This window comes from Grampus griseus (assembly GCF_964374135.1).
Source record: "Grampus griseus genome assembly, chromosome: 14".
Classification (NCBI taxonomy): Eukaryota; Metazoa; Chordata; class Mammalia; order Artiodactyla; family Delphinidae; genus Grampus; species Grampus griseus.
The window spans coordinates 58,709,805-58,780,223 of NC_139008.1; the positions used below are offsets into that span (position 1 = coordinate 58,709,805).

Consider the following 70,419-nt stretch of genomic DNA (forward strand, 5'->3'; position numbering starts at 1 on the left):
CTTCTAGCCTTAAATGTTTATCAAATGTATTCAAAAAGAAGGAAGCCTGAATAAAAGGGAACGTCACATACAATTTGAAATGCTAGAAAAATAAAGCAGACCCAAAATAAGCAGAAGGAAGTTATTAAAGATGAAAGCAAGATGTAAATGAAATTAGAAAAACATCATCATGAACAAAGCCAAAAGCTGATCAGTAAAATCAAGCTTTGAAAAAGCCATTAAAACAGACAAATTTCTGGTAAGTGTATCTAAGAAAAAGAAAGATGTAACTTTTCTCAAAAAAAAAAGATCAAAGAAGATGAACGTACATGACCAGAAACTACAAATAAGCCAAATTACAACTTTGTAACAGTGAATTTAAAATGTACACTAAACAGAGGATTAGCTAGAAAATAAAAAAGTGGCTCAAAATGAGGTAAAAAACACAAATCAAAAGCACTGAAAATTTTTAAAAAGAGGTCAAAGACCTACAACCCAAACAACAACAAAAAAGCACCAGGCCCTAATGGTTTCCAGGCAAACCATTAAGAGCTTCTAGGGCACAAAAAAATCTAGAAAGATTCCCAAGTCATGCTAATTTCATATCAAAAGTAGAAAAGAAGTGTCTCACAAAACAAATGCAAAAATATTAAATTATTAAACAACAGAATCCAATTGTGCAATAAAAATAATACACCATGGCCAACAGGGATTCTTTGGAACGCAAAGATGGTTTTCACATTAAAATTCCAATTAAGGAGGTTTGCTTACATTAGTTCACTGAAGGAGAAAAACCATGATTATCTCAATACACTCCAAAAAATAAAAATTAAGAGAATTAAGCCAACAAAATTAAAAAATCTTTTTTAATAACTGGACACACCAAAAAAGAATACAAATACCAATAGCTTTTCCTATGTTATAAGCAAAATCCAGCAAGAAAATGACGTGAAAAAAATGTCATGCATAACAAAAACCATAAAATATTTATAAATAAATCTAATACTAAATATCCATGATTGCTATTAAAATGGTGTACTGAAAGACATAATAGTGGGAAGATATATCATGTTCCAGGAAGGAAAACTAAATACTATTAAAGTGTCAATTCTCCCCCAAATTAATCTAACAATGTCAATGCAATTCTAAAAAGAACACTGTGGCTGACTCCCCAACAGCTATTCCACCTCAGTCAGAAAGAGAGCCCTGATTTTTTTTTTTTTTTTTAAACACCAACAGAAACTCCATTTCCAGTGATGAGGGACTAACTCAACCTGGCGTGAGTCATGAAGTCTGGCCCCGACTGGAAGAATAAAAAGTTTCTTCACTAATGAAATCAACAGTGCTGGATATAACTGAAGTAAGGAGATTCAATTCCTATTTTCCTACTAACAGCGCCATTCTTTTAACCATCAACTTTAAGATGATGCCAACTTTGTGGAGAGCAAAGAAGAGACACAGCACTCTACCAACAAATATATCTAATCAACAGGATTGGAATCTGAAGTTTTGGACATATCTAAGACCAATGGAAGACTGTAATGCTTAAAACAAATTAAGCCTTACTCCCCTTTCCATAGATTAAAAAGTTGAAACATTAGTTTATGGCTATTATGTTTTAAATGTGCATCTATTAACAGCCAAGCACTTTACTGCATGAGTTTATTTAATGTTTACAATAACCATGCACGGTAATCACCCCACTTTACAGATTAAGAAACTGAAGTGCAGGGACTTCCCTGGTGGTCCAGGGACTAAGGCTCCGCATTCCCAATGCCGGGGGCCCAGGTTCGATCCCTGGTCAGGGAATTAGATCCCACATGCCGCAACTAAGAGTTTGCATGCCGCAACTAAAGATCCCACAAGCCACAACTAAAAAAAAAAGATCCCGCATGCCACAACTAAGACCTGGCACAGCCAAATAAATATTTTAAAAAAAAAAAAGAATGAAAGAGGGCTTCCCTGGTGGCGCAGTGGTTGAGAGTCCGCCTGCCGATGCAGGGGACACGGGTTCGTGCCCCGGTCTGGGAAGATCCCACATGCCGCGGAGCGGCTGGACCCGTGAGCCATGGCCGCTAAGCCTGCACGTCTGGAGCCTGTGCTCCGCAACGGGAGAGGCCACAACAGTGAGAGGCCCGCATACCGCAAAAAGAAAAAAAAAAAAGAATTAAAGAAAAAGAAACTTAAGTGCAAAAGAGCCCAAGGTCACAGTCAAGGAAAGGCAGAAGTGGGACTCAAACTCAGATTTCCTAAGTCCTTTTAAAAGTATCTTTTGGGCTTCCCTGGTGGCGCAGTGGTTGAGAGTCCGCCTGCTGATGCAGGGGACACGGGTTCGTGCCCCGGTCCAGGAAGATCCCACATGCCACGGAGCGGCTGGGCCCGTGAGCCATGGCTGCTGAGCCTGCGCGTCCGGAGCCTGTGCTCTGCAACGGGAGAGGCCACAACAGTGAGAGGCCCGCGTACCGCAAAAAAAATAAAATAAATAAAAATAAAAGTATCTTAACCAGTATCTATACAAACTTAACAGCACAAAACACATATTCTTGGGTTAAATTTTCTTTTAAGTAAAAGTAGTTTAATAAAATTTACATACCTTAAATAAAGGGGACCAACAATATATAAGGAAAAATAAGGAGCCTAAGGCTGAAAGAGTAAATAGCCTTATTATATCCTTTAGTAGCTTCTGGATTTTTTCGTTAATCAAACATTTACATATCCAAGATCTGAGAGATAATGAAAGACACGGGAGGTCCATTAGATGCATGCTCTCTGATAATATCTCAGGCCATACAATTCTGTTATTTCTAAACATTCAGCCTATCAAAGGGGGTTTAGATTCCTATCAATAACTGACAGACTGCCCCATATACTATGACATGATGACTACTAGAATAAGCCTTCCAATTCTTATTCAAAATACTATGTGTGGCACTTCCCTGTGGCGCAGTGTTAAGAATCCGCCCACCAATACAGGGGACACAGGTTCGAACCCTGGTTCGGGAAGCCCACATGCCGCGGAGCAACTAAGCCTGTGCACCACAACTACTGAGCCTGCGCTCTTACCCCGCGTGCCACAACTACTGAAGCCCGTGCTCAGCAACAAAAGAAACCACCGCAATGAGAAGCCCGTGCACCACAACGAAGAGTAGCCCCCGCTCGCCGCAACTAGAGAAAGCCTGCGCACAGCAACAAAGACCCAATGCAGCCAAAAATAAATAAATTAAAAAAAAAAAAAAAAACACTATGTGTTTCTGGCAGGAAAAGTCATGGAAAGTCAAGGAACTTTTGCTATGCCCTCACATTCCTATCTCACTAATAGAAGGCCTATTTTATCACTTCTGATTAGTGAGTCTTTCCATTAATTTTCAGATATTTTAGTCTGTTTTCAGCCTTCAGCATATTTCCTGATATATTTCCTCTAAGGTACTCCACCTAGACAATGTACACTTGACTTAGGACACATTTCTAGAAAGAATTTAAACTTTCCCTCACAGATTTATGTAAAATCATCAATAGCACACTGTCTCATAATAGGTCTCAACAACTGAAATGCTTTCCAATGAGAAATATATGGTTTATAAAAGTGTACTCAATTTTCCAACATTATGAATATCTTTACACCAGACCACATGTGGTTAAAATACTGCAAACTCAAATCCCTAGACTGGTCTAGGCAGCGATCTTTGGCCTCATATTAAAAGACAGACCTCGGGACTTCCCTGGTGATCCAGTGGTTAAGACTCTGAGCTCCCAGTGCAGAGGGTCCGGGCTCAATCCCTGCTCAGGGAACTAGATCCCACGTGCCACAACTAAAAAGTCCGCATGCCGCAACTAAAAAGATCCTGCTCGCACGTGACACCAAAGATCCCGCGTGCTGCAACTAAGAAAGACCCAGTGCAGCCAAATAAATAAATAAATACTTTTTAAAAGACGGACCTCAATAAATATTCCCAAAATAGTTTAACTCAGGGACCAGATACTTATAAAATACTACCTACTATAAAACCAGCAGACTCAATAATAAATTTTACATCCAAGAAATACAAAGAGGGCTTCCCTGGTGGCGCAGTGGTTAAGGATCCGCCTGCCAATGCAGGGGACACAGGTGTGAGCCCTGGTCCTGGAAGATCCCACATGCCGCGGAGCAACTAAGCCCATGTGCTACAACTACTGAGCCCACGTGCTGCAACTACTGAAGCCTGCACACCTAATGCCCATGTTCCGCAACAAGAGAAGCCACCACAGTGAGAATCCCACGCACCGCAACGAAAGAGTAGCCCCCACTCGCCGCAACTAGAGAAAGCCTGCGCACAGCAACAAAGACTGAACACAGCCATAAATAAATAAATAAAATTTATTTTTTAAGAAAAGAAATATAAACATACAAAACTTAATACGCTACTAAAAACTGCAAGATAGCTTTCACTTTCAGAAAGCAAACTTTAAGCCATTATAAAGGGTTTTCATATCCTAGTCCACCTTGCTGACAAAAATTGAAAAAGAATATTAACTGAGAAAGAACAGTGCCTGAAGATAAAGATACCACAAATTATGAACCTGAAAAGCGCTCCCAAGGTTATAAATTTAAGCCCAAGGAACCTCACTGCTCTTTTAAATAACCAGACAAAATAGCTATTCTGCTATATGACTGCCTGATAAGGTATTCTCAAACAACCTACAGGCTATTATCTTGGTCCTTATCTCTCCTTTTAACATGTGTTTAAGCAAAATATTTTTAATACCATACATCCCCCTTGCTAATGGTCTCCTCAGATATACAGAGGGCAGTGATGCCAACACTCAACAGTCATACTATCTAAATGCACAATTCATACATGAGCCCCTAAAATAACATACTTAATTTTACAAGCTGCATAATATTATTTTTAGGTTATGCTTAATGCTTTATATTCATTATTCATCAAAGAAGAGGAGTCGTGTTTACTTTTATTTCATTTAGGTTTAAAGTTGATAAAACAATAGGTTAAAAAGCACCCTCTCCTATTCTGTCCCTCAAAAATGGGCTACAAAGCAATAGAAATCTAACTTTTTTCTTGAGCTCCCAGTGGGCAGCCCTTCCTAATTCCCTAACTGAAGATGAAACACTGCACCTGATAAAAGGCAACCTCCCAGCACCAGTTCCATTCTGGCAACACTGATGCTGCCCCAAATACCAAGGAAAAGCTAACTATTTTCTAGATTAGTATTATCAAGCTACAAACAAAAGCTTTATTTTCTAGACTGATGGAGGTTAAGGAAATTCCATGATTGGCATGAGTCCAAAATCAGCATGTCCCCAAGCTTTCCCTGGAGTGCTAAAATATGCTTGGGAGTCACCTTCAAAGATCCAGCTCATCCCCCGGCACTGCCATGAAGCACTGTGATCCCAGAGTTCCCACACCTCCTGCACATCTGGGGCCCTAGATTAAAATGTATGTTCTCTTGTTACATGTTACATGCATGTAATGTTCTTTTGTTACGTTTGTAAAAACTGTACATTTTACTGTATGTAATAATGCCTCAATAAAATTTTAAAAATTAAAACACATTTTAGACCCCTCTGCAGATCTGAGGGTTTTCTTTTTTTAAGCTTCTGAGTGATTCCATGTGAGAATCACTACTCTGAACTACATCACATGTACCTTCCAAGATGTGGAAAGTCAAGAAACACCGGGTCTGAAGTCAGACACCTAGAATCAAAACACAGTTCCATTACTAACTCACTATATGCCCTTGGAGAAAGAGAAAATTTCACTGAGCCTGTTGCCTAATCTGGAAGCTGGGTATAACAAACACCCACCTCAGAGGATAACTGCAAGACTTAAATGTTTATGAAGTATTTGGCACAGTGTCTAACATGAACACGTAAGCATCATCGTTACCATCATTTTAAACCAATCTTTATTTGGTATTTCTCTCAGACCTATGAGACATACTCCAGCTAATCTAAAACTTTTGAAGAACTTCTTAAGACACACATGCCTAGCCTCATCCCTAATGACTATGATGTGTTAAGTCTGAGGTGGGGACAGGTTTGGGAATCACACTGCTCTAGGGAACATGTGTGGCAGAACATGACTATAACCAGGGCCCACAATTCCTAAGATAAACTGAACAGCTCCTTCTAGTTTCCGATGACAACTAGTCTCCTACCTTAAGATAAGTAGTGTAATGATATCAGAATGAGGTTTTCTAACAAAAGAAAGGTGGCACCAACTCAACTCTCCTAATAAAAAATACAAAGATTAAATCTTTATTGAATTCCCTCAAAGTTAAGACCAAAGTATATTCTTTGGTCAATACACAATCAATACACTGCCTCTCCAACAGGTATACCCCTGGACAGTACAGAAAGAACAAATGGAAAGAAAATACCTTATTTATTTCTTTAGTTCTCATTATCTAAGAGATAGCTTTTCATGACTTTTATAAGGACTAATGAGTTTATTAAAGCTCTTAGAAGAGTACATGAAAAAAAAATTTTAAGAGTGCCTGACTGGTGGCAAACACCGAAATTACAATACTCAGAATCCTCATGGCCAGTGGTCACAAAGAGCTGGCTACATGGCTGTGATTCTTTTTGCTGAATCTCTGGAATTTACATCCATCTCTAATGAGGCAGTACAAAACCACGAAGGAACTAATGTTTTGCATTGCTTAAAAATCAAGTGCTTCTCAAAACAGGAACTAGGCTCTAAAAACGGTATACGTTGAGAGCAGATCATCTCTTTTCCAATTCTCTTTCAAGAACATAGGAAAAGACAAAAGAATTAAAACTCTCAAACTTTTCACAGCAAAACAGGGGTGTTTTTAATATTTAATCATCCAAATCATATAAAACTAAAGCAACTGGGTTGTTGGGCTGACGTCCAAGACTATCCAATAAAGACCTCACATCCGGGGGGGTGGGGTGGGGGGTTGTGATGAATTGGGCGATTGGGATTGACATGTATACACTGATGTGTATAAAACTGATGACCAATAAGGACCTGCTGTATAAAAAAATAAAGTAAAAAATAATAATAATTTTTAAAAACACGACCTCACACTCATCCTGCCACTTTCTCACTCCCATAATCTACATTTAAAACAAGCTGATTTCCTGAAATAGGAATCTGGCAACGACAAGAAAAAATATATATAGCCACATGTAAAATGTTATTATATCGTAAAACTCATATTAGAGTATCAAGACAGTGGATACTTTCAAGAGTTGCAATGGCTGTTTGAAGGAGGACCCAAACTGAAGACCTGTAAAGAGAAGAAAATATCTGGACTAGATCACAATGCAGAAAATAAAACCTGATAATAAAACCGATTCTCTGGGAAGAGCATGTGCAACCGCCAAGGCGAGAAGTCGTTTTCCCTCAAAAGAGAAAGGCTTAATGCCCAGAGTGCTACAGTACTGAATCGTGAGTATCAGCAAAGAGATGGAAAGAAAATAGAGGCGATAATCTGGGTGAGACAAGACCCGAATTCTCATGGGAAGAAAAGCAGACAAAGCTTAGTATACACAACACGGAATCCAGTTTTAGGCTTGCAGCAACTCAACCATTTTCCTTGAGCCCAAAATCTCCAGGTAAAAAGGATGTAACGTCTTGCAGCTCTCTGGAAATCCACGGAAAACAGACACTGGGGATTCAAACGACTTGAGGGGGGAGGGGAGGTGGTGAAAATGGGTCAAAAGAAGTCTTCCCGAGGAAAAAAATAATGCGATTCTCGGCCGAAGAATGCACAAGGAACTAAGAACCGGGAGGGAGAAAAGGTCCTGGGTACGGACGCTACACTCGGACAACCGAGAAGCAGACGCGCGAGGCCGGATGGGGCCGAACACGCAGCCTCCGGCGTTGGGGGACCCGAGGCCTCCAACCAGATGTCAGCCCAGCACCAACCTGGGACCACCGGGCGGGGGCACTGTCTCCGCGCGGGAAAAACGGCGACCGGGCCGGAAGGGGGCAGGGCGAAACGCGAGGGCGCCCCGCCGGGCACTTACGCGGCCGCTTCTTCCTGAGGCTTTCGACGCGCTGACGGGAGGCCGACGTAGCGCCGCTGTAAGAGCCGGGCCGGTCCCGCCTTACGCCCTCCGCCGAAGCCGAGGCCCCGACGGCGGGAGCCGACGCGCTGTTCGCCCGGCGCCGCAGTGGCTCCCGCCGCCGCCCATCGGGGCCGCCGGGCGCCGGCTCCCGGACCGACGAGGCGGAGACCCCCCAGTGGCGCTCCATGGGCGCGCCAAGCCGGCCCGCTCCCATCCGCAATAGGAACCGCTGCCGACCGAGCCAGCCCCCAACGCCAGTGCCCTCGTCGCCTCCTCCGCGGCAATCCAGCCAGAGCAGAAGAACACCCTCGGCAGGCCGCCTCTTCCGTTGCGCCAACACGCAGCAAGCCAATCCAAACAAGCTGGGGGCGGCCCGAAGGCCTCTTGTCCAATCGGCTGCCTGATTCGAGGCGGATCGACCGCGCCTCCGCCCAATGAAAGGCTCGGGGCGGGGCGGAGGACGGCAGGGGAGGGGATCCGGGCTGGGCAGAGGAGAAGGCGGTGTTGCTGAGCACAGAGTGATGGCGGCGCCGCCCAATAGACGCGTTGGTGGAGGGGTCTGCGCCCCTTTACACCGGGGTGCACAGGTAGGCGCTCCGGGCCCCAGAACTCTCCCGGCAGCCGCCTCGCGCCCCCGAGCCCCGCCGTGCTGCTGCGTCTCGTCGTCTCCCGGCTTGCGCCCTTCTCCAGCCCAGCGGTGTGCCGCAGGGTCTGGTCGCCAGCCGTTGGCAAACAGAAGGGCTTGAACCGCGGCTGAATTTAGCCTTTGTCCCTCGACCTGATTCCACTACTGCCGTCAAGACCACCAGTCCTCCGCGCTCTGTTTGACCGCCACCCCCTTCCCCAGCACTGCCACTGGCGTGTTTAGGCTAAGCCCCCTTCATTCCTTCTGCGTTAGACAGATGTTCCCAGTACGAGAACTAATGAAAGGACTGGGGTTGGTCTCCATGGCAACTGGAAGAAAGAGGTGGGTTATAAATCCTTTGCCACCCTCCTGTAGTGGGAGCCAGGAAGTAGGGTTGGCTCTTGGAAGGAGAGTCTGGACCCCCTTTCTTTGTGGTGCAGTGGAGGACATAGAAGGATTTGGTGGCCGCCTCAGGGCCTGGGTTGTTGGGGATTTGGTCTGATTGGTTTTTTTAAAAATCATTGTTTTTTTGTTTTTTAAATCATTTTATCACCTTCTTTTTGCGGGTGAGAACATGGTCACCTCCAGCCCTGAGATACTGACCAAAGGTCCATCCAAGCGTCTCTTCTCCCATAGGTTGCCCGTGCCTGGAATGACCCGTAGCTCTGTATCCCCAAGGCACTCCCTCATTCTGTCAAGTTGAACGGGATTGTGGGTTTATCTTGCTAGCAAATTATTTCATAAGTGCCTCCCCTGAGAGACTGTAATGCCCCTTATGTTCTTCATCTTTCCTGTAATGACTGCTAGTAGCAGGCTGAACAAGAAATAAGAGCTTCTCTCTTGCTTATTGAATAGAATTGCCATGCTCACTCAAAACTAGCTCCCTGGGACTTCCCTGGTGGCACAGTGGTTAGGAATCCACCTGCCAATGCAGGGCACACAGGTTCGATGCCTGGTCCGGGAAGATGCCACATGTCGTGGAGCAACTCAGCCTGTGCGCCACAACTACTGAGCCTGCGCTCTAGAGCCCGCGAGCCACAACTAGTGAAGCCCACACACCTAGAGCCCGTGCTCCGCAACAAGAGAAGCCACCGCACTGAGAAGCCCGCACACTGCAACGAAGAGTAGCCCCCTCTCAGCGCAACTAGAGAAAGCCCGTGCGCAGGAACGGTAGGATTAACTCTGGAAACCCTATTTCCTAACTCTGGAAATTCCGTCTCCTGCAGGAAGCCACCCCAGAGGGATCCTACAAAAACCAAGAAAACGTATAGCTACTCTTCTAAATCTCAGTGCCCAGCATTGCCTACGTTTCTGCCTCCCCCAGCAACAAAAAAAAAAAAACGGTTCTCCTTGACCTGAGGAAACTTCCATCCAGGTCTGTGAGCTGCAATAGATCATCCTGAAGAATCAAGAATCATCATCACCTGAGACTGCCAAGACGAATCCCAACATCAAAACAACACTTGAGGGCTTCCCTGGTGACGCAGTGGTTGAGGGTCCGCCTGCCTGATGCAGGGGATACAGGTTCGTGCCCGGGTCCGGGAAGATCCTACAGGCCGCGGAGTGGCTAGGCCCGTGAGCCATGGCCACTGAGCCTGCGCGTCCGGAGCCTGTGCCCCGCAGCGGGAGAGGCCACAACAGTGAGAGGCCCGCGTACCGCAAAAAAAAAACAAAAAACAAAAAAGCACTTGAAGCTTGTGTACCTTTTCTTTCTTTACTGTGTATAGTGTCTTTTATCTTTTTAAAATTTATTTATTTATTTATTTATTTTTGGCTCCGTTGGGTCTTCGTTGCTGCACGCGGGCTTTCTCTAGTTGCGGCAAGCGGGGTCTACTCTTCGTCGCAGTGCACGGGCTTCTCAGTGCGGTGGCTTCTCTTGTTGCAGAGCACGGGCTCTAGGTGCGCGGGCTTCAGGAGTTGTGGCTCGCGGGCTCTAGAGCGCAGGCTCAGTAGTTGTGGCACACGGGCTTAGTTGCTCCACGGCATATGGGATCTTCCCAGAGCGGGGCTCGAACCCGTGTCCCCTGCATTGGCAGGTGGATTCTTAACAATTGCACCACCAGGGAAGCCCAGAAAATAAATTTTTTAAGAGAAAAATGTATCATGGATTTACACTAATTTCCATTCATTTTTAAGGTTACAGAGTTTTTACTTAGCTTCTTTTATCTTAACCTGAAAATCTAAGGACTTCACAACATTCACTACTTATTTGCTTTATCATTAAATATATAGATAATAGTTTCAGAATAAAAATATCAGTATTACCAATGATGTGATTATTAAACACTGTTTAAGATTTTTCTGCCGTTCTTTTTGTCCTTAGGATACGTTGCACTAGGGATGAAAAATCAAATTGTGCTTTAAAGTCATTTGAAATAATTTCTTTCTGTGTAGTTCAGCCAACAACTCAATACAGAATTGAGTCCTTTTTTTTCCATTTTGATTCAATTTTTAGAGATTTAAATTTTTTCTTGCTTTTTCTAATGAAAGAAGCTACCATGTTGTGTGCTGCCCTATGAAGCAACCCATGTGGCAAGGGACTGAAGGCAGCCTCTGGCCAACAGCCAACAAGGAAGTGCAGCCCGCAGAGCAACATTTCAATGAGGAACTGAGACTTCCCTGGTTGTGCAGTGGTTAAGACTCTGCACTCCCAATGCAGGGGGCCCAGGTTCAATCCCTGGTCAGGGAACTAGATCCCTCATGCCACAACAAAGAGCCCGTATGCTGCACTAAAGATCCCGCACGCGGCAATGAAGATCCCACGTGCCGCAACTAAGACCTGGCAAAGCCAAATAAATTAAAAAGTGAGGAACTAAATCCTGCAAGAACCATGTGAGTGAGCTTGGAAGTGAATCCTCCCCAAACTGCAGCCCTGGCCAACACCTTGATTGCAGCCTTGTGAGAGACCCTGAGCCAGAGGACGCAGCAAACCTGCACCTGAAATCTTAACCCACAGAAACTGAGATACTAAATGTGTTGTTTTAAGCTATTAAGTTTTGGAATAATTTCTCATGCAGCATTAGTTAATGGATCACCTCCATAGGGGCTGTGTTATATATACTCTTAACTGTTGGATGACTGCAGGGAAAGTAGAATGCTGATTAATCAGTTAATGATGAGGTCAACTGATGAGATCAGTTGACCAATGGTCTTGAGTAGAATTGTGTGGGGCTCTGGCTTTGCCCTGTTCTCCATTTCATTAGTGATTTGGTGGCTCATCCTGCACATGTTGGGGAAAAATCCAGAGCCAGAGGATCCTCAACCAACTGAAACAATGACCAAGTTGTTTGGATTGTTGCATGAACTAAATTCAATTCAACAAAGACCCATTAAGCTTGGCAACAATAGTTTGTGGAGCAATACAGGGGGCTGTAGAGAAGGCCCTGCACCCCACTGCTATGAAATGGACCCGAGAGAGCATCCCCAGCCCCAGGCCAAGGGTGGGATTAAGTCAGGGCTGTCAAATGGCACAGAAGTACATAGAGAGAGGCAAGGAATGATGTCTATCAACCCCCCTAAAAAGGAAACAGGATTGCAAGGGATTAAAGGACATTATCAATTGTTGCTCTTTCTCTTTAGTCAAAAAAGTCTCCTTAAAAATGCAGTGACTAGGGCTTCCCTGGTGGCGCAGTGGTTGAGAGTCCGCCTGCTGATGCAGGGGACACGGGTTCATGCCCCTGTCCGGGAAGATCCCACATGCCGCAGAGCGGCTAGGCCCGTGAGCCATGGCCACTGAGCCTGTGCGTCCGGAGCCTGTGCTCCGCAACGGGAGAGGCTACAACAGTGAGAGGCCCGCGTACCGCAAAAAAAAAAAATTTTTAATGCAGTGACTCAATGAGTCAGCACCTGCTTTTAACAAGATCCCCAAGAGGATTTGTATCTCTACTGAAGTTGGAGACACTCTGGACTATATAACTCTGTATAGTTTGAAATTTTTTTTAATTTCACTTTTTTATTGAAATATACTTGATTTACAATGTTGTGTTAATTTCTGCTGTACAGCAAAGTGACTCAGTTATACGTACATTCTTTTTTATATTCTTTTCCATTATGGTTTATCCCAGGATATTGAATATAGTTCCCTGTGCTATACAGTAGGACCTTGTTGTTTATCCATTCTATATGTAATAGTTTGCATCTACTAACCCCAAACTCCCAGTCCACCCCTCTGCCACCTGCCCTCCCCCTTGGAGGACAAGTCTATTCTCTTGAGTCTGTTTCATATATAGGTTCGTTTGTGCCCTATTTTAGATTCAACATATAAGTGATATCATATGGTATTTGTTCTTCTTCTGATTTACTTCACTTAGTATGGTAATCTCTAGTTGTGGTATTTTATTTATTCTTTTTTAAAATTTATTTATTTATTTATTTTGGCCTCGCTGTGCAGCTTTTGGGATCTCAGTTCCCTAACCAGGGACTGAACCCAGGCCGTGGCAGTGAAAGCCTGGGATCCTAACCACTTGACCACCAGGGAACTCCTGGTGGAATTTTAACTTTTTACAGCAAGCAGATATTCGTGTATTACCTGTGTAATTAAAAGATGATTTAAAGAGACTAGATTATAAGGAAGGTGAAAATTCTGAAGGGAGACTGACCCCCTGGACTGGGACTCCTGGAAGGAAGGAGTCCACTGAGCCAGGCCAGAAGGTGACAGCCAGCCACATGTGGAGAACTGAGGAGCTTGTCTCTGAGTAGAGACTCCTGAAAGTGAAGGTGGGAGGAAAAAGGGGGAGGGGTCCTGAACAAGCTCCCCAGATTGAAAGTTCTATTTACATTCACTGCAGGAGCCTCACTTCAAGCAGATATCTGGCCAGGGTAGATCCTCAGAACTGTGGGCTGAATAAAAGAAATGTTAAAGGATCTTAAGTTCTAGAAGTAATAATAGCAGAATTACTGGAAACGTGAGTCCATGGGCTCACAATTCTAACGACATCGTCCTGATAGCAAGTAGTGAAAAAAGCAATTCTTTCAGCAGTTACCACAGTTTCTCTCTTTCCCAATTCCTTTGGACAGATCTCCTGCAAGAAGCTGATTTCCAACTGCATGTGATAATGAAAGGATTTTTCTTTCTTCTTATGTTAAGTACAAGCAAACTGATGAAATAGGAGACAGCATCTGACTGCTAGGAAATCAGCGATTCAGACAGTATGGCAGTGGCACTTGGGGATGGGGAAGGACAGAGGAGGGGAGGAAGCTGGTACAGCCAGTCCATGCCAAGGACACTCAAGGGCTGATGGGACTGAGCTCTGGAGGAGGAAGGATTTGACATCACCTGGTCCAGCCTCATGGTTTATGGGTCCAGGAAGGAAAGGGATGCCAGGAGCTGGCTGTGGACCCAGGACTAGAACCCAGGGCTACTTCCCTTCTTCATCTTTCTCACTGTTCCCATTTTCTCTCCCCACCTCCACCTTTCTGGCTGCTGCCCACCCCGTTCCCCCAGGTCCCTTCTGTCTTTGAAGTACCCTTTTCAGCATGTATATTTTACTTCAATAAAAAGCTGTGGGGTTGAGGGGGTATTTTTCTTTTATTGCTGTTTTTATAGAAACAGCATTGAGTAAGTAGAAGGAAGATATTCAGTGTAAGTTGTGTGGTTTTTTTTTTATTATTTTTGGCTGTGTTGAGTCTTCATTGCTGCACTCAGCCTTTCTCTAGTTGCGGCGAGTGGGGACTACTCTTTGTTGCAGTGCGTGGGCTTCTCATTGCGGTTGCTTCTCTTGTTGCGGAGCACAGGCTCGGCGCACGGGCTTCAGTAGCTGTGGCGTGTGGGCTTCCATAGCTGTGGCTTGTGGGCTCTAGAGCGCAGGCTCAGTAGTTGTGGCACATGGGCTTAGTTGCTCCCCAGCATGTGGGATCTTCCCGGACTAGGGCTCGAACCCATGTCCCCTGCATTGGCAGGTGGACTCTTAACCACTGTGCCACGAGGGAAGCCCCCAGTGTAAGTTTTTTAAATGCAGGCAGGAAGGTGAGAATTTACTCTGAAGAATTTGAGGTAAGCCATGAGAATTTAGAAAGGCTAATAAGTGAGAGGGATCTATTCAAAAAAGCTTCCAAAAGGAGCTGGGCTTTAAGCCAGGCCTTAAAAAAACTTTAGTGGGTGCAGTAGCTAAGCCATGACTTGCAGCAGAGCCCTCTAGCCGTTGGCCTTATCCTTAAAGGCAGCACCACTGACCCCAGGGAGGGATAGGAAGCTGGATGAAGCATGTATGTGCCCACTCCCATCCTATTCCGGCAGTGGAGACCCCTCGCAGAGCCCATATCCTTCCCTCTGAGAGACTGAATATACAAAAGGACAGTGGCCAGACCATATATGACAATAGAACTCTCTGCAGTAACCAGCCTGGAAAGCCAAACCACAGCCTCTGCAGCAGTCATCCAGAATGATCAGGTCTTGGTTAATGTGTGCCAGCTTCTTCCCAATCCCCAACCACCTCTTCCCTCTCTTCCATCTCGGGACCAACCAGAGAAAGTCAAATATGTTCCCCAACCAATCACATAAGGTGCCCCTCTTCTAGTTAGCCAGCCTCCAGTGTCCCAGGCAAACAACCTCCAATCACAGCACATCTGAAGCCTTCCCTTTCTTTTATTCACCACAGTGTTTTCCCAGTCCCTGCCTGCCTTTGATACCCTCCTGGCCAAATGCAAGTGACAGTGGCTGCTCTTACAAGCTCAGAATGAACAGCCTATGTTTGTTCTCATTTGGGTGACCTTGGTTTATCTCCATATCTCTAAAGCGATTCTGTACACAAACTGAACGTACTCATGAAACCAACACCCAAATCAAAGGTAACCATGCCGACTTTCAATGCCATAGATCAATTTTGCTTATTTCTGTACTTTTTGTATGAATAGAATCACCCAGTAAACACTTTTGTGTGTGTACTTTTTTTTTTTTTTTTTTTTTGCGGTACGCGGGCCTCTCACTGTTGTGGCCTCTCCCATTGCGGAGCACAGGCTCCGGACGCGCAGGCTCAGCGGCCATGGCTCACGGGCCCAGCCGCTCCGCGGCATGTGGGATCTTCCCAGACCGGGGCACGAACCCATGTCCCCTGCATCAGCAGGCGGACTCTAAACCACTGCACCACCAGTGAAGCCCTCTACTGACTTCTTTTTCTCAACATCATGTCTGTGCAATATATCCACATTGAGTGTAGCAATATTTTCATTCGTATTCATTGTTGTGCACTAGTATTCTACTGTATGACTTTACCCCAACTTATATATATATATATATATATATATATATATATATATATATATATATATATATATATATATATATATATCCATTCTACTGTGGATAGACCTTTGGGTTGCTTCCAGTTTGGGGCTATTTTGAACAGTGCAGTTAGAAATATTCTTGCACATATCTTGGTAGACATGAGCTCTTGTTTCTGTCATGTACATACCCAGGAGTGGAATTGCTGGGTCATAGGTTATGCATGTGTTCAGGTTTAGTAGATACTGCCTATTTTCCAACAGGGTTTTACTAACTTACATTACCCCTAAAGTTTGAGAGTTTCAGTTGCTCTATATTTCCATCAACATTTGATCTTGTCAGACACTTTCATTTTAGCCGTCCTGATAGGTGTCTTTGTAAATTTATACTTAATATTTTTCTTGTTCCCTAGAGGTTCTAAGTTTTACTGTTTTCCTGGATTTCATTGTTATAATTGTTAATAGTACATGACTGATCAAAACAACACTTTTCTCTCCTCCCCCCCACCCCTGCCCTTGCTTTTAGACACTCCTTTAGACCACTCACAATTATATTGGAGACAGTGGGTGATAGAAGGGGGCACTTAAGGTGGGCTTTTTGCATTATTATTGTGTCTCTCCAAGGCCTGTCCCCATACTCTGCACTCAGTAGGAGCAAAATAAATATCTGTTGTATAAATACGTGAAATAAATGACATGAAAGCCTATATGTCTCCACCATACTTTGTGAGTCATTCCCGACCACTGGAGTGTATGCAGGTGTCTTACTCATTTTAGGCCTTAGACCTGGCACAGGGGAATCCTTTAACAAACAATATCTGCTAAACCAAACTGACCTCCAGCTGCCTCACCTCATTCAGCCTCAGGCCATTGAGCCTGGGCACATACAAGATGATTATATTCATATTGTCACAGCATCCCTGAGACTGTATTAATTATATATTGCACATCATTACACTATTATAGCAGGTGCCAGATCTTGGCACACCGGGCAGAGATGTGATGGTGTGAAATCTTACTTTAAATGGGGTCCCAGGCTCCAGACACCTGATCAGCTGTGGGTCATGGGCATGGAGAACATCCAACTCTGGGGCCCACAGACCAGAGTCTTCCCTTGCATTGTTCCCTCTGGTCCTTTGTCCCTCCCAGTCTTGCAGATCAGCTGTAAATTGGGTCATACTTGTATCCGTTTCATAGGGTCATTGTGAGGATTAAACAAGTTAATACATGTAAGGCACCTAGCCCAGCACCTGGTATGCAAAAAGGTATGGGGTAAGTGGTAGCACTTTTTATTATTGCTGTTATTAACAGCAGCAGCAGCAGGGATGAGGAGTGCTGAGTGACCATGCCCTGCACCAAGTGTGAACTTCATGGCCCTGGGCTACATGGAAAAGAGCAGAAAGGGGAACATGTGATTTTTATCCATAAAGAGCTATCACTTCCAGCACAGACTAGCCCAGGGACCCTGAACACTACTCTCCCTGAAGGTGGGGGTGGAGGTGTTCCTTGGCCATCAGCTTCACGATAGTGCATTGGTAGAAAGCAAGGGACCTCAAGGCTTGAATGACTCCATTTCTAAGGAGACTCCTATAAGAGCAGGACACATGCTGTGAAGTTTGAATCTGGCCAAGAATGGGAATTTCTGCCTGCTGGAAGGGCTTTGTCAGAGCCTAAAGGAGACTCCTCGTGCAATGGGGCAAACTGCCACTGGACACACCTGTCAATCGTCACCTCTCTGGGACAGAAGCAGTAGCCAGATACTTCCAAGGAGCTTGTCAGTGAAGGAACCTCCTCTGGTTCTCTCCTCCTAAGACGGAACCAGTGCTACTCACGCTTTGAACTGGTTCAAGAGGGATGTCACCCACTGAGGCCAAGAAACCAAGAGGGGAATGCCTTGGAAGAAAAGAGAGGGCCTTTGCCACAGAATCCTCCTGTCCCAAGTCTTTCCCTTGACTTTCTGAACTCTTCACTTTCTGACTTACAAAAAGAACCTGTACAGAAAAGGGGGAATCAGGCAGGGATGAACAAGACTATCCATGAGTCCATAATTATTGAAGGTGTGTAAAGGGCACGTGGAGGGGAGAGGTAATTATTCTAGTTTCTGTACTTCAGTGTGTGCTTAAAAGCTTTCCATAAAAAAGAAGCTATGAATAATCCATGGCCTGAAAGAGTAAAGGGCATCTTGCTGATCTTTTTTTTTTTTTTTTTTTTTTTTGCTGTACGCGGGCCTCTCACTGTTGTGGCCTCTCCTGTTGCGGAGCACAGGCTCCGGACGCGCAGGCCCCGTGGCCATGGCTCACGGGCCCAGCCACTCCGCGGCATGTGGGATCTTCCCGGTTCGGGGCACGAACCCGTGTCCCCTGCATCGGCAGGCGGACTCCCAACCACTGCGCCACCAGGGAAGCCCTCTTGCTGATCTTTGACTAGAAATTCTCCCAAATCAATTAAATCTGAGCACATCCAACCAGGGAAACAAGATGAGAGTGTGGTATTAGTCTGGCTTCGGTGGGTCATCAAGCAGAATCGGCAGGCGTTTCCCAGGGAAAGAGAAGCAGTGGTAGCTCTTGGGCTTTGAAGGAAATGTTTCAACAGGAGAGAGAGAAAAGATGGAGAGGGATTTATATGTAGGTACCTTGGCTACTGCTGAGTCTGCCCTTAAGCGCTTAGGATGGCACTGGGCCCTCTGGCCCCACCCCGGCCTTTACACCGAGGTAAAGGGTGCTTCCCCATCTCTCTTATCAACTACCCCAAGCCCTCTCCTGGCCACAGGCCAATTCCCAATCCTCCTTGAAGTTGACATTTTATTGACAACAGCCAAAATAGGAATGCTGTTCAATGCAGGCCAAGTCAGGGCTTCTGAGCAGCATAATTTGAAATGTGCCAGGATGGTCCCTAAATGTTTCCTACACACCTTACCCAAAGGTATCTCCCACATGGCTGGTCACTGTGCTTAAAATTCTACCATTTAAGTAGCATATTTTGGGTCTACAAGCTGCTTTCTTGAGATAACTTTTTTCTAAAGCTACCTTGAGAGGGTAACACATTAAAACCAGTACCTATTCATGAACTGTTCACTGACCTGGGTACCTGGGAGGGAGGAAGCAGCACAGAGGGTTAAGAGCAAGAGTGATGGGGCGTGGTTGCAGACAGCTTGGGTAGGGACCACTCCTGGCTTCAGGGTACAGGTGGTTGCATTTGGAGAGAGGGTTGAAGAGAAGCTCAGAGGTGGAAGTAGAGGTCATTAGGTTGCTGAAGTCCCCGAGGGCAGCGTAAAGAAAGGTTGTAGCAGCCAGAGCAGGGTGCAGTACCCTGCAGACTGACAGTTTGGGGGTGGGCCACAGTGAGCCCTACCCCTTATGTCTCCACAGGGTTCTAGTTCCTATCCCTTGCAGAGCTCAGAAATGAAGGTAGCTCCCGAGGCTCCTATGCCTGGCCCTTGTCCAGCAATGGCTGCTAGGAATGAACCCACAAGGATATCCCTCAATCCGTCTGTCTGCTGGGCGGCACCCTAGCCCCCACCCTGTAGTTGCCCCAGTGGACATGCCTCCCTCCTCACTCCCCAACAATTCCCCAGTGCATGGAATAAAGTAAGGGACAAATATAAAAGGGGCATAGGCAGTAGGGTTTGGGTCTGCTTCTAAAGGCACGGCCAAGTGCTCCAGTCCCTCCACATTTGAATAGAGATAATGTATCCACCCCTAGTAAATGAAATGTCAGGAACCATTCTAAGATTTATATAGATAAACTCATTTAATCCTCACAACACTAGGACATGTATATCTATACATAAAATTTTACTATTCATCCCCATTTTACAGATGAGAAAACAGGCACAGAGAGGTTAACAGCTTGCCCAAGAGCACAGAGTTAGTAAGATGGGATGCAGGCTTAGGCCATCCTACACTGCAGCAGTGCACGCTTACACACTGGGCACTCTGCCTCTCATGCCCTCATCTCTACCAGGCTGGGCAGGGAGAGGTGAGAAAAGCATTTAGTGGCCACCTGCTCTGGACCAGGCACTTGACAAAGACGTGTATGCTTCAATCTCAGGAGAACCCAGTGAAGGATGAGCCATGATCCTCAGGGTCCACATGAGTAAGCAAGACCAGAGAAGGCTGATAATTTGCCAAGGCCACACAGCCCAAGAGGAGGTGGAGCTGAAATCCAAACCTTGGCCTGAGCTCTGCCCTGCATGTGCTCCCTCTCCAACCCCCATATGGAGCTGAAGAGAACAGAGACCAGGATGAGAAGGCTGGAGAGAGGCACTTAGGTGGTCCTCAGGCCTAGCAACTGATCGGGCTCCCCAGGGGTCCATGGGAATCTCCAGACCTCCTCCCCAACCTTGTGTGGCAGGGGAGGGGAACCAGAGAGGCAGGGGACTAAGTCCTTGAAGATGGGCCACTCCGCTGCTCCTGGGGCAATAGCCTGAGGCTGGGCCACTGGGGGCTGGAGTGATGTTCTGTGGGGTCTCCTACCCCCCCCATTGGCTGCCAGGAACCAGGGCAGGATGGGGCATGTTTCCGACCCCGTGCGGTCTCCAGTAGCACCTCCTGATCCTTGCACTTGGGTAAAGAGGGATAAGGCCTAGACGGGGGCACCTCCTCCAGAGGATAAGGGCAACAACCAGATGGCCAGGTGGGCGAGGTCTGGAGCACTCAGGGCAGCCCAGGGCCCAGAAAGCCAAGGATGGTGGGGGAGCTGCCAAGGGCAGGAGCTGGGATGGAAATGCTGCCTCGCCTCTGACCCAGCCTCTGCCAGCCCAGAGATAGCGTCAAGGATGGTGGGACAGCTCAACTCAATGGCTCAGGCAGATGTACCATGGGAAAGGGAGCAGATGCATGATAGGGAGGGCCCAGGAGTTTCACTGGAGTGGGCGCCGCCGGTACAGTGTGGCCAGGAGCGCAGCTAGGAGCACCCCAGCCACGGCCACCCCAAGCCACGGAGCCCAGGGCAAGTTCCTGACCACCAGCAACTCCTCCAACTCTTCCTCCTCCCGGAATTCTGGGGCCGTGTGTGTCCCAGGGCTGTCCCCCAGGATGGGGGTACTGGGGCCCCCGTGGATCCTAATGGTGTCCTCCGACTCGTACTCGTTTTCCTCCGGAGCGTTGTCAGGCCCCACGCCCAGGGAGTTACTGTGGCTGATGGCGAGGTCTGCGGAGCAGCCCGAGAACGGTTGGCTGTCCATTCTGGATACCAGCCTGCCAGGCTTGCTCAGCTCCAGCTCTGAGCCCCAGCAGTTAGAGCTGCTATCTGGCCATGGCGAGGTGCCTCCAGTGGCAGTACCTGTGGGTGCTGGAGATGCTGGAGTCTCCTGGGAAAGAAAGGAGGGACTGGAGGGACTGAGGATGGTGGGGGGCAAGCCCAGGTTGGGTGGCCCCATTCCCAAAACAGGCCAACCCCTCAGTTCCCAGCCCATAGTGCTGTGAGGCAACCCTCTCTTGGGGACTCAACCCACTGATGGTGCAGGAGGACAGTGGGGGAGGAGGGGACTAAGGCCCTGCAGGAGCATCAGTGGTGAACTCCTCCAGGGCTGAAAGCTCTACTCACTGGCCCGCCTGTGAGCTCACTCCCACCCCAGGGAGCACTTGGTCATGTGTGGCCCCATCTACTTTGACATTATGCCTGGGCTTGATGGCCATGAAGCAGCCACAGGGTCAGAGGCTGGACCATGCACCCAAGGGGCCCCATGGACTTGGTTCTTCCAGACAGACAGCAGCAGTAGGGTTAGACGTGCAGGCTCCGAGCAGGCAACTGTGGAGGCTGCTAGGGTCAGAGATGGATGGGCTGGGACTGCAGTTTGTAAAACCCTGGTCATGGTGGGGCAGGCTAGATATCCCAGTGGTGAAGAGCAAGGCATCGAGGCAAACAGGCTACCCTGCTCTACCCCTCAATGTTTCCTCACCTGCAAAATAGTATTGATGAGCTTAAAAGGGAGCTGTGAGCTCTAAATGGGTTAATGCATGTGACCAGTGGAGGTGGCCCAGCAAGCCTGACCCTCCTGAAGCATTCACACTTAAGAGTTCTAATGATTATTATTACTCTAAAGGACATGGTGTTAGGTCTGGATGAGGCTAGGTCTCAGCTGTCCCTATGCCCTCAGAAGAAGCCCTGGACCAGCCTAGGCTGGAGACAGAATGGAGACTGGAAAGGGTACAAGGAAGAGGCCTGGATCACTGCTAGGAGGGGCGAGGACTCACCTCCACAAGTCTGTTGCTGTTCCTGATGGTGGGCCCTGTGTTGGCAGGCAGCTTTCTGGGCACCGTGCACATATGTTTCCTGTGGCCAGGCACCAAGCCAGTAGGCACTTTGGGTGGCACCACGCCAGAATGCACTGAGTTGATGGGCAATTTGGATGGTGCTAGACTGGTGAGCACATTAATGGGCATTGCACCAGGGGGCTTCAAGCTGGTGGACAACTTGGAAGGCACTGTGCTGCCAAATGCTGAGTTGGTGGGCACCCCTGCCCCGCTGGAGCAGATGGTACCTTCAGCCTGGTCACCAGCACCTCCTGCAGAGGCCAAGCCAGTGGAGGAGGAGGAGGTGCCAATAGATGGAGCTGACACTGGGGGTCCAGGCAAGCAGCTTGCCCTGGGGGTAGAACGGACCAAGGGCTGGAAGGAGACAGTCGGAGACACAGGCCCATAGGATGATGTGAAACTGGAGACCACGCCTGCAGGTGGCAAAACAAAATGAGAAACACAAACCCACAGGAGTGTTATCCTAAAATCACAGTGGCCTTGGGATCAGAGGGCTGGAGAAGGGTCTCTCTGCCCCAGCTCACACCATCCCTATTGCATCCAAGCCTCCCAACCGCCTACCCATGGAGGACTCTCCACAGTCTCTTTGGTTCCCAGGGCTGAAGGCCCAATGGTTGCAGATAAATCCTTGGTCCTGTCCCTCCTCAGTCCTTGACGTGTTCTCTCACAAGAGCAAAATGATCCCTCCCTTTAACAGGGTCTAGGAGCTTGAAAATCATTATTAATTTTCCTCTCTGCTTTTTCTTCTCCTGCCTAGGACACCCCCCTTTCCTCTTGTGTCTGCCTCTTCCATCCTCTCCTTAGACAAGTGGAATCCTGGATGTTTCTCCCACTGCCATCTTTCCTCTCAGCAGGAACAATCCTAGGCCAGGGCAAGAGGAGCAGGATGGCTCTTCTTAGAAGAGCTCACACCAGTCATGTGGCACCAGAGGCCCAGTCAGCCCCCAGTGTGTGCAAATCTTCTAGGAGGCCCAAGGGCTTGAGGGTACAGGGACAAAGCCACCCCTGGGAGGAGAGTCTGAACTGGGGGAATCAGGAGGGAGCAGGTGGTGATGGTCCATAAAGGCAGCTACATAAGGATTCACCATGGAACTCTTGAGAACACACATGCCTGGCCCTACAGCTGACAAAGGTCGGGAGTGATTCTGATGTCCACCACCCCCCATCCCAAAGCTAACACCACAGAATCTCATGGGACCTGTGTCCATACTCATACTGAAATCAAAGTGCCCTCTGCCTCCCTGGTCCACAGCAGCATTTCTTGAAAAGATGTTCCACAGCAAGCTGACAATGCAAAGTGCAAAAGGATATGTGGGTTAGAGTTTGGTGTGACAGGAGCATGGGACGCTAAGGTGGCTTCTCTGAGCTCCTGTGTCTTGTGGCTGTTCCGTGGGCACTGTGGGCTGGCTGGGCATCACTGTCATGTGGAACACAGTTTGGGAAATAGTGGTGCAGAGATGCCAGCCTGAGACATCAGAGTAGATAGCACTATATTCCTGAGATGTCTGATATAAGGGTCCAGGCCCTTGGCTGATGAAGAACATACTTCTCCTGGGGGCTGAAAAGTTTTAGTGATTCACTGGGAGCTAGAGACCCCTTTAGGGTAGGGCAGTGCTCCCTGACAACAGCTGGCCCAGCCCTGTACTCTTCTTGCACTGTCCTCCAGGTCCTGGCGGATCCCTACATAGTCCCTTTGGTATAGCACAGGCATGGCCCTAATTCACTTCTACCTGTATCCACGCCCTCTGCAATGTGACCTTGTCAGTCCTCTCATGTAGGGATGGAGTCTATCTTTCTACTCCTTGATGCTGGGCTGGCCTTGTAACTTGCTTTGTCCCACAGAAAGAGGCAGGAGGAAAACTGTGCCAGTTTTGAGCCTATGCCCCAGAAGCCCACTCTCCCTCTCTCAGAACTCTCCTCAGGTATATGAAATGGGCTTGACTGCTGGAAGGTAAGAGACTCATAGAAGAGAACTGAGGTGCCCCAGCCAACAGCCGTAAACAGCTTATATGTACCCTGATGCATATATAAGAGGGAATTCAGCCCATCTGAGCCAGCCCAAATTGCTGACCCACACAATCATAAGCTAAGTAAATAGTCGTATTTTAAGCTACTAAATTTTGGGATTGTATGTTACAAAGCAAATACTAACCAATATGCCCTCTGAGGAACTGGGTTGTTCCCTGGGGTGAACTCATTTCCCTGGGGAATACCACCTTTGCCTCCTGTCCAAGAAAACCCAGAGGGGCAACTCTAACCCTTACCCTCACTGGGAGGTCAGAAAGGCCCTATAACTCCAGGGTCCATGCATACCTGCTGTGTGGGTAGTGCCCAGTTCTGTGTCTTGCTCCTGATGTCCACTGCAGGTCAGAGGGCTGAGGGCCACCGTGTCAGATGAGGGCTGCAGGGGGCCACCCAGCCTCTTGAGGACAGCCCCAGAGCTGGGTGGCTGTGGGGCTTTCTTCGAACTCTGCACGAAGGAATATATGAATAAGGCAGTTGCTTCTCCCAGGAGCTGGCAAAGGGCAGCTTATGCTTGGGATGGCTCCTACAGGCCACAGCCCATGCCATGAAGCACAGGACCAAGAAAGCCCTTGCCTCGGCTTTGGTCATTGCCAGGACTTCTATCTGCAGGTGACTTTGAAGCCACCTCATAGAAAATCATCCTATGGGGGGTCCCTATTCATCTGTCTGGCCCTAAAGAAAGGTCCCCATCTTTGGGGCCACTGCACAGACCCCTTTCTTATGCTTCAAGTCCAAGTGGTGTCTCCTGGACACCTCACTGCCCACTCATCCTATCCCAATAGAATCAGTCATCTTAACCCCCAAACTTTACTGGCAATGATTACAGCTCCAAACATCCCCCCCTTCCCCCATCACCTCCTGCTCGCTCACTCTCCCTCATCTGGTCATCCCCTGATCCCTTGACCCAGCTCAACATCTCACATGGACCACTGCAAAGACCTCAGAATTGTGACCTCACAGCTGGCTGATGACAGAGGGGTGGGGGCTGCCACATAGTGAAGACCTGGTTGGCAGTCCGGGAGCTGGGGCAGATCCATATTGGGGGAGCCCTGGGGTTCTGAGCAGAGATTAGGCATGATTTGTCGGGGACTTCCGGAAGGCTGGGTGAGCAGAAATGGGCAGACGGGAACACAAAAGCAGGAGGTTCAAGGTAGATCGTGAGGACACACCTCTCCCAGGGACTCTGGTGATTGGGTGTCCTGGACAGGCATAGGGTAACTTGGCTCGTCCTCTCTGTAGCCATTGCAGGGGATGCTGGGGGCCACAGCAGGTGTGGATGGCCCTGGAACCCCAGCAGGAACTGATGGCCGCTCCAGTGGGGATGGGGAGTTGTTCGGATTCCCTGAAGGACAAAGATATTGTGATGTCAAGGAGGAATTGGGGTGCTCTCAGTGACAAGAGAGGCCTGGGTGCTCCTAGAACTCCAGGTCCATGGCTATCAGTTCCCCACAGCATCAAACTCTATCCTGACGTGGGCAGTACTCCTCAGAGGAGACCAGCTTCCCGAAGCAGGAGGCAGGTATCGGAGGGAGTGGTGGTGGAGAGGACAAGGAGAGGTAGGAGGAGTAGTGGGGGAAGTGAGAGTGTTGGGGGCACCTCGCAGGCCTCTCACCACCCAGACTGTGTCAGCAGTCACCACTTCTCTTTCCCCAGGCATTCTGGGACACCGTGGCTTTCTTCTCCTCCTCGTGGGTGGCTTTCACCACTATCTGACCCCTGACCTAAAGCTTCCTCCTCAGCCCCTCCTCTTTGCCCCCACCATCCACGCCTGGCCCTACCACAGCTGTTTTTATCTGGGGGAATCACTGGTAATCTCCACAAATGAAGAGATGTTAGAAAGGAAGGAGGGGAGGAAGGAAGGGAGGGGGAGGAAAAAAAAGAAAGGCAAACATGGGGATATTTTAAGGCTGTAAATCTGAGCAGTGTCTCAGGAATTGTCTCTAGTCTGAAATATATATAGGGCTGGTGTGAATTTTCTTCCTGCCTCAGCCCCTGAGACCCTGGCCTCAGCAGACCCCCTCTGAGTACTTGGCCTGGCAGGGAGCATTGAGAGGGCTTTGAGGGATAACTGGGCAGCTGCGGGGGTGGGAGGCAGCTAAGGAGGCTCTAGGGGAAACCAGTGGGAGGGGAAGAGATGAGGGGAAAGGAAGTAAGGAGCCCATGAGGAAGAAAGAAGAGACAGTGAAGGGAGGGGGAGAGAAGAGATGAGCAAAGAGAGGGAAGGCAAACTGAGGGAGAGTAGACGGGAGGAAATGAGAAAAGCGTGGGAGGCAAACGTCACAGCCACAAAAATTAGAGGAGGCTCCATTTGCTGAGCACATGGAAGGTACCCAGCCCCAGCTAAGCACTCAACATGCCATCATCCCATGGTATCCACTGCAGCCCTACAAGGTAAATGTTGCCATTAGCCCCATTTTACAGAGAAGAAGACTGAGACTTAGGGAATAAAGGGGCTTGGCCAAAGGGTTAATAAAGATTAATAAGTGGCAAAGCATGGATCTACACTCAGGTTTGTCCACTGCCCAGGAGTGATGGGAGGGAGGATGAGAGATGAAGACAGCAGGTATGGGGTGAGAGGAGAGGGAGAGTGGAGGCCAGGGAATCAGACAGGAGTTCCAGAAGAAGGGCCAAGGTGGGAGGCTCACGTAGCAGGTTGCTCTGGTAGACTCGGTCCACTTCATCAGCGAGACTGGACAGTTCACAGGCCCTCAGTGCCCCAATGAAGGAAGGCACCCAGCCGTTCCTCCGCCGAAGGCTGTTGAAGAGGTCCCAGAGAGTGCCCTGGTTCCCCCAGCGCTCATAGGAGGCCCGCAGTCGGTCCTGAAAGACACAGCCCTGCCACCAAGCTCAAGCCTGGTAGCCCTAACCCCCTCCCCACTCTGGAGGGGACAGCTGCAGATGGAGGTACCTAGAAAGCTACAAGATGGAAGCAACCATCTGAAACTGAGTCAGAGCCCAGGACAAGGCCAGAGTTTAAGCCCAAGTTTAAAGGTCCAGGAAATAGGCCTTACTGTGTCCCAGGCTCTCTGCTCAGGGCTTTGCATGAATTATCTTATTTAATGCTATTATTACCCCTACTCTACTGATGAGGAAACTGAGGCTTAGCACATACAAACAAGCAACCAGATAGCAGAAACAAAAACCCACAGGAAAAAAAAAAAAAAAAACTCACAGAAAACATTTACTGCAGAACTAAATGGCAAGGTATTCCCACAAACACCAAAATACAAGAGGGAGGAGCCAAACCCTACCAGCCACAAACTCACATACCACCGGTATCTGCATGGAGGAAGCAGAGGGAGGCCTCAGGGTTCAATGTGGGGACAGCTAAAACTGGGAGGGGCCAGGCTCACTTCACTAGAGGCCCACAGCAAGTGCTGAGGGAGCTAGCACAGTCTGGCTCCCAAAGACTCTCAAAGTTGAGCCCCAGGCGCCCTGCCAGGATGGGTCCCATGACTAGGAGAATGCAATTGAAACTAAACAGGAACAAGGACAAAAGAGATAAAGAAAAAGAAGGTTCCGATGAAAGTGGGTGAGGGGTCCCAAGCCCAGAAATCTCAGTGCCATATTTTGGAGCACTATACCAAAACGACACAAGAGGGAGCTCAGTGAGGTTGGAAAGGACACCCTGAGCCACACTTCATTCTGAAAGTTAGAAAACTGTCAAGGATGGGAAGCAAGATACAACAGAGAAGGAAGGAGTTGGTCCTGGCTTGGGAGAAGCTCTGAATTCCACAGCCCTGCCCCCAGTCCATGCCTGGTTGTCACGCCCCGGCTCACCTGGTCACTTATTGTGAGGCAGGATAGGTAAGGCAGAATCTCCAGAACATGAATATTGCAAAAATTGCCATGATGGTCGCGGATATACTGATAAGTCTTGTCCTCAGCAAACGTCATCGCTGTCTGGGTTCTGAAGTGGCAGAGGGCTCTGGCCCATGAAGGGTGGATGGACTGAGAGAGAGGAAAAAAGACTGGAAGAAAACAGACCACACATGGCAACAGAGTTGGACAAAAGGCAATTCTCTCTTTCTTTTTCAACTCTTTGGAATTTTTGCTCTTTTCTTTAATCATCCTATTTTACTGCTTAAGTCTCAGAGGCCCTCAATGAATTTGCCTAAAAACAAATTGGTGAAAAAAAAAAAAAATCAGATCTAGAAGACCTAGGGCCCATTTCTGCCCTGCAAGTCGGTCATTGTTGGGGAGAGCTCTGGCTCCTGCCCCATTATCCCCAGGTCTGAATGTGCCCCTAGCTTCTGATAGCAAAAGGGCACCGCCTAGAAGTGCTGCTCCTTTGGAGTATACTGAGGGGGAAGGGGAGGAGAGGGAGGAGGAGGGGTAGGAGGGAGAGGATGGGGAAGAGGAGAAGGCACCCAACATAATAATAGGATCTATCCTATTCTTACCATGAAGAAAATGAAGCACCAAGGAATTAAGGGGACTTGCTAGTGAGTAGAAGAGCAAAGAACTGAGGTCTTCAGGATCTGGGATCAGGTTCTTCCCAGAACATGACTGCAGGCCCACCATTACACTAAAGCTTGCTATACACATTTTTTAAATTAAAAAAAAATTTTTTTTTTTAAATTTTTGGCTGTGTTGGGTCTTCATTGCTGCACATGGGCTCTCTCTAGTTGCAACGAGCGGGAGCTACTCTTCGTTGAGGTGCACAGGCTTCTCATTTTGGTGGCTTCTCTTGTTGCAGAGCACGGGCTCTAGGCGCACGGGCTTCAGTAGTTGTAGCACATGGGTTCAGTAGTTGTGGCTCGCAGGCTCTAGAGCTCAGGCTCAGTAGCTGTGGCGCATGGGCTTAGTTTCTGCGCAGCATGTGGGATCTTTCCGGACTAGGGCTCGAACCTGTGTCCCCTACATTGGCAGGCAGATTCTTAACCACTGCACCACCAGAGAAGCCCTACATACATATTTTTTCAGTAGGAGGCTGAGTTCCACTTCTGGGTGTGACCCCAGGCAAGTTATCAGCCTTTTCCAGGCTTGTCCTCACCCCTAAAATGGCTCAGAGAGGTTGTTTTGACAATACAGTAGTTCAGCCTTATAAGCCTGAAATTTAAAAGTACCCCCAATAGAATCAATTGCCGCAGGTTGCTTATGTAGCACTTAACACAATTTTCAATTATAGATCTGTTTGTTTGCTTGTTTCTTATTTGCCTTTCTCATGGGAGAGAGCTGCAGGGAATAAGACAGACAAGATCTCTGCCACCATCCAATTTACATTCTACTGGAATGAGACAGATAACAAATCAGAAAACATACACATAAATAAGAATTCCAGACAGTAATAAAGGTTACAGAGAAAATAAAGCAGATGGTGAGATACAGCCCCTGAAGAAGGGCATGCTGCTTGAACTGGGATGGGGAGGGAAGCTTTTCTGAACTGACATTTGAGCTGAACTCGAATGTAAGAAGATCAGTGTTTTGGGCAGAGGGCACAGCAAGTGAGAAGTCCTAAGGTGAAACAAGCTTGGCATGTTTGAAGAATAGAAAGTAGATTGGAGTTGTCCAGGTTTAGAAAGCTAGGGGGAGGGGCAGAGTTCAAGTCAAGGAGGTTGGGAAGGGCCACTAATGTAGGGCATTACAGGAAGGGACTTTGGGTTTTATTTGGAGTGAAACAGGGAGCCATTGGAGGGCTTTGAGCAGGAAAGGGAGAGGATTTTATTTGATTTGACTTATTTGATTTATGTTAAAGACCTCTGTGGTGGTTGTGAGGATCCTGGACTGGGGAGGGGGCAGGACGGAAGCAGGGAGACAAGTCAGGAGGCCACAGCAGGGAATACATGATGGGTATGGCCAGGATGGTAACCATGAAGGTGGCAAGAGATGGCTGGATTCCTGGTATTTTGTGGATATGGGAGGTGAAGGAGAGAGAAGAATCAAGGCACTAGGTGGATGGAGGGTGCCACTTAGCAAGCCAGAGAGTCTAGGGGAGAAGCAGTGGTGCAGAGAGGACTCCAGAGTTCCATTTTGAACAAGTGAAGCTTGAGATGCTATTGGATGTCCAAAGGGGTTTTCAGGGAGGGAAGTGGGCAGAGGAGAGGGGCAGGCTGGAGTAGAAACTTGGATGTCAAGCTTGGGTGGGACCTCTAAGAGACAGTGCTGCAGAGTAGAGAGTGCCCAGAAGCTGCTGAGGCCACCAGTCCCCTGCCACATGGGAAATGGAGCAGTAGTCCTCCCTACCTGCAGCCCACCAGCCTCATAGCCACATGCTGCATGACCTGCTTTGCCAACCACCAGGTGCTACATTCCTGGTGGGGCGAGTACCAGTGACAGAAATCAAGAGGATCAGAGAGGTGGGGCGGGGGAACAACTCTGTGGTGGCGAACAGATCCCTCCTTCCCTCCCATGGGACCCAGAGAAGTACCAGGAGAGAGTCAGGTGATACATTCTTCTGCATCCCAGCCTCAGCCTTTGAGGCAAAGAGTTTGGGGAGTATGGGTGTATGTAATTGTCCAACCAAAAAGAAAGGAAGCCCATATTTGTTCACATTTATTGAGGGTCCACTATAGGCAGGCACATCCTAAGTTTCTTTCATTTAATTCTTGCCACAATCCCAAGAGGACAAGCGATGCCAAGTTGCACAGCTGACCAGTGGCCTAACAGGATTTGAACCCAGAACTTGCTGCCTCATTGCAGCTCACCATACACCTTGCAGGGCTTAGAGACCCCTGCGGCAAGTGAGACTCACACAGCCCCCTGCCTTGAAGCCCTGGAAGGGGCCAAGGACACTGCCTGGGTGAGGGGGGTCGCTAAGTGACTGTGTGCCTCGGAAGATGCACTATTTAGTCCCTTCTCTTGCGAGGTATGGAAATCTTTCGGACACGTCTGAGGACGTTCTAACCCTGCCCTCCACAACAGCCGGGTTCTCAGGTTCTTCCAGATGTCCTTCCAGATGTTTTTGAGCCTCCAAACGAAGAATGTCGGTTTTGTTTTTTCCAGTGTTTTCCAGGCACCTCCTTCCGGCCTCAGATAAGATGTGGGGCGGATAGTTCCTGACCGTCGCGTCTAAGAGAGTTCTGACCCGACTGCGCCAGAAGCTGAGTTTACAGCGCTCCGCCCTCCCGGAAGGGGCGAGGCCTCACAGTCTCGGCTCCTATTCCTGAATTCCCGGGCCAGACCCAGGTCCGCGGAGGACCGGGAGGCTGTTCTGAACCACCGAAAACAGCCAAGAACCAAGGGAGGGCGGCAGTCCGCGACCCCCAAAAGCGCGGCCGCCAGAGATTGGCGCACCCGGGCTAGGCCTCGCCTGGGAGTCACCCTGGGCCTGTGGGCAACTGGAGGAGCTCAGTAGCCAGCGCCCTTCTCCTTCCGGCCCAACCTCCCCTCCAGCCCGAGCAGGCGCCCGCGCCACCCACCTCCCGAGCCCCCGGTGCTGGATGCGGTGCACGGAGCTCTCGCTGCCCCGAACACCCTATGCGTTAGTACCTGCTCTTCCCAGCTCCCCGCGCGCCCCAAGCCCCGTGCACCCCGGCGGACTCCTAGTCCCACTCGGCTCCTGCGCCGCGTACCACCTCCCCGAAAGGCATCTGTGCGCCCTGAGTCCAGAGGACCGAGCTCCCAAGGTGACGATCTTACCTTGGGTAGCCACGACCCGGCGACCTGCCTCCAGTCGCGGACAGCCGGGAACCCTCCCCTTCAGGGAGGGAAGGGCGGGGGGTAGGGCCGCGCGGCCATTGGGCAGACAGCGGGGGCGGGCACTTGGCCTCTGTTTGCGGGGCCTCGAGGCTCTGGACGCGCGCTCGGGACAGACCTGGGTTCCTACTAAGTCCACGAAAGTGCAGATGATCTTTCCGTCTTCGTCTCGAGCAACTTCCAGGGGAAGCCCAGGGTCTGACTAGAAACCAAGTAGAAACCGTGGTGGGCTCGATCCCGACGCTTCCCACGCGAAGCTACCCCCTCCTTCCGCCGAGTAATTTGAGGGGTGAGGGTCTTTATGTAGTTCGCTCCTGGACGCCCAGGGCCTAAGCACACAGTCAGTGCTCAATAAACGTCCGGTGTCACGCAGAGTTCACAAGGGTATGAGTGCCCAGCCAGGCGACACTCATTCTGGATTTGAGGAGGCAGGATCGGGGCATGTAGCTGTATGCAGGGCAGGGGCGCCAAGGTTGGCTCGCCCGGCTCGCAGGGTGTGGGCCTTGAGTGCTGCGTGGGAAAGGCCTCCTCCGATCAATGATTTAGGGCGGTACCTCACGGCAGTGCTCGCCTACCACCTCGCCCTTCCTCTGCTGGGCCAGAGGCCAGCAATTATTGAGTGCCCGCTGAGTTCCAGGTACAGACTTAAAGTCTTATACCTTAGGGCCCATTAAATATCCGCAAAATAACCAGGTAGAGGTTTATTTTTTCCTATTTTAAAGAAAGATTAAAAGATTTGGAAAAAAAAAAGATTTGGAAAAACGTTTGGCAGTTCTTAAGTTAAACATATGCCAACCCTATCACCCAGCAATCACTCCTGGTTGACCTATGAGTCCACCTGGAAACATGCACAATAGATAATGTTCATAGTGGCTGTATTGACAATAGGCAAACTCTGGAAACAACCCAAATGTCCATTAATAGAATGGAGAGACAAACTGTGGTGTACACAGAAGTGAAAAACAACAAAGGCGAAAAACTATCGATACAACATGCATGAATCTTACCAGGATGAATGGGCAACATGGCTAAACAAGCCCAGCACAAAAAGTACATGCTGTCTGTTCCCAGCCACAAGGTACGATAAGGTTCAAAAACAGGCAAAACTCGTCTACATAAACAGAAATCATATCACTGGTTACCTCTGGGGAATGTTGAGGAGTGGGTACAAAAGAGCGTTCTGGAGTGATGGAAATGTTCAATATCTTGATGTGAGTGGTGGGTACCTGGGCTTGCACATATGTAAAAATACGTCATCTGTACACTTAAGATTGTTACACTTTTTAGGACTTCCCTGGCGGTCCAGTGGTGAAGACTTTGCCTTTCAATGCAGGGGGTGCAGGTTCGATCCCTGGTCGGGGAGCTAAGATCCCACATGCCTCGTGGCCAAAAAAAGGCCAAAACATAGAACAGAAGCAATGTTGTGACAAGTTCAATAAAGACTTAAAAAAAAAAAAGTCACATCAAAAAAAATTCTTTTAGAAAAAGTGTTGTTACACTTTATACTGCAACTTTGAAAAGAAAGACAGGGCTTCCCTGGTGGTGCAGTGGTTAAGAATCCACCTGCCAATGCAGGGGATGGGTTTGAGCCTTGGTCCTGAAAGATCCCACATGCCACGGAGCAACTAAGCCCCTGTATCACAACTACTGAGCCTGAATTATAGAACCCACGAGCCACAACTACTGAACCCCTGTACCACAACTATTGAAGCCCACACACCTAGATCCCATGCTCCAGAACAAGAGAAGCCACCGCAATGAGAAACCTGGGCACCTCAACAAAGAGTAGCCCCCGCTCGCCATAACTAGAGAAAGCCAGTGCGCGGCAACAAAGACCCAACACAGCCAAAAATAAATAAATAATAAATTTTTTCGAAATAATAAAAAAAAATTTTTTTAACTTAAAAAATAATGACAGACAACTGAGGGCTAAGAGGTTTGGCTGAGATCACTTGCAAATGCCTGAGCACACACCTGTCTCCAGGTGTGGTACCAAACTGAATCGTAGAAAGATGCCTGAACACCATTCAGATGAGATTTTATTACTTTATGTAGTAACCCTGTGGATATTTCACAACATTCAGCATTTACAAAATGTTGTTAACATCACACCTGAACTCAACTGTGATAAAGCCAGCTCAGCCAAGACAGGGTGAATGTTGATTAGTTTGAGAATTTACTCCTGCTTGCTACCCACCCCAAATTCAGTGACCTCATATCTAATTCTTGCAGGAAGACCATTGGGAGTATGGTGACTGGCTTTCAAATGCAGTTGTCATCCTCTGTCTTTGCTGGACCTTGCAAGGCTTTAAAAAATACAGCTTCCTGAAAAACACAATGAGATACTGACTTACTGCATTTGGGCTGATCTAACAAAAATACCATAGGCTGGGTGGCTTATACAACAAACATTTATTTCTTGGTTCTGGAGGCTGGGAAGTCCAAGATCAAGGTGCCAACAGATTAGGTGTCTGGTAAGAGCTGTCTTCCTTGTTCACAGACTCAGTCTTCTCACTGTGTCCTCAGAAGGCAGAAGGAGCAAGGGAGCTCTCTTAAAAAAGCACTAATTCTACGGACTTCCCTGGTGGCGCAGTCGTTAAGAATCCGCCTGCCAGAGATAAACCCACGCACATATGGTCACCTTATCTTTGATAAAGGAGGCAAGAATATACAATGGAGAAAAGGCAGCCTCTTCAATAAGTGGTGCTGGGAAAACTGGACAGCTACATATAAAAGAATGAAATTAGAACACTCCCTAACACCATACACAAAAATAAACTCAAAATGGATTAAAGACCTAAATGTAAGGCCAGACACTATAAAACTCTTAGAGGAAAACATACGCAGAACACTCCATGACATAAATCACAGAAAGATCCTTTTAGACCCACCTCCTAGAAAATGGAAATAAAAACAAAAATAAATAAATGAGACCTAATGAAACTTAAAAGCTCTTGCACAGCAAAGGAAACCATAAACAAGATGAAAAGACAACCCTCAGAATGGGAGAAAATATTTGCAAACGAAGCAACTGACAAAGGATTAGTCTCCAAAATATACAAGCAGCTCATGCAGCTCAATATCAAAAAAACAAACAGGGCTTCCCTGGTGGCGCAGTGGTTAAGAATCCGCCTGCCAATGTAGGCGACACTGGTTTGAGTCCTGGCCCGGGAAGATCCCACATGCCGCAGAGCAACTAAACCCATGCACCACAACTACTGAGCCTGAGCTCTAGAGCCCGCGAGCCACAACGACTGAGCCCGCATGCCACAACTACTGAAGCCCGCACGCCTAGAGCCCATGCTCTGCAACAAGAGAAGCCACGACAATCAAAAGTCCACGCACTGCAAGGAAGAGTAGCCCCCGCTCGCCGCAACTAGAGAAAGCCCATGCACAGAAACGAAGACCCAACACAGCCAATAAATAAATAAATTTTTTTTTTTAAAGAACCCAATGCAAACATGGGCAGAAGACCTAAATAGACATTTCTCCAAAGAAGGTACACAGATTGACAACAAACACATGAAACGATGCTCAACATCACTAATCGTTAGAGAAATGCAAATCAAAATTACAATGAGGTATCACCTCACACCAATTAGAATGGCCATGATCAAAAAATCTACAAACAGGGCTTCACTGGTGGCGCAGTGGTTGAGAGGCCGCCTGCCGATGCAGGGGACACAGGTTTGTGCCCTGGTCCGGGAAGATCCCACATGCCGTGGAGCGGCTGGGCCCATGAACCATGGCCGCTGAGCCTGTGCGTCCGGAGCCTGTACTCCGCAACGGGAGAGGCCACAACAGTGAGAGGCCCGCGTACCGCAAAAAAAAAAAAAAAAAAAACTACAAACAATAAATGCTGGAGAGGGTGTGGAGAAAAGGGAACCCTCTTGCACTGTTGGTGGGAATGTAAATTGATACAGCCACTATGGAGAACAGAATGGAGGTTCCTCAAAAAACTAAAAATAGAACTACCATACAACCCAACAATCCCAGTACTGGGCATACACCCTGAGAAAACCATAATTCAAAAAGAGTCATGTACCACAATGTTCATTGCAGCTCTATTTACAATCGCCTGGACATGGAAGCAACCTAAGTGTCCATCAACAGATGAATGGATAAAGAAGATGTGGCACATATATACAATGGAATATTACTCAGCCATAAAAAGAAACGAAATTGAGTTATTTATAGTGAGGTGAATGGACCTAGAACCTGTCATACAGAGAGCAGTAAGTCAGAAAGAGAAAAAAAATACCATATGTTAGCACATATATATGGAATCTAAAAAAAAAAAAAAGGTTGTGAAGAACCTAGGGGCAGGACAGGAATAAAGATGCAGACATAGAGAATGGACTTGAGGACACAGGGAGGGGGAAGGGTAAGCTGGGACGAAGTGAGAGAGTGGCATGGACATATATACACTACCAAATGTAAAATAGCTAGTGGGAAGCAGCCGCATAGCACAGGAAGATCAGCTTGGTGCCCTGTGTCCACCTAGAGGGGTGGGATAGAGAGGGTGGCAGAGAGATGCAAGAGGGAGGAGATATGGGGATATATGTATATGTATAGCTGATTCACTTTGTTATACAGTAGAAACTAACACGCCATTGTAAAGCAACTATACTCCAATAAAGATGTTTAGAAAAAAAGAATCCACCTGCCAATGCAGGGGACATGGGTTCGAGCCCTGGTCTGGGAAGATCCTACATGCCGTGGAGGAACTAAGCCTGCGAGCCACAACTACCGAGCCCACGTGCCACAACAACTGAAGCCCACGCGCCTAGAGCCCGTGCTCCGCAACAAGAGAAGCCACCACAGTGAGAAGCTCACGCACTGCAACGAAGAGTAGCCCCCACTCGCCGCAATTAGAGAATGTCCACGCACAGCAATGAAGACCCAGTGCAGTCAAAAATAAGGAGAAAAACCATACGATCATCTCAATAGATGCAGAAAAAACTTTTGACAAAATTCAACACCCATTTATGATAAAAACTCTCCAGAAAGTGGGCATAGAGGGAACCTACCTCAACATAATGAAGGCTGTATATGACAAACCCACAGCAAACATCATTCTCAATGGTGAAAAACTGAAAGCACTTCCTCTAACATCAAGAACAAGGCAAGGATGTCCACTCTCACCACTATTATTCAACATAGTTTTGGAAGTCCTAGCCATGGCAATCAGAGAAGAAAAAGAAATAAAAGGAATACAAATTGGAAAAGAAGAAGTAAAACTGTCACTGTTTGCAGATGACATGATACTATACATAGAGAATCCTAAAGATGCCACCAGAAAACTACTAGAGCTAATCAATGAATTTGGTAAAGTTGCAGGACACAAAATTAATGCACAGAAATCTCTTGCATTCCTATATACTAATGATGAAAATTCTGAAAGAGAAATTAAGGAAACACTCCTATTTACCATTGCAATAAAAAGAATAAAATACCCAGAACAAACCTACCTAGGGAGACAAAAGACCTGTATGCAGAAAACTATAAGACACTGATGAAAGAAATTAAAGATGATACCAACAGATGGAGAGATATACTATGTTCCTGGATTGGAAGAATCAATATTGTGAAAATGACTACATTACCCAAAGCAATCTAAAGATTCAATGCAATCCCTATCAAATTAGCAATGGCATTTTTTACAGAACTAGAACAAAAAATCTTAAAATTTGTATGGAGACACGAAAGACCCCGAATAGCCAAAGCAGCCTTGAGGGAAAAAAGCAGAGCTGGAGGAATCAGACTCCCTGACTTCAGACTACGCTACAAAGCTACAGTAATCAAGACAATATGGTACTGGCACAAAAACAGAAATATAGATCAATGGAACAAGATAGAAAGCCCAGAGATAAAGCCACACACCTATGGTCAACTAATCCATGACAAAGGAGGCAAGGATATACAATGGAGAAAAGACAGTCTCTTCAATAAGTGGTGCTGGGAAAACTGGGCAGCTACATGTAAAAGAATGAAATTAGAACACTCCCTAACACCATACACAAAAATAAAACCAAAATGGATTAGAGACCTAAATGTAAGACCAGACATTATAAAACTCTTAGAGGAAAACATACGCAGAACACTCTTTGACATAAATCACAGCAAGATCTTTTTTGATCCACCTCCTAGAGTAATGGAAAGAAATACAAAAATAAACAAATGGGACCTAATGAAACTTAAAAGCTTTTGCACAGCAAAGGAAACCATAAACAAGATGAAAAGACAACCCTCAGAATGCGAGAAAATATTTGCAAACGAATCAACAGACAAAGGATTAATCTCCAAAATATATAAACAGCTCATGCAGCTCAATATTTTAAAAATAAACAACCCAATCCAAAATTGGGCAGAAGACCTAAATAGACATTTCTCCAAAGAAGACATACAGATGGCCAAGAAGCACATGAAAAGCTGATCAACATCACTAATTATTAGAGAAATGCAAATTAAAACTGCAATGAGGTATCACCTCACACCGGTTAGAATGGGCATCATCCGAAAATCTACAAACAACAAATGCTGGAGAGGGTGTGGAGAAAAGGGAACCCTTTTGCACTGTTGGTGGGAATGTAAATTGATACAGCCACTATGGAGAACAGTATGGAGGTTCCTTAAAAAACTAAAAATAGAATTACCATATGATCCAGCAATCCCACTACTGGGCATATACCCAGAGAAAACCATAATGCAAAAAGACACATGCACCCCAATGTTCACTGCAGCACTATTTACAATAGCCAGGTCATGGAAGCAACCTAAATGCCCATTGACAGATGACTGGATAAAGAAGATGTGGTACATATATACAGTGGAATATTACTCAGCCATAAAAAGGAACGAAATTGGGTCATTTGTAGAGACGTGTATGGATCTAGAGACTGTCATACAGAGTGAAGTAAGTCAGAAAGAGAAAAACAAATATCATATATTAACGCATATATATGGAACCAAGAAAAATGGTACAGATGAACTGGTTTGCAGGGCAGAAATTGAGACACAGATGTAGAGAACAAACGTATGGACACCATGGGGGGAAAGCAGCGCGGGGGTGGGGAAGGGGTGGTGTGATGAACTGGGAGATTGGGATTGACATCTATACACTGATGTGTATAAAATGGATGACTAATAAGAACCTGCTGTATAAAAAAATAAATAAAATTCAAAAAAAAGGCACTAATTCTATTCATGAGGGCTTCACCCTTATGATCTAATCACCTCCCAAAGACCCCACCTCCAAATACCGTCACATTGGGGATTAGTTTTCAATATATGAATGGGGGAGTGGAGCAGACAAAAACAGTCAGTCTACAGCAAATATCAACCAGCTATTATAGAAGAAACAAACAAAATGAGGTGTCAGCAAGGATATGGAGAAATTGGAACCTTTATACATTTCGGGTGGGAATGTGAAATGGTGCAGCTGCTATGCAAAACAGTACGGCAGTTCCTCAAAAAAGTAAAAATAGGCGGGGCAGGCCAGAGCGTGTCGGGAGTGGGCCCCGAGGCCCGAGCCGCGGGACCCGAGCGAAGGCCGCGCCGAGGTATCAGGGCCCAGCCCGGCTGCCCTAGCCGCCACCACGGGCATCAAATTTTTAGAAGTTATCAAACCTTCCTGTGCAGTTCTACCAGAAATTCAGAAACATGAAAGGAAAATCAAGTTTGGAGAGGAGGTACTACGGACTGCTATAACTCTCTTCATCTTCTTACTATGTTGTCAGATACCACTATTTGGAATCATGTCATCAGATTCTGCAGATCCTTTCTACTGGATGAGAGTTATTCTTGCATCCCACAGAGGAATGCTAATGGAATTGGGTATCTCCCCAATTGTAACATCTGGTTTGATTATGCAGTTGTTAGCTGGAGCCAAAATCATTGAAGTTGGAGACACACCCAAAGATAGAGCCCAGAGTTGGAGATACACCCAAAGACAGAGCCCTATTCAATGGAGCCCAGAAACTATTTGGTATGATCATTACCATCGGGCAAGCTATTGTGTATGTCATGACGGGCATGTACGGGGATCCCGCTGAAATGGGTTCTGGAATCTGTCTCCTTATCATCATTCAGTTGTTTGTTGCTGGTTTGATTGTGCTGCTGTTAGATGAGCTGCTACAGAAGGGTTACAGCTTGGGGTCTGGGATTTCCCTCTTTATTGCCACCAACATCTGTGAAACCATTGTCTGGAAGGCCGTTAGTCCTACTACCATTAACACTGGCAGAGGTACCGAGTTTGAGGGTGCAGTCATAGCTCTCTTTCATTTACTGGCCACCAGGATAGCAGCATTATTCACAATAGCCACAAGGGAGAAGCAACCCAAATGTCTATTGATGGATGAATGGATAGAACAAAATATAGTATATACATACAATGGAATATTATTTAGCCTTAAAAAGGACAAAAATTCTAACATATGCTATTACATGGATGAACTTTGACAGCATTATACTAAGTGAAATAAGCCAGTCACAAAAGGACAACTGTATGACTCCACTTACATAAGGGATCTAGAGTAGTCAAATTCACAGAGTAGAAAGTAGAATGGTGATTGCCAGGGGCTTGAGGCAATGGAGAATGGAGAGGTAGTGTCTAATGGGTAGAGAGTTTCAGCTGGGGAAGAGGAAAAAGTTCTGGAATGGATGATGGTGATGAATGCACAATGTAAATGTACTTAATGCCACAGAACTTTACAATTAAAACTGGTTAAAATGGTAAATTTTACATTATGTATATTTTGCCACAATAAAAATCCAGGTCTAGGTAGTTTCCTGCCACCTTTTTCAGGGAACCAAAGGAGGGCACAACATCACATCTATGGTATTCTTGCTAAAACTCATAATCTGAGGAAACCCAAAATAAGGAATATTCAACAGCTGTCCTACACAATACCGTAGCCACTTGCCACATATAGCTATTTTAATTAAAATTAAATAAAATGTAAAATTCATTTGTTATAAAGCAGAAACTAACACACCATTGTAAAGCAATTATACTCCAATAAAGATGTAAAAAAAAAAAGTAAGATTCAGTTCCTCATCCCCACTAGCCACATTTCAAATGCTATTTTCATGTGGCTAATGACTATCATATTGGACAGCATAGATATAGAGTATTTCTATCATCACAGAAAGTTCTATTGGCCAGTTTTTTTTAAGTTGTATTGGACAGCACTGATCTATAGAATAACTCTCCAAAAATGTGAAGGACATGAAAGACAAGGAAAGACTGAGGAACTGCTCCAGATTAAAGGAGAATAAAGAAACATAACAACTAAAAGCAATGTGGGATTCTGGGTTGGACCCTGAAACTGAAAAAGGACATCAGTGGGACAAATGATGAACTCTTACTAAGGCCTTTGGATTAGTTAATATTCTATTACGGTTAATTTTCTGGTTTTGGTCATTGTACTGTGGTTACGTAAGATGTAAACATTTGTATTATTTTTGCAACTGTTTCGTAAGTCTGAAATTATTTGAAAATGAAAATTTTAAGTGAAATTTAAAAATCATCTTTTGACTCTATCCAGCTATTTATATTATCTTTCACTGTTGACTGCATCCCACCCTATTTCATGAATAAAATTTATTGATCATTGTGCATTTATTAGGGGAAAGGCAAGTCCAGAGAGTGATCTATACTACAGGTCACCCCCCGCTCCATTGAGGTCCTAGGAGGCCCCCTCACCAGTAAAGTTCATCCCCAGGCAGGTGGCCCATGTCTCCAGACCAGTGCTCCAAGGAAGGCTGTGGCTCACATGCTATGACTCAGCAACCACCAGCTCATGTTTCCCCCCAGAGACCAAAGTCAGGCCCAAAGATAGTGCCAGAGGGCCCCAAAAATGTACATGTTCAAATGTCTAAGTTCCTTCAGGGGACTCTCCAAACTGAAAAACAAAATATAATCCCTGCCTTTACAACCTCATTTCAAGTAATAAGTTTTTAAATTGTTATTCTTTAAACTATTTTATTTTTTTACACTGTCAACTTTATTATGAAAAATTAATACATGCTTATAAAGTTAGTATGGGGAAAAACAGAAATGTTTGAGGAAGAAAACCAAAATTCATACTTATAATCCACCACCCAGAAAAAACTACTGGTAACACTCTGGTGTCTTTTCTTCTAGTACTTTCTCTTCTACAGTGCCGGATCTCTGAGTCCTCTGGCTTCCTGGAATCACCCTTGCCTCGCCCAGCCATATGGGAAGGACATAAAAGGGTCTGGTCTGGTATGAGTCCACCTTACCTCTCAGGGGTCTCAGGAGGAGGAAGGGACTTGGTCTGTGTCAGCTCATGGGTCCGATCCCTGCTGCAGCCAGCGCCTCTGGGGCTATCCAACCCCCTATGGTCTGTGTGGCCTCACCAACCTCAGGACATTGTGTTACTCATCACCTGCCACTCAGGGGCTGCCATCCTGCCCTTCCTTTCTGAGAACTACTGACATAAGTTGCTTGGCAACAGACATTTACTTGCAGTTTCGGGAAAAACAGGGAAATGAGTGCATGGGTAGGACATGCCTTCAAAGTTAGATATTGGAGTTCCTAAAATTCACACACCTCCCCCAACGCAGAAGGCCATTCCCTGGCCACATCCCTCCAAGAGCCCAGCTTCCTGCCATACTTATTGGTGCCTGACTTGCTTTCAGGCCCTCTTGCTGTCTCTTTTCCTAGGGCCCCTCCCCCAGGATCTGGAGCTCAGTGCAGAAAACAGAAATCACTGTAGGGATTATGTGCACAAAAGGTTTTTGTTTCTTGAAGCATGATTTACATTTCGTGAAATACATCCATTTTAACTGTGAAAATTGATTACCTTTTATCCAAGTAAATACCTGTGTAACCAGCTCCTAGATCAAGATCTAGGATATTTCCATCTCCCCAGAAAGTTCCCTTGTACTCCTTTTTCAGTCTCCATCCTCAGTCACTATTCTGATTCCATCATCATTGTTTAGTTTTGCCTGATCTTGAATTTAATATAAATGGAATCACATCATACATACTGTTTTGTCTCTGGCATCTTTTACACAACATTGCTGACATCCATCTACGCTGTTCCGTGTGTCAGGAATTTCTCTTTCATTGCTGAGCAGTATCCCATTATATGAATATATCACAATTTGTTTATTTATTCTACTTTTAGTGGAATATTCAGCCTTTTCGGGGTTTAGGCTATTAGGAATAAAGCTGCTATGAACATTCACATATAAGTCTTTTTGTGGAGTTATGCACGCATTTAAAAATTGGTGAACAAGAGTGTAGGGTATGTTTAGCTTTATTAGAAGCTTCCAACCAATTCTCCAAAGTGGTTGCACCACTTTATACTACCACCAGCAAGTATATCGATGGATCCAGGTTCTCCAGCACAGTCTTCTTCTTCACCAACACTTGACAGAGTCAGTTTTTTCACAGGAAGGAATTTCATACAGGGAATTAGTTGGTGCAAAATGGTGAGGGGGAATGGAGAAGCAGGAGTCAGAAGGCTGCCACTGGAGTAACTGAGTTCAACAGCACATTACCATAACCATGGTCAGAACTGAGGAGGCCACTGCTGCCACCCTCAGCTCCACATGGCTCTGTCTCAACATCTGGTTGATGCAGGAATATGCTGAGTCCGGCTGCTGAGACTGGCTCTAGACCTTGCATCTCTGTGTCCTTGCTGTCAGCATAAGTGACAGCGGGAAGATGGTCTCTGCCCCCCACCCCCAATCTCTGGTGGGGCATCTAATTGTCAGACCTTAATACTCATAACTCTAGCTGCAAAAGAATCCAGGAGGGACTTCCCTGGCGATTCAGTGGTTAAGACTCCACACTCCCAATGCAGGGGGCATGAGTTCGATCCCTGGTCGGGGAACTAAGATCCCACATGCTGCACAGCGTGGCCGAAAAAAAAAAAATCTGGGAAATGCAGTTTCTTACTTTCTAGCCTCTGTCCAACATAGGAAAACACTCTAGAAGGGGGCAGAGGGAGCCAGTTGTATCAGTTGGCTTTTGCTGAGTAAAAAAGCTACCCCAGGGACTTCCCTGGTGGCACAGTGGTTAAGAATCCGCCTGCCAATGCAGGGGACACGGGTTCAAGCCCTGGTCCGGGAAGATCCCACATGCCGCGGAGCGGCTGGGCCTGTATGCCACGACTGCTGAGCCTGCGCTCTACAGCCCGTGAGCCACAACTAGAGAAAGCCTGTGCGCAGCAATGAAGACCCAACACAGCCTAAAATAAATTAAAAAAAAAAAAAAAAGCTACCCCAACATGTAACAGACTAAAATAGCAACCACTTATTTAGCTCACAATTCTGTGGGTTGGTGATTTGGGGCTGGGCTTAGCTAGGTAGTTCTCATCTTATCCGAGCTCACTCATGACTTTGAAGTCAGTTGCCAATTCTGTTGGGAACTGACTGGCCTAGGATGGGCTCAGCTGAGATGGATCATCTCTGCCCATGTGGTCTCTCATCCGCCAGCAGGCCAGCCTAGGCTTGTTTTCATGATGGCTGGGCAGGTTTCCATGAGAGAGCAAAATGCTCTTTAGGCCTAGGCTCCAAATGGTACATCATTTCTGCCACATTCTATTGACCAAAGCAAGTCACAAGGCTAGTCCAGATTCAAGGGGAGTGGAAATAGACTCCACCTCGTCCAGAAGGTGAGGTAAATTCACACTGCAAGGGTGTGATTCAACGGTGGGTTGAGAAGTCAGGGTAATCTACCACACTAGTCCACAGCCCCCACCATGCCTCCCACTTCTGGAACTAGCTAGCAAATCCCAAGTACTCAGATCCTTTTTTTGGGCAAAGCAACAAGATTCCCTGTACCTTCCCTTTTGTCCCTTTATTTTATCCTGTTTCTTAGGTTCCTTATTTTCTAAATTTTCTAATTAATTTTTAATGTAAGGAATAGCATTGAGAACTCATTCTTGTTATCTGTTCTTCCTGGTTTTGCTTTATGGATGTGATATCTTTCTGAAGCTAATTACTAAAGAGAGCAATTAGAAAGCCTTCTTAAAAAAAAAAAAATCTTTTATGTTCCCTGCATGGTTTTCCTCTGAAACCATTTCTTGTTGTTTATTTAGTTTCTCTTTTATGTTGTAGGCTTTCCCCAAATGTCTGGTGAACTTTGTTCACATTAAGAGTGAGGCAATAAAAAGCATGAAGGAAGTTCTGCACACATCCATTGGTTGGCTTGTTTCTGAAAGGGCCATATGGGGACTGGCCTGTGGAAGAGCCCTACAGGCCAGAACATGAGGGTCTCACACATGGGGCTGTTCTGTTTCTTTAGAACATGAGCACTTAACTTGGTTTGGGCCAGTGACTCCTTGGGTGTCTGGTAAAGTCCATAGGCCAGAACAATGTTTTTAAAGGCATTTAAAGATACATAGGGTTACAAAGAAACAAAACAAAACAAAACCCAATACTGAAATACATTAAAGTATTAAACAAATGTTTCAGTAAATAAATATGTAAATAGTGTCATGCAAAGATGATAATCTGAGGTATCTGCATCAATTCTATAATGATACTAAAACACCCAAAATTTCTTTTGGTGACCAAGTATCAGATCCTGCTAATAGCATTGTCACTTGTAGCCAACATTTTAAAAGGGAGGAAATTACAAAAGGCACACTTTAGGGGAGAGGTGATAGATGTGTTGATTATCTTGATTGTGGTGACTGTTTCATGAGTATATATATACGTCAAATCTCATCAAATTGTACACTTTAAATATGTGTAATGTTGGGTAAATACAGAATCCTACCAACAGAAAGACCTTTATGCACCAACACAGAGGGGAGAGAAAACACTATTATTGAAAATGCAATCAGTTTAAACCATGCAGGTACTTCACAATACACTACAAAGTCTCAGCAGCATTTCATACATTTTATATAATAAAGTAGAACAAAGAACAATTAAAACTTAATTTCAGATAGTAATTAGTGAAAAAGATGCATTTTTTTCCCCATCTGAACTGCAGAATCCCATGAATTCTGTCCACGAATCGCTTGAAAGTCTGTGGCTTCCAAGTCCCATCATTGTCCCAATAATGCCCAGACAATAACAATTTTTTCCTAATTCAGTATCCAACTTTGATCACCCACTGCTTTGAGTTGTCATGTTTTTTGATCTCCTTTAATCAGAAGCAGTTCCTCGGCCTTTCACTGCCTTGGTATTTTTAAAGACTGCAGGTCAGAATTTTCCTCTATTTGGGTTTGTTTGGTTTCATCCTCCTGATCAGATTCAAGTTAAACTTTTTTTTTTTTTTTTTTTTTTTTTGCGGTACGCAGGCCTCTCACTGTTGTGGTCTCTCCCGTTGCAGAGAACAGGCTCCGGACGCGCAGGGTCAGCGGCCATGGCTCACGGGCCCAGCCGCTCCGCGGCATGTGGGATCTTCCCGGACTGGGGCACGAACCTGTGTCCCCTGCATCGGCAGGCGGACTCTCAACCACCGCGCCACCAGGGAAGCCCCCAAGTTAAACATTTTTAACACTCAGAAGTGACACTGTCCTTCCTGCACATCAGGAGGCACAGGATGTCCATTTGTTCCATTACTGGGGATGTTCACTTCGATCACTTGATAAATGGGGTGCCCTCCAGTTTCTCCACGATAGATTTACTATTTCCTCATTTGTAACTAATAACTAATTCACTGAAAGGCTACATAAAAGTCCTGTTCCTCATCAATCTTTCACTGACTGGTTTTAGCATCTCAGTAGATTTCATAGATCTTCTTTGTATAGACACAATGTATTTCTAATTATGTCGGATCCTAGGTATTTTGTATTTTTGTCTTTATCCTGAATGAGATCTTGTCTTTCATTATATGTACTAACTCATTATTCATGGACATAGGAAAGTTATTTTTATTGATCATTTTGTTATCAACCACCTACCTTAGGACTTCTCCGGATCAGAGAAGGCTCCTCTTGCCCAGGACTTCCTTTTTGTTTTTTGTTTTTTGCGGTACGCGGGCCTCTCACTGTTGTGGCCTCTGCCGTTGCGGAGCACAGGCTCTGGACGCGCAGGCTCAGCGGCCATGGTTCACGGGTCCAGCCGCTCCGCGGCATGTGGGATCTTCCCGGACCGGGGCACGAACCTGTGTCTCGTGCATCAGCAGGCGGACTCTCAACCACTGCGCCACCAGGGAAGCCCTGTTTTTTGTTTTTTAAGATTTTTTTTTTAAATTATCATTTATTTTTGGCTGCGTTGGGTCTTCGTTGCTGAGTGCGGGCTTTCTCTAGTTGTGGCAAGCGGGGGCTACTCTTTGTTGCGCTGCGCGGGCTTCTCATTGCAGTGGCTACTCTTGTTGCGGAACGTGGGCTCTAGACGCGCAGGCTTCAGGAGCTGTGGCTCGTGGGCTCTAGAGCGCAGGCTCCATAGTTGTGGCACATGGGCTTAGTTGCTCTGAGGTATGTGGGATCTTCCCGGACCAGGGCTTGAACCCACGTCCCCTGCACTGGCAGGCGGATTCTTAACTGTGCCACCAGGGAAGCCCCTTACTTTGTTTTTATCACATGGATATTACAGGGCCACATGAGCCAGAGACCTATCAAAGGGTTTTAATGTCCTTTTGCTTCTGATTATCAATTACAAACAATGCCCAGACAGTAAATGCTCTGCTCCCAGCTCTAGCTGAAGGTGGAATCTCTGCTGGTCCAAAGACTTCTGGGCCCTCAAGCTTGTGTGGCTTGTATAACTAGGATGGATAAAGTCATCTCCAGGTGACTTTCAGAAAGAGCAGGAGTTCTGACCACTTTTTTACTCACCTTTCCTAGGGGCAGAAATCATAGGCCTATAGTAACAGCCAATCATAACTCTAACCTCTTTCAGAACACTGAGGGGAAAGATCATTCTTATTCATTAATAGAAATGTGAAAGCAAGCCAGTGTAACTCATAACTTCTGAACACAGAGGGCCTTGCAGCAGGAAACATGCAGATGCTACATGATGTTTCCTTTGCTGCAACAAGCAGCTTATCACCTGGGAAAGGGACTTGTGATCCTGGGCAGTACCTACCTTGAGAGATAACACAGTCTATTGTTTCTATCTGCTTCGCAGGAGAAAGAAAAAGTTGTTACTTGGTGATGTTGCAGAATCCTTGGCCCCAAGCGGCTTCTATAAACCACCTATTCATTCATGCATTCATTCATTCAATATGAATTCATTCATTCACCTGGTCTGCTATGTGCCAAGGTGTTAAGTATAATGTAGAAAACAAGAGACAATATAAACCCTCTTGGAGATTATAATCTGACGGGAAAAAGAAACATTAAACTATAAAACACATAAATAAACACATATAATGGGGGTGGGGTGAAGAAAGCTATTAAAAATTAGTACAGGATCTTCCCTGACAGTCCAGTCGTTAAGACCCTGCGCTTCCACTGCAGGGGGTGTAGGTTCAATTCCCCGCCAGGGAACTAAGATCCTGCATGGCACGCAGTGCAGTCAAAAAAAAAAAAAAGATACAATAATGTAAAAGTGTACTTAATGCCACTAAATTATACATTTAAAAAATGGTTACAATGGTCAATTTTATGTTATGTATATTTCACAATAAAAAGAAGAAGGAAAAACAGTTTTTAGTAAAAAAGAAATAATAATAATAAAGCAGAAGGGAGCAACCTGGAAGTTGATGGGAAGCCAAGGACCAGGGGGAACTAGGAGTGAGAAGACCCCCTTGGGGGGAATGGTCAAGAGACTGAGGGAACACAAGTGTCTAACAATCAATCTTAAGTTTTTTGCTCTGTGATTCTATAACTCTCCTCTATCCCCCTAAACTTTAGTAAAAGTCTGCTATACCCAGATACCTGATTCTCTGGGGGCCTACTATGTGCCAGGTGTTAAGTATAATGTAGAAAACAAGAGACACAATATAAAAGAGCATGTATTCTTTGCAGACACATCAGGGCAGAGAGAAGGGAGGAGCCACATGCACTGAGACCCAAGTGAGAAGGACAATGCCGCAAAATCAGAAGATGAGAACAAGTGATGGCCAGGAGACATATGATGTGCTGGGGCAGTACCGAGTATCCCACTTCAGGCAGGATGAGGGTTCAAGCAACTGGTATTGGAATACTGAAGGATGGGCCAGCTCCACAGGGGTGGAAGACCTCAAACCACCCAGAAGGCAGAGATCTGAATCACATGGGTGAACCTCATGAACTTCATAGCCTGCAGGCTCTCTCCTACGTTAAGCTAAACTGAGTCCAGGGGTGCCATTGTGATGCAGTTCTTATCTCACTGAAATACAAGATTCATCTTCAGGGCGTGCTTTTTCTTTTCCTGCTTCCTGGGATCTGCCATGTTCAGAGGATTATGGGGGAAAAAAGAAAGCTATGGATGACAGGCAAAGGAGAGCCAAGTAGTGCATAACTGGCATACCTGAAAGGAACAAAAACAATGAAATACAATAGCTATTTAAAAATATAATTCAGGAAAGTGTTTCTAAAATAAAAAAGGATTTCAATATACATTTGAAAAAAACAATGTTTATACTAAAATATATAGTCTAGTAATATTACTAGAAAACAAAGAATCTTTGGGGCACCCAGGCAAAAAGAGCAAGTATAAAGGCTCCAAAAAAATGTTTTTTAACATATAAGAACTCAGGAATATTGTTCTTAGGAAATTGTACAAAAATAGGGAATCAGAGAGGAAAAAAAAAAAAATGGGGCTTCCCTGATGGCACAGTGGTTGAGAGTCCGCCTGCCAATGCAGGTGACACGGGTTCGTGCCCCAGTCGGGGAAGATCCCACATGCCGCGGAGCAGCTGGGCCCGTGAGCCATGGCTGCTGAGCCTGCGCGTCCGGAGCCTGTGCTCCACACAGGAGAGGCCACAACAGTGAGAGGCCCGCGTACCGAAAAAAAAAAAAAAGAAACTAGATTTTCTAGAAAATATCAACAGTGAAAATACTAAATGTCAGAACCCCTGTAGGATACAGCTAAAGCAGCAGTCAGAGGAAAATTCATAACTTAAACACTAATACCAATTTTTTTTTTCTTTTGGCCACTCTGCACAGCATGTGGGATCCTAGTTCCCCCACCATGGATCGAACCTGCACCCCCTGCAGTGGAAGCGCTGAATCTTAATCACTGGACTGCCAGGAGAAATCCGCTAATACCAATTTTGTAAAAAAGACTGAAAATAGAAGAATTAATAAGCACCCTTAAAGAGTTATAGATAAACCAAATAAAAGCAGAAGGAAGGACTTAATGAAAATAAAAGCACAAATTAATGAGTTGGACTTCCCTGGTGGCGCAGTGGTTAAGAATCCGCCTGCCAATGTAGGGACATGGGTTCGAGCCCTGGTCCGGGAAGATCCCACATGCTGCGGAGCAACTAAGCCCGTGAGCCTGTGTTCTATAGCCTGCGAGCCACTACTACTGAAGCCCGCGTGCCACAACTACTGAAGCCTGCATGTCTAGAGCCCATGCTCCGCAGCAAGAGAAGCCACCTCAATGAGAAGCCTGCGCAATGCAAGGAAGAGTAGCCCCCACTCGCCACAACTAGAGAAAGCCCACACACAGCAACAAAGACCCAACACAGCCAAAAATAAAGAAACAAAATAAATTTATAAAAAAAAAAAAAAGAATCCGTCTGCCAATGCAGGGGACACGGGTTCCAGCCCTGGTCTGGGAAGATCCCACATGCTGCGGAGCAACTAAGCCCATGTGCCACAACCACTGAGCCTGCGTTCTAAAGCCCGCCAGCCACAACTACTGAGCCTGCACGCCACAAATACTGAAGCCCCCGCTAGCCGCAAGTAGAGAAGCCCCCGCTAGCCGCAAGTAGAGAAAACCCGCGTGCAGCAACGAAGACCCAATGCAGCCAAAAATAAATAAATAAATTTATTTATTTTTAAAAAGTTGAATGATTAGTACTTAGATGCTCATTTTATAATTCTAAGCACTTTTTTAATGTGAACTGTTTCACAGTAATTTTTAGTTTGCTAAATGAACTACAATATATCCACACAATGGATAAGAATAAAAAAAGAATAATAATACTATATACTGCTATAAAAAGATCTCCAAGATACACTGTTAAATGAAACAAACAAGTGCAGAATCCTATATATAGTAGGCAATCTATTGTGTAAGAAAACCGTGCAAGCAGGAAGTAGAATAAAAATACACGTACGGGACTTCCCTGGTGGCACAGTGGTTAAGAATCCGCCTGCCAATGCAGGGGACACACGTTTGCGCCCTGATCTGGGAAGATCACACATGCCATGGAGCAACTAAGCCCGTGCGCCGTAACTACTGAGAGCCATGTGCCACGACTACTGAAGCCCACGCACCTAGAGCCCATGCTCTGCAACAAGAGAAGCCACCACAATGAGAAGCCCGCGCACTGCAGAGAAGAGTAGCCCCTGCTTGCCGCAACTAGAGAAAGCTCATGTGCAGCAACAAAGACCCAACGCAGCCAAAAAAAGTACGTATTCGCTTATATTTGTATAAAGAGAGATAGAAAGATATGTAGGAAACCTAGAAGGCTATTATACATTAGGGCAGAGGGGGAAACCGGGTAGATGAGGACAGAGGCAGGACCAAGTTTTTCAGTAAAAACATTTTTATCATTTTGATTTCTAAACCATGTTACCTGTTTAGAAAACAAAATTTAATTAAAACAATAAACATTTTAAAAATTCAAGTAGAAATTAACACAACATTGTAAAGCAACTATACACCAATAAAAATTGATTTAAATAAATAAATAAATAAATTTTAAAATAAATAAATAAAAATTCAAGGCTGGCCCAAATGGATTCACTGGTAGTCTGCCAAACATTTAGGGAAGAAAATATACCAATTTGCTAAAATCTTTTCCTGAAGATATAGAAGCAGAGGAAATACTTCCTCATTCCATGAGGCCAGCATTACCATAATACCAAAACCAGACAAAGGCATACAGGGAAACTGCAGACCAATATCACTCATGAACACAGATGCAAAAGTCCTCAACAAAATATTAGCAAATAGAATCCAACAATATGTAAAGAATTATACACCATGACCAAGTAGGATTTATCCCAGGTATGCAAGGCTGGCTCAACATCTGAAAATTAATTAATGGCATCACATCAACAGACTGAGGAAGAAAAATCACATGATCATACCAATAGATACAGGAAAAGTATTTTACAAAATCCAACATCCATTCATGATAAAAATGCTCAGCAAACTAGAAATAGAGGGGAACTTCCTCAACCTGATAATGAACATCTACAAAAACCTACAGGAAACATCATACTTCAATGGTGAGAAACTAGAAACCTTCCCACTAAGATCAGCAACAAAGCAAGGATGCCTCGTCTCACCACTCCTTTTCAAATTGTACTGGAAGTCCTAATTAATGCAATAAGATCAAAAAAAAAAAAAGAAATAAAAGGTAAGTAAATTGGGAAGGAAGAAATAAAACCATATCTGTTAGCAGATGACATGACTAACTATGCATAAAATCTGAAAGAATCAACAAAAAAACTCTTGGAACTAATAAACAATCATAGCAAAGTTGTAGGATATAAGGTTAATATGCAAAAATCATTCCCTTTCCTCTATATCAACAATGAAGACATGGAATTTGAAATTAAAAATACATTACCATTGCAGCCACTATGGAAAACAGTATGGAGGTTCCTCAAATACTAAAAACAGAGTTGCCATATGATATAGCAATCCCACTCCTGGGCATATATCCGGAAAAGAGAAAACTGTAATCTGAAAAGATACATGCACCCCAACGTTCATAGCAGCACTACTGATTTATTTATTTATTTATTTTTAAATTTTATTTATTTTTGCCTGCACTGGGTCTTCGTTGCTGCGTGCAGGCTTTCTCTAGTTGCGGTGAGCAGGGGTTACTCTTCCTTGCAGTACACGTGCTTCTCACTGCGGTGACTTCTCTTGTTGCAGAGCACAGGCTCTAGGCACGCAGGCTTCAGTAGTTGTGGCTCACAGGCTCTAGAGCGCAGGCTCAGTAGTTGTGGCACACAGGCTTACTTGCTCCGCGTCATGTGGGATCTTCCTGGACCAGGGCTCGAACCCATGTCCCCTGCATGGGCAGGCAGATTCTTAACCACTGCACCACCAGGGAAGTCCCCAGCAGCACTATTTATAATAGCCAAGACATGGACGCAACCTAAATGTCTATCAACAAATGAATGGATAAAGAAGATGTGGTATATATACATACAATGGAACACTACTCAGCCATAAAAAAGAAGGAAATAATGCCATTTGCAGCAACATGGACGGACCTAGAGATTATCATACTAGGTGAAGTAAGTCACAAAGAGAAAGACAAGTACCATATGATATCACTTATATGTGGCATCTAAAATATGACACAAATGAACTTATTTACAAAACAGAAATAGACTCATAGACATAGAGAACAGACTTGTGGTTGCCAAGGGGAAGAGGGGGTGGGGAAGGGATAAATTAGGACTCTGAGATTAGTAGGTACAAACAACTATATATAAAATAGATAAACAGCAAGGTCCTACTGTATAGCACAGGGAAATATACTCAATATCCTGTAATAAGCCATAATGGAAACGAATATGTATATATATGTATAAATGAACCACTTTGCTATACACCAGAAACTAATGCAACATTGTAAATCAACTATACTTCAATACTAATAAAAAGTACATTACTGGGCTTCCCTGGTGGCGCAGTGGATAAGAATCTGCCTGCCAATGCAGGGGACATAGGTTTAAGCCCTGGTCTGGGAAGATCCCACATGCCGCGGAGCAACTATGCCCGTGCGCCACAACTACTGAGCCTGTGCTCTAGAGCCCGCGAGCCACAACTACTGAAGCCCACGCGCCTAGAGCCCGTGCTCTGCAACAAGAGAAGCCACCACAATGAGAAGCCCGTGCACCTCAACGAAGAGTAGCCCCACTTGGCGCAACTAGAGAAAGCCCGCATGCAGCAACGAAGACCCAACACAGCCAAAAATAAATACAAATTTTAAAAAATTAAAAAAAAAATACATTACTGGGCTTCCCTGGTGGCGCAGTGGTTGAGAGTCTGCCTGCCGATGCAGGGGACACGGGTTTGTGCCCCAGTCCGGGAAGATCCCACATGCTGCGGAGCGGCTGGGCCCGTGAGCCATGGCCACTGAGCCTGCACATCCGGAGCCTGTGCTCTGCCACGGGAGAGGCCACAACGGTGAGAAGCCCGCATACCGCAAAAAAAAAAAAAAAAAAAAAAAAAAAACATTACTATTAACACCCCCAAAAATGAAATACTTAGATATAAATCTAACAAAATGTGTACAAGATCTCCTTAAGGAAAACTACAAAACTCTGATGAAAGAATCAAAGAACTAAATAAGTGGTGAGATATTCCCTGTTCATGGATAGAAGACTCAATATTGTCAAGATGTCAGTTCTTCCCAACTTCATCTTCATCTATTCAATGCATTCCCAATCAAAATCCTAGCAAGTCATCTTATACCATGCATAGCACCCAGCAGAGTGTCAGGGCCAAGGCAGGCTCGATGAAAAAGAAGTTGTGGTGGAAACCTGGCTCAGAGGTACTGGGGCAAAAGTGGGAATATAAAGAAGGGCACTGGGCAAACTCGAATGATTAAAGAAACCCAGGTACTAACTGGGCATCTGGAACCACGGAAACCAGGGGCTCAGTGGCCTCGGGGAAGGATCTCACTCTCTGCCATTCTCTGTGTATCAGTTTCCTCTACTTGATGGGAGGAAGTAGCCTCACCTCAAGCCTCACCACAAGCCTCACCTAACGCTAATTTCCCACAGCTTCTAGGGGAATAGGGTCTCACCCTCTTCCTCAAGTTCAGTTTGAAAAATAAGCAGAAAGGTTTCAGACCACCCAAGCTTGAGCCCTTCAACCAAAGTCAGAGGGGCCTGTTCTTGTGAGAATACAGCCACTCGGCAAGGACCACCAGCCTGGAGTGAGGGGAGTAGCAGGCCAAGAAAGCAGACTTTACAGGGCAGGGGTGTCCCACTGGGGGCCTCTGGGACATTTCCAGTGGCACAGCTTGCCACAAATACAGACTGAGGTCCCTTTAGTGCTTCAAGGTCAGAGGGTGATGTGTGGCACCCTAGGATGGAGAAGGTGGCCTTGTCCTAGTAGTGATGGTGGTGACGGAAGGCATGGCATGGCTGATGGTCTTCACTGCAGAATTGGAAGGGCAAAACTCCAATCACAGGTGCTGCCTCCAAAGTGAGTGTGGGTGGGTTCTTCCTGGGTGCCGAAAGGGCAACTAATACTTGGCAAACATGAGACCAGGCCCACACCTGCACACTGACCACCTAGGAGGAGGCCCGTTCTGCCCATGCAAGAAAGCCATACCTCACAGGTCACAAGTAGATCGTGAAAATAGATATAACTGAGGTTTTATCCAACTGAATCATTTTAAACCATCACTAGGAGCTACTGAGTAAAGACTCCCGAACAGCAGTTGGGTGCCCCATCCATAACCTTTTGGGCCTGACCATGGTGCAGGCAGGCCCAAGGGCTTTTTGTGGGGGCAGAAAAAGCCAGGGAATTTGCCTTGGGACCAACTCACAATCAGACGGAAGGGGGTTCCAGACAAACACCCACAGTCCTTCACCCCTCAGGTGAGGTCATTCAGAGGTGACTGCTGTGTACTGGCCCCCAGGGGCACTTAGTGCACTTAGCTCCCTACCTACCCTTGATAACACACCTGTATGGTCTGCCACCCCTTCCAGTGCTTTCTGGGATCACCTCCAACATAAACTGCTTGTACCTAATCCTTGTCTCAGGCTCTGCTTCTCAGGGATCCACACCAACCCACCACATTTTGGTAGAGGAAGCAAGTGCTACCATCCGAAGGAGGCATTTAAGGAGACAGAAGTGATGAGGGGGACAAGAGGTGGAGAACCTCCCAAGAAGTCTCTTGGGGACATACTTGACCACGAAGGCTCAGACACCCAGCTCAGAGTGGCACAGGAAAAGACGTGAATTAATCAAACTCACAGAAACAGAGGATGAAATCACACACTCAGTGCTTTTAATTCAAACTGAGAAGGACAACATCAGACCTCTCTCACCCACCACCACCCTCTCTCCCTGCAGACAAAGTAAGCCCATGATTATCTCATGGCTGCCAGTGGGCATGGGCTGGGGCCAAAAGGAGCTATGGAGCCTCTCTGCTGAACAACTCACACCTTTGTGAACTGTGGTGGGGCTGGACACTGAGCAGGTCCTCGCTAACAAAATCCTTGATGATGGCACCTAAGTAGGTGCAAAGGCAGAAGCCAGCTCCCTGACCCTCGAAATCTCAGAGACTGCTTTTGCACTGCGATGACTATGGGTTTGGAAGAAAGTGGGCTGAGTTCCAAGCGGCCGTTCCTTACTGCCCCAGCACTAGTGGCTGGTGGACTGTTTGGGGCTGGCTGGCAGGGATGGGAGAAAGTGGGGTCAAGGACAAGCGGGGCTGGCCCGCTGCAGCAGTCTGAATAAGTCACGAGGTCACTCTAGGCATAGGAAGCTCTGTGATTCCTCCTCTCTACCCTCTCCCCGGCCCCCTTTTCTGCCAGCTTGTCCCAACCATTTGTCCTGGGTGTGGCAGCACACCAGAGCTGGGAGGAGGCTGAGAAGGAGGCAGATGCCAAATTTTACCTGGCTGTATATCCGTCTATCCCCATCCTCCCTCCTTGCCCTCTTAGGGAGTCCCATCCCATTGAGGGGTCAGCGGGGCCAGGCAGCACTGAATTCTTTCTCCAGACCCTGAACAAACTGGTCATTGAGGAAGAGCAGCTGACCATGGGGCAGGAAGCGGGTGAGGATGCCCTCGATGTAGTCAGCCCGCAGCAGGAGGCTGGCAGTGGGGACCAGCAGCCGGAGGTGCTCAAGGAGAAGGCGGGCCAGCAGTCGAAGCGTGCCCTCTGCCAGCAGCAGGTTCTCGTGGGCATTCAGCACCAGGGCGAAGCCTAATGAGAGCACACCTAGCCACACCACTGTCCGAGGCTCCTGGAAAGGGTCCCCTGCCGTCAGGCGGAAGGCCCCACATGGGGACTCACGCAGGTGCACTGGGTCATCTGAGGACTGGGGCTGCAGGTCCACAGCAGGCCGGCCGCATGCCTGCAGCTGCAGCTGGCACATGGACTCCACCTGCCTGTAGAGAATAGGTGGGTCACTGACCTGTCACCCTCAGGACCACCCCTGGAGCTGGGAGCTGCCATTATCCCCATAACTAGATGCAGAAACTGAGCCCCAGAAAGACTAAGTGAAGTGACCTGCCCAGGGCCACAGAGCAGGGAGCATAAGCCCAGATGGGAATCCAGGCTCCAGCCTCCAGGCCCTGAACCATTTCACTCCATGTGGCCAAGAGAAGGCAGGTTCTGAACACAGCTCCTCGGGCTGGGAAAAGGCACCAGGGGATGAAGATCCTGCCCCTACCTGCTTCACAGAGGCCTCCTCAACATCTCAACAAGAGATGAGAAGCGGAGTAAAAGCTATGTCCAACCCAGGCTGTCCAATCTCTCCACCCTCACCCCATCCTGCAGCCCTCTCCAAATAAAAAAGAAAAACCTTGCACTTGGACATCCAGCTTTTGAAATTACTCTCTTATCTCTCATGAATCACCTTCCAATCTGGGCCATGTACAGGCTGCTCTTAAAGACACGTTTGGTTTTCTGTGCCACATAAGGGGGAGGAAGCCCAGCAGAACAAAGAGATAAACAAGAGGCTGGCCCAGGGTTGCCCCAGAGTGTTAATCTCCCCACCCAAAACACAGAGGGGCCAGGAGATTCTGGTACCTGCTGGTTCAGACTGGGTCTGGGAGGGGAAGGTCCAAGGTCAGCCATCCCATCTAGAACAGTGTTTCCCAACTGTACCCTGTGGATCCTGGGCTTTTGGGAGGCTCTTGGCACAGATTCCCATAAACCACATTCTCTCTCCTCCTTAGAGATTCATAAAGCTTAAAGGCACACTAAGGGCCCTGAAAAGTCCTGCACTGCAAAGCATATTTAATTTGTACTGCTTACACTCAAATCCCAACTCTTTCACTTTCTAGATGCATAATCTTAGGTTAAATTTCTTTAACTCTCTGTAGCTCAGTTTACTCATCTGTAAGGTGGGGATAATGTACCTACCTCAAAAGACTGTTTCAAAGATAAAATGAGTTCATATACACGAAATGCTCAGAACATAAAATGCTTAGTACATACAGGTCAATAAATGCTAACTACAAAAAAATTACCATAAATGCTAACTATAATAAATGATGATGATAATAGCATTATTATGTCTTTAACTCTTTTTCATATAATACTTGTGACAACTGTGGAAGACTCTTTGAAAGCACTACTCTAAAACTTTCTCTCTGCTTCTTAGTCCTCCTGTTTCTCTGTGCCCCCCAGAAAACCTATCATAATCAGTGTGTATTCAATGGGCTGGACTGTGTTACCTGGCCACGGCCAAAATCTGCTCCTTTCGGAGAAGCCTGTCCCTCTCAGCACCATGTGGCTGTGCGTCATTGGGTGAATTCTCGGTACCAAAGAAGCAGGAGTAAAGCACTCGGCAAAGGCCCTCCTCAGCCTTCGTGGCCCGCAAGGTGTGGATGAGGAAGGCATGGACCATGGCTCTGGGATGGATGCTACAGGAAAGCCAGAGACCTCAGTGAGATGAGTGCAAAACCCCAGAGGGGAGGCAACCACAGAAAGGGTCTGGCCTAGCTAGGCCTGGGAGTGTGTCTGGAGGCTGGTGTGGCTGGTCGCTGGTCCTCCTCAGTCACCCAAGACACACGCCCAGCCTCTGAATGTGGTCAGCACCAACTCTGTCCATAGGAGTCTAGCAGCTAAGATATCTTAGACAACCCCAAAGCCAAATCTACAAACAAGCGGCCAGGAATCTTGAAAAATGTCAGTCATCAGAGTCAAGGAACACTGGGTAGCTGCTCCAGACTGAAGGAGGCCAAAGATAAAAGACAGTCGAATGCATCCTGCGATACCAGATAGGAGCCCTGGCAGAGAAAAAGGTAGTTTCAACATAGGGCATTACTAGGACAACTGGAAGCATTTAAGTACGGATTACAGGTTAGGTAATAGATCGATGTTACCTGATTTTGAATGTAGGAGAATGTCCTTGTTTTTAGAAAATACACACTGAAGTACCTATAAATATAGAGGTAAAGGGGCATCATAGCTGCAACTAACTTAATTGGAAAATTAAGTATACAGGAGTTCTTTATAAGAACAGTCTTGAAATTTTCCGTAAGCTTGAGATGACGCCAAAATAAAGACCAAGAAATAGTAATAATAATGGTGTTTGGCTCAGTGACCAGCCCGGGGGTGAAAGGCAGCGGGTAGACGGTAAGCAGATATCTGTAGCTAAGGGTAAATAGATTGTGAGTTTAAATTGGTTAAACAGGAAGGTTCGCGACAGCGCTTTGAAACCCGTAGCTCGGAGACCTCGGCTGACCTCCCGCGACCCTCTACCCGCAATCAGAGCCGTCATCAGCCTTCGCCACCGCGTCCCCCCCCCAACCCCCAACAGAGAAATGGTAGCGGCCAAGACATTTTACGTCACTACTTCGCGCAACCCTGTGGCGCTGTGCCTCTGGGGGACTGTAGTTGCTTGCCCCAGCTAGCCAAGCCTAAGGAGGGGGCACCCTGGACTGAGTGTGCCCTGCAACCCCGGGCCGCTGTCCTCGAGGCGAGACACTCACCTTTTCTTCCGTGCACACGGACTTCTACTAACAAGCCACTTCACTCGGCTAAAGGGGAGATATGGCGGTTGCGCAAGCCAGTAGCGGGCGCGCGCGCGAGAGTGACGCGCTCAGGGTGGGCGGGGCCTCACATCCCGAGCTGTGCTCTGGATTCGAGGCGTGGGTGGCCTTCCGACACCTGGACCTCGGGCTGAGGCGACTTTCACCGTCGGACCAAAAGCCCCTTGCTCCGGGTTCACGGCGCGGCCCACACTGGTCACTCATTGACTGGGTACGCGGGGTTTCCACTCGAAGCCCTAGACCAGTCGAGCCCCAGGCCACTTCCCCTGGAAGCCACGAGGGGGCGCCCGACCCGGTGCGTGGCCTTTCCGGAAGAGGCGGGGTCTGAAGGTGCAGGGCCGAGGTCTCCAACTGGCCGATATGCGTGGGAATCACTGTTAAAATTCAGGTTGCTGGGCTTTAGCTCCGGGAAAGAAGGCTTGTGGGGAAACGTGCGTATTTACGTAGTTGGCGGGGAGGGCTTCTGGGTTGTGGGTTCTTGCGGTGGGTTAAGACTAGGGCTCGGTTTGGAATGGAAAGATTAAAACTCTGGTCACCAGCTATGCATCCTGGCAGGTCAGTCACTTTACTGGGCTCCAGTGAAGCCCCATATTAGTTTTTCCTTTCTCACTCCCACCTCTAACAAGCTCTTTCCTTGTCCCCTCTTTGAGGGAGGGCATCAAAAGTGTAGGGAAAGGACTTGTACCTTAAACCTGAAAGGGCCACTGCCAGGTGCTTCCCTGTTAGAGTCTTGGCCCAGAAGTGTTTGGGGCCCTGCAAGATTTGTGTGGGCCTCATTGCCTGCCCTGGGCACCCCGGCCCCCCACCTCCCCACATAATCCTTTTACTTCTTGGCATGTGAACTGCTGCAACCTCCCCAGATGTGTTCTGTGTCTCAGAACCCCACACTGGGTGTTTCCTCGGCCTGGCCTGACCTTTCCTCCCCTTTATTAGCCCTTCAAAAGGTGCTCAGACCAAAACCTAGGGGAAGTCTTCCTGCTAGACTGCCCATTAGCATTCAGCTGTCCCCTTTATATCCGTTGTGAGGGTCTGCCTATGGTGTTGATGTCTCCTATGGGGTACACCCTGGCTGTGGTGCCTAGTTTCATTCCCCACGTCCATGCACAAGGCAGGCCTGGAGTCAACCCAAACACACTTCTTGGTGACTGAAGAAAGAAGGGCAGGGCAGCTCAGGCAGGGACCTTGGAGTGCAGTCTGGGCCTCTCTGGCCATAGGACGTGGGCAGGGGGGGCAGTGAAGGGAGGCTAGAGGAGGTGGCCTTGGGGCTGGCCAGAGCATGTGGGCATTCTGACCACAGGTGCAACACATATATGTATTTGTAGTGGAGGGGCAGGCCTAGAGACAGTTGGGCCTCAGCCACAAGGCTGGGATGATGTTGGCTCAGTTCCTGGTCTTTATCACTCTCAGCCAGGACTCATGTCTGCCACCTGATTACAGCAAAGAGCTGGCAGAGGGCACTGGTTGCTGGGGGCCAAATGGCATCCAGAACACAGTATTCTGGCCTCTGTCCACTCCTCAGGCAATGAGTCTACTCCAGGTCCCAGGCTGCTGGGGAGGCCAGCCTAGTGTGACATACACAGAGAAGACAGCAGTGAGAAGCTGGCCTGAGCTTCTGGAGGTCAGTGGGGGACCCAGATGGAGGTGGTGTCCAGATAAGTGAGGCAGACTCAGATGCTGCCCCCAACTTTTGGCAGCCCTCAGCCAACTTGTGCCCCCAAGGTCAAAGTAATTTGCTGGGGACAGTGAGGCAGGAAGGAGCCTGGGTCCCCCGAGACGCTGCAGAGCCTTCTTGCTGAATGAGGAGCACATATTGCAATGTATTTATTTTGTTAAACCGCTGTGTGGGGTTTCTGTTACGTGCAGCCTAACTCAAATGAGTTAAGTGAGGCAGCATGTGAAGTGGGCAGAGTGGAGCCTGACATGTAGTCGGTACTCAATAAATCAGTAAATGTTGACAAGCATTAATGCAGAGGCAGGATAGGAGAAGGTGTCAGAGAGGCCTTGGTCAGTCCTGGAAAGCAGGTGGGGCCTTCTGGTATGGCAGCAGCTCAGAGGCAGGGCGATGGACAGGCTGAACTTCTGCTTCCTGGTATGTGCATGTTCATGTTTGCCAGCCTTTTATAGCAGTTACCCTAGAAATTGTGGCGGGGCCAGGCACACAGTACATGAAGATGTGGGTTTGTGGCTAGAGTGTGTGTGTGTGTGTGTGTGAGTGATAGAGACAGGAGAGAAGAAGAAAAATTAAGCATTACAATTCAGTATCCTGTAATAACCATACTGGAAAAGAATATGAAAAAGAATATGTATATTATATATGACTGAATCACTTTGCTGTACACCAAAAACTAACACAACAACACTAACACAATCAACTGTACTTCAAAAAAATAAATAAATAAGAGGCTGGCTGGATTTGAGGCCTGGCCCACCTGCCTAGCTGAGATGAGGGGCCACACCTTCAAGTCATTTCCCCTCCCCCTCCTCTGGCTGTGGGCAAAGGTGCCCATCACTCCACTGCCCAGCTCTGCTCTTCTCAGTGGCCCTCTGAGTTGGGGGGTTGCCTGAAGCCCCTCACATTGACCCCTTCCTCACACTCCCACCCTCCATTGCTCTTCACTCATTTCAGGGTGAGGTCTGCCCCACAGTGGCAGGCAGCCTGGTGTTTGCCCCTTCCGATCCCTGTTGATGCCCACCATCAGGATGCATGTGATGTCTGATACTGACTCAATTTGGACTGCAGTTTCCATTTCCTACTCACCCAAGCCATGCAGGGTCCTGAATCACTGATGGGCAGCCTGGCTTGGGAAGCTCTGCTGCTTCTCCCAGACAACAGGACCAACCCTCAGGTCCTGCTTAACACACCTCCAGGGACGGGGAGCTCACTCCCCCAAGATAGCCCCATTGTTTTTTTTCTTTTTTTGGCTGCATTGGGTATTTGTTGCTGCATGCAGGCTTTCTCTAGTTGTGGCAACCTGGGACTTCTCATTGCAGTGGCTTCTCTTGTTGCGGAGCATGGGCTCTAGACCCGCGGGCTTCAGTAGTTGTGGCTCGTAGCCTCTAGAATGCAGGCTCAGTAGCTGCGGCGCATGGGCTTAGTTGCTCCTCTGCATGTGGGATCTTCCCAGACCAGGGATCGAACCGTGTCCCCTGTCTTGGCCGGCAGGTTCTTAACCACTGCAACACCAGGGAATCCCCCCCATTGTTTTTTGCTTTGTTTTGTTTTTGTAATTTATTTATTTGGCTGCGTTAGGTCTTCATTGCTGCGTGCGGGCTTTTTCTAGTTGAGGTGAGCGGGGGCTACTCTTTGTTGCAGCGCGCAGGCTTCTCATTGCGGTGGCTTCTCTTGTTGCAGTGCACAGGCTTCAGTAGTTGTGGCACATGGGCTCAGTAGTTGTGGCGCACGGGCTTAGTTGCTCCACGGCATGTGGGATCTTCCTGGGCTAGGGCTTGAACCCGTGTACCCTGCTTTGGCAGGTGGATTCTTAACCACTGTGCCACCAGGGAAGTTCCCCCCCCACACACACTGGTTTTTGACAGCTGGAAACGCTTATTGATGATCTTTACAGACCCCCGAGACCTCAGGCCAGACCAGCTGGGCCACCACCTACTTCTGGATAAGGGGAGGGCAATTAGATGGATTCTGCCAGCCCCAGGCAATGTATTTTTTGAATGTCTGATAAGAATGTTTAGCCATTTCTCAAATTGTAGAGAAGGAAACTAAGAGGAAGAGGGGATCTGCTTTACTGAGAGTCCAGGTGGGCTGAGCTCGAGTGGCTATGGTATGCCCTAGAATTAAGGAGACCAAAGTAGGGCAAGCCTTATACTTCCATCCCCCTCCACCTCCCTGGGCCATCTCAGAGATGGCTTGCCCTATGTGGGTCACCAGACGGCCTCCTCCTCCTCTGCCTGCACCAACCCCCATCCACAGTCTCCTAAGTGCTACTTTGGTGCAGTAGGACACCAGTCTCCTACACAGAACAGCTGGGCTTTTCCCTTGTAACCCATCACCCAGGGGCATGTCTATGGGCAGAAAGGGGCCAAACCCTCAGGTTAGCCCCTTCCTTTTTTTTTTTTTTTTTTGGTGCGCGGGCCTCTCACTGTTGTGGCCTCTCCCGTTGCGGAGCACAGGCTCTGGACGCGCAGGCTCAGCGGCCATGGCTCATGGGCCCAGCCGCTCCGCGGAATGTGGGATCTTCCCAGACCGGGGCACGAACCCGTGTCCCCTGCATCGGCAGGCGGACTCTCAATCACTGTGCCCCCAGGGAAGCCCGGCCTCTTTCTTTTAATTAAGTCTTTTTAGGCTTATCCTTTTTACCTGTCTGGTCTTGTAATCCCCACATTGGCTCTAAGTAATAACAGCCATGGCAGACTCTCGTGTGGCACTTGATGTAGGCAGGCCCTATTCTTAGTGCTTTACATACACCAACTCATTTGATCCAATCCACAAGCCTTTGAAGGAGGGGCTTTACTATCCGCATTTTGCAGACGAGGCACTGAGATCAAGTAACTTTCCTGATATTACACATGTACTGAGTGAGGTGTGCATGTCCATAAATTTCAGCCTGTTTCATCCCCTTCCTTGTGTGTCCCCTTCTCCCCCATCCCTTCAGGGTCACCACAGAGACTATTGGCCCACACCCTCAGCTCCCAGAGGCCAAATCCCAGCCCTGCTTACCCGCTATAATCCAACCTTGGGAGCTCCCTTCCCACCCTGGTTGGATGATCTCCTTCCCTGGTATTCCCAATCCCAGCTCAGGAGGCCCCTGCCCTGAGCCCTCCCCTCAGGGAGCCCCAGGCCCCATGTCTTGGCTGGGCTCCAGAAGGACTAGGCAGTGTGTGATTCGTCCTTTCAAACGGCTGCTCTTCCTGCAGGGCTGAGAGCCAGCAGGCCCCACGAGGCAGCTCTGGCCCAGCCACGTGAGACCCTTTCCCCTCCAGCTGCCCCAGGCCCAGCTGACTCAGAGCCTGGCAGCTTCAGTCACCACCCCTCCCAGGGGGTATGTGTGCTGGTATGGACTGGGTGGGGAGGAAGCAATCCTAGCAGCACTGCTCGGCACCCACGTTCTCATGTGGGTTGGGTGGGAATGCTTCTTAGCTTCTGTCCCATAACCAACTGTCTACTTTGAACAATAGGCTGAATAACTTCATGTCATCCAACATTCTCTCAAGGCATGAATTTTAAGGCTGTAGAACAGCAACTTCTCCATCATTGCTCAACTTCCCTCTCCTGATTGTTTCCAGATTCCACATGGCTATAGACCTCCTTGTCTAAACATCCTTCCTTTCTGTACCACCAACAGTTTTATTGCTTCTGGAAAGTAGGGTGCCTGTGTGTTCAATTCCAGGGATAAAGACTTTTTAAAAATCATGTTTTCTAGGTGGTTGTGAGCTATTGTCACTGGAAGACTCAAGCCAGTGATCTACAGTCAGTTAACTCCAAAGAGTCACTTTAACTTTTTTCAGAATCTGACTTGAGAGACAATTAAGACTAAGATCAGTATTTCAACGTAGGAGAATCAGAAAACAGGCTGGAACTCCTGCTACTGCCACATCACAGCATGTAGGTTCAGCACTTGACAGTTAACAGAGCTTTTTGCTATAAATAACCACATTTTCTGGTTGAGAGAGAAATTAAAATTTACCAATCTTAATGAAAATATGGAGCAACAGAACTCTCAGAACTGCTGGTAGGAAGGTAAGTTGGTATAGCAACCTTGGAGAACTATGTGGAAAACACACATACTACAAGCCAGCAATTCCACTCCTGGTATAGTTCCACCACAATTTGAAATAGTCCCAAATTATTAATTGAGGGCAAAATGAAAATGTTCTATATCTTAATCGTGGTGGCAGTTACCAAACTGTGCATTCGTCAAAACTCACAGAACTGTATACACAAGAGGGTGAATTTTACCTTAATTTTTAAAAGATTTAAAGGCCAGGGAATTCCCTGGTGGTCCAATGGTTAGGACTTGGCACTTTCACTGCCGGGAAAGTGGGTTCAATCCCTGATCGGGGAACTAAGATCCTGGAAGACATATGGCATGGCAAAAATAAATAAATAAAGGCCAGAAGAAAAAAGTAGAATGAATAATTCAATTTAAGAATATATCCATATAGCTGATTTACTTTGTTATAAAGCAGAAACTAACACACCATTGTAAAGCAGTTATACTCCAATAAAGATGTTAAAAAAAGTCCAAAAAAAATTTCCCAACATTGACTATTGCCTTTTAAAAATTATTTGCAAATCTTCTAAGCAAAAAGGAATATCCCACAATTAAAAAAAAAAAGAATATATCCATATAATGGAATACTACAAAGCAATGAACAAGAATAACTCTTGCTAAAAGAAACATGATGAATCTCAAAATCATTATGCTGGGTGAAAAAAGCCAGACACAAAAGAGTATGATTTCGTATCTATGAAGCTCAAGAACAGGCAAAACTAATCTACCATGATAGAGGTCAAACTAGTGGTGACCACAGAGTATGGGTAACTAGGAGGGAGCAGGAGGGAGCCTCCTGGGATGCTAGAAATGTCGACATCTTGAGCCGTGTGGTACCTCCTGACATCTGTGCTTTATGCTTAAGATGTGTACCTTTGAGGAAATGTCAATCTTTCCCCAATTTAAAAAGAAAACTTTTAAATTGTCATTGCAAGTTATCTGGTGAGCAAATCCAATAATGCCCAGTGCCCAGTGATGCCTCCTGACTCTGCCAGGCCTGGCACAGGCTCCTTACTTGGGCCCTGCCCTGCACAGCTCTGTGAGTCGGCTGCACATGGCTGCTCCCAGGCTCCTAGCCAGAGGTGGGAATTACTGCCCCACCCCTTGGCCCAAGTAAAACAACCTTTAAAACTGGCTGGCAGCCCAGTATTTTAAACCACTTCCTTGACTGATCCACTCCTCTTTATGAGCATCCAGGAATAAAGTTATAGCTTCTTTTCCTGGTGTAACAGGGGGTTGCAGCACCTCTGCCCCATCCCCGGAAATTCCCAGGGGCAGGGAGGTCTTGGCCAGACCCGAATTGGAGAGGCGAACCCTGGCGCCCCCCTCTACCGGACCCAGGCCCGGACCTCCCTCAAGGTAGATGTCAGCACCAGGGCCTTCTCTCAGGGAAGAGTTTCATCTTCGCTTGACCAGGGTCCCTTCCTTGCCTTCCTCTTTCTTCTGTTTCCCCTGCAAAATGAGCTGAATATTGACCTGGTGTGCGTAGAAGACACTAGGTAAAAGTGTCTGGAGCAGACAGACAGCAGCTATGACTCTGATGGGTTATGAGCGGGGCAGATGTGGCTGCAGCTGTCAGCACCTGGCACAGTCTGGGCAGTGTTAGACGCTCAGCACCCATTACTTTCTCCTCCCCATGTGGCCTGATCCAGATGGACAGAGTGGTAAGAGGACTCTCAGAGCAGAAGCCAGGCAGCCTAGCCCCACCACCTTGGCCCTCTGGGCCAGAGGTAGGAGGTGAGTGGGAGAGTCCTGGGCAGCTGTAATACCTGCTCTGCTTGTATCTGTTGTGTAACCTGGGGTGAGTGCCCTCTGAGCATCCAGCTGCCTTCCTCCTCATAAAACCAGACCACTTGAGCCCTCAGGGTGGTACAGGCAAGTCTCAGCATAACCGTGCCCAGGGCTCACTCTCTCCCCTCCCTCTACTTCTCCCTCTTTCTCAGGCGTCTGCACAGATATTTTCCTTTATCTGGGGCAAATCCTCACCCAAATAAAGCTGGCCTTGGTGTCAGCTGCCTGCTCAGTGGAGGGGGCTTCTGGAGACTTCCAGAGTTCCTCTTCCTGAGTAGAAGTCCAGCCCTCAAGATACCGGCCCTCCCACAGGTTGTGCCCTTGCAGGGGGCTCTAGACCAAGAGTGAAGGCCAAGCCTTGGAGCATAAGAAACTTGGGGTGGGCAGGGGGACAAGCTAGAGACCAGGTAAGTGTCCTTTAGACCCAGCCTGGGAATCTCAAGTCCCTTCTTATTGCTCTGGCAAGAAATAGCCTGTTTTCCCATCTGCAAAATGGAGCAAATAATCACGGCAAGGTAGATGAACTTTGACAGAAAGCAGTAATGACACCTGACATGTTCTGTGTGCACTCTGTATCAGGCAGCGTCTTAGTTGTACATGTGCAAAGGATTCCCTACAATCACAGCTCATATTTGAGGGGGAGAGTTATTTGCTGTGGCATTCCGAGAGGATTTCCTGACACACCCAGGTTTGGTCTGGGACTGGTTCTCCCAGATTGGCCCTTTCCCACTCTCTTGATCTTGAACTTGGCACCTCCTAGGTGGTGGAACCTCTGCTGGGTGCTGGGGATACTGAAAGGAAAGTCATGTCCCTGATAGGGCAGGGAGCCTTCTGGGAGGAATTAACATTTGAAACCAAATCTTAAAAGAGGAAAAGCAGATTGGGGAGAGCATTCCTGAGGATAATACAGCAGATGCAAAGACAAGGAAATGTAACAGCAACTCTGTTGCTGGGATTTGATTCAGCAAGAGGTGAGGAATGAGGCTGGGGAGAGCCTAGGTCCTAAAGGGCTATGAGACTTTTAAGTTTATCTGAGGGCAATGGTGAGCCACTGACAATTCTAGAGGAGAGAACTGAGGCAAGGCATCACTCTTGCCTTTTTGGTGCAGAATTTAGGAAGGGTGAGCCCAGAAGTGCTTGAGCAGCCAGATGAGGGAAATGAGGAGGCTGAATCCAAAATCTTGGCAAGACTTGGGAAGAGGGTAAGAGGCCCCCTTCCCAGGGGTCTTCCAGCCTCAACCTGCTGACTTGCCCCTGCCATATTCCACCATCAGTGTCTGCCGCAGTCTTGTCAAGGGCTCCACAGGACACATGCTGCCTTACTCAACTTGCTCAGTGCTTTATTGAACCAAGACCCTACCAGATGACTCATCAGGGCCTTCAAGAAGCCCTGCCCATTTCCTGAGATTCAGAATCCAGAGGTGGCTGGCCTTGGTTTAGCTGCTTCCATGACATTTCCTTTTGAATATCTCCAAACCTTAAAGTGTAAAGATTTTGTCCACACAGATACACGTATACTCCTGCTGCAGGCTGTCATCCTCACTGAGACACTTTCAACTCAGCGGTTTGTAGACAAGGCATTGTGCATCCATGGCCATCCATCCATCCACTCTTCCATTCGTCCATCTGTGTATCCATGACAAGACAGCAGCAAGTTCTGACATGGTTCAGGCCCCAGGGTTCACAGCAGTGAGGGCTGGGCTTCCAGTGGGCTCAAGACGCAGGCCTTAGCCCTCACCCAACGGCCTCCGCAGATAGTAACATCCCTTTCTGAGGCAACAGAAGCCAGGGCCAAGTGGGTTATGAAATTTGAGTCTTTAACCCCAACTGGACGGGGGAACCTAAACCTTAGCCTGTGACTATCCTGAGATGGGCAAAAAAAAAAAAGACAAATCAAGCCTACAGATAACACTGAAACAGGAAAGAGTAAGAGCTCATGTCCGTGCTGGAGGTGTTCATATGGAGGGAAAGGAAAGAGGAAAAGAGAAAGGGGAACATGGCGCACACACTCAGGAGTGCTGTCGAGGGCCTGGGGCATAGTGCTGAATCCTAGGGCAGCGAAGAGTACAGCTGTGGCCCATCCCAGGGGGCTGTAGCTTTCTCTCAGCCTCATACATACAAACAAAGCCCCTAGAAAAAAGGGGGCTTTTCTGAATACAGGAAGACAAAGGGTTAACCCAAACAATAAAGAAAAAAAAACAAAAAGGCTCCTGCTAGACACAAAATACTTCCTTTGAACTAGACTTAATCCAATTTCACTAAGTCAGCAGGCTGGGCTCTTCCAGGGGTGCCAGGGGTGGGGGCGTGGGTGTCACCAGGATATGGAGTATGACTGGAGTGAGACAGGGGATCAGCACTGGGGTGGACAGACAGGACACCCTCACCGTCTTTCGCCCAGACAGCAGACCCTCAGCCCTGTAAGCCACCGGGCAGCTGACGCCCAGGCCGCACAAAGCAAGAAAGGCGGGTGGGACAGTTGCCAGCACTTCACTGGTCCTGCAGGCGGCTGCAGAGCTCCCGCCGGCTCCGCTCGCCAGCCCAGCTGCGCGTCTTGAGGCGGAAGGTCTTCAGCTCATCCTTGAAGGCCTCATGGTTCATGGGCCGGTAGTCTTGAGGCTCACAAAAGGTCTAGGGCAGGATGGGATGGGTTGATCAATACGGGGAAATGGGCAACTTCGGTGGGGTGACCCAGTCCTCCCTACTCCTTCTCCTAGGGCTACCGCCTGGCCGAGCCCTTTCCCTGTAGCCCAGCCCTCCCACGGAGACTATGGCCACCCCCACCCATGGTACCGGGTGCTGTGGGAAGAACTCCTTGTAGCCGCCTTTGAGGATATACATCTCAGGATAGTAGAGGCTGGGGTAGTCATTGGAGGCTCTGTCCCGTTCCCGGATGAAACGGCACCTGGGACAAGCAGGGGTGTGGGGTTCAGAGCTGGGCGTGCAGTGGGTGTACATCAGGGGACCTGGTCCCCACGCCCACTCCTTTGAGGGCCTTGGGGAACCACAGAAGGCTTGAGTGGAGGAATGTCCGCCACAAGAACACTTTGAGATCAGTCTGGCTAACTGGGTACAGAAGAAGTTGGGGAGATAGAAGGAATGAAGCAAATCAAGGGGGTTCTGTGTCCAGAAGACAGTTGCTCAATCTCTGTCAGAGACATTTCTCCTGGGCTGAGAAAGGGGAGGCAGAAAGGAGAGAAGTGGACAAAGTTCAAGAGGTAGATTCAGAAGGTCTAGACAAGGCTTGGTGAGGAGGAGGTGGAGAGAGGAAAGGATGATTGAACTCTGGAAGGGTCAGTGTCACTGAGGACTGGGACAGGGCCCTTGGACTTTAAGGACACTGATGGAGACTGATGGAGAATTAGGTTTTGGGGAGGGGGGCG

The 70,419-nt window shown here is 47.2% G+C and overlaps 5 protein-coding genes across 9 annotated transcripts in view; 1 reads left to right on the forward strand and 4 right to left on the reverse strand.

Annotated features, from left to right (window-relative positions):
- PANK2 (pantothenate kinase 2) overlaps nt 1-8,273 on the reverse strand; it is a 28,497-nt gene extending 20,224 nt beyond the window's left edge. Inside the window, exon 1 of the mRNA XM_082670135.1 lies at nt 7,973-8,273. Coding sequence (XP_082526261.1) covers nt 7,973-8,228 — 256 coding nt within the window. The 5' untranslated portion in view covers nt 8,229-8,273. The remainder of the gene's footprint in view (nt 1-7,972) is intronic.
- Nucleotides 8,274-19,594: 11,321 nt separating this feature from the next.
- MAVS (mitochondrial antiviral signaling protein) lies at nt 19,595-31,794 on the reverse strand. Of its 4 annotated transcripts, none has more exons than XM_082670299.1 (7): nt 31,721-31,794; nt 27,920-28,110; nt 26,785-26,959; nt 25,309-25,481; nt 24,428-24,584; nt 22,055-22,527; nt 19,595-21,168 (listed from the first exon to the last, which is right to left on the reverse strand). In XM_082670299.1, exons 2-7 carry the CDS (start codon nt 28,034-28,036, stop codon nt 20,719-20,721), a joined length of 1,545 nt encoding a protein of 514 aa, XP_082526425.1. In that variant the 5' UTR covers nt 28,037-28,110; nt 31,721-31,794; the 3' UTR covers nt 19,595-20,718. The 4 variants fall into 4 exon arrangements, with proteins under 4 accessions (XP_082526425.1, XP_082526424.1, XP_082526422.1 ...); XM_082670298.1 differs by having other exon boundaries at nt 19,595-21,165; nt 26,785-26,974; XM_082670296.1 differs by having other exon boundaries at nt 26,785-26,974.
- Nucleotides 31,795-32,801: 1,007 nt separating this feature from the next.
- On the forward strand, nt 32,802-42,238 carry LOC309832740 (protein transport protein Sec61 subunit alpha-like; the record flags this gene model as incomplete). The annotated part of the gene is given in 4 exon segments (XM_082670717.1): nt 32,802-32,855; nt 39,274-39,690; nt 39,692-40,078; nt 42,170-42,238. Coding segments are annotated over 4 exon segments (927 nt in total).
- A 13,539-nt stretch (nt 42,239-55,777) lies between these two features.
- Nucleotides 55,778-59,530, reverse strand: AP5S1 (adaptor related protein complex 5 subunit sigma 1). 2 transcript variants are annotated; one of them, XM_082669969.1, is made up of 3 exons: nt 59,460-59,530; nt 58,200-58,388; nt 55,778-56,906 (listed from the first exon to the last, which is right to left on the reverse strand). In XM_082669969.1, the coding sequence occupies exons 2-3, from the start codon at nt 58,370-58,372 to the stop codon at nt 56,480-56,482; spliced, it is 600 nt and encodes a 199-aa protein (XP_082526095.1). In that variant the 5' UTR covers nt 58,373-58,388; nt 59,460-59,530; the 3' UTR covers nt 55,778-56,479. The 2 variants fall into 2 exon arrangements, with proteins under 2 accessions (XP_082526095.1, XP_082526094.1); XM_082669968.1 differs by lacking the exon at nt 59,460-59,530 and adding an exon at nt 58,851-58,907 and having other exon boundaries at nt 58,200-58,754.
- Nucleotides 59,531-69,526: 9,996 nt separating this feature from the next.
- CDC25B (cell division cycle 25B) overlaps nt 69,527-70,419 on the reverse strand; it is a gene marked incomplete at its 3' end in the record, with an annotated part of 7,054 nt that continues 6,161 nt past the window's right edge. The window contains exons 14-15 of the mRNA XM_082670037.1: nt 69,830-69,941; nt 69,527-69,667 (exon numbers count right to left, since the gene is read on the reverse strand). Of these exons, the coding sequence (XP_082526163.1) occupies nt 69,527-69,667; nt 69,830-69,941 (253 nt within the window). The remainder of the gene's footprint in view (nt 69,668-69,829; nt 69,942-70,419) is intronic.

What these genes read in the sequence shown, in the direction of transcription:
- MAVS (XM_082670296.1), bottom strand. Translation starts at nt 28,036, where the DNA reads ATGACGTTTGCTGAGGACAAGACTTATCAGTATATCCGCGACCATCAT. An exon ending in GGGCACTACCCACACAGCAG is followed by an intron (nt 22,528 to 24,427) that starts GTATGCATGGAC and finishes TGCCACCTGCAG; the next exon opens with GCGTGGTCTCCAGTTTCACA. An exon ending in ACAGCAACAGACTTGTGGAG is followed by an intron (nt 21,169 to 22,054) that starts GTGAGTCCTCGC and finishes TTTCTTTCCCAG; the next exon opens with GAGACTCCAGCATCTCCAGC.
- AP5S1 (XM_082669969.1), bottom strand. Translation starts at nt 58,372, where the DNA reads ATGGTCCATGCCTTCCTCATCCACACCTTGCGGGCCACGAAGGCTGAG. An exon ending in CAGATTTTGGCCGTGGCCAG is followed by an intron (nt 56,907 to 58,199) that starts GTAACACAGTCC and finishes TATTCTCTACAG; the next exon opens with GCAGGTGGAGTCCATGTGCC.